The 72,089-nt window shown below is 40.2% G+C and overlaps 2 protein-coding genes and 1 long non-coding RNA gene across 4 annotated transcripts in view; 1 reads left to right on the forward strand and 2 right to left on the reverse strand.

Moving 5' to 3' along the window:
* Positions 1–12,281: 12,281 nt before the first annotated feature.
* Positions 12,282–13,564, reverse strand: LOC147617224 (uncharacterized). The gene is made up of 2 exons (XR_015262400.1): positions 13,344–13,564; positions 12,282–12,598 (listed from the first exon to the last, which is right to left on the reverse strand). It is a non-coding gene; the product is annotated as an uncharacterized LOC147617224 (long non-coding RNA).
* A 33,135-nt stretch (positions 13,565–46,699) lies between these two features.
* On the forward strand, positions 46,700–48,602 carry LOC147617225 (thioredoxin H-type-like). The gene is made up of 3 exons (XM_086776365.1): positions 46,700–46,886; positions 47,364–47,486; positions 48,416–48,602. The coding sequence occupies exons 1-3, from the start codon at positions 46,800–46,802 to the stop codon at positions 48,560–48,562; spliced, it is 357 nt and encodes a 118-aa protein (XP_086632491.1). The 5' UTR covers positions 46,700–46,799; the 3' UTR covers positions 48,563–48,602.
* Positions 48,603–55,594: 6,992 nt separating this feature from the next.
* Positions 55,595–72,089, reverse strand: part of LOC147617226 (uncharacterized) — a 31,043-nt gene continuing 14,548 nt past the window's right edge. The window contains exons 3-6 of one of the 2 annotated variants that reach the window (XM_086776836.1): positions 56,437–56,637; positions 56,152–56,347; positions 55,861–56,050; positions 55,595–55,698 (exon numbers count right to left, since the gene is read on the reverse strand). In XM_086776836.1, the coding sequence (XP_086632962.1) occupies positions 55,866–56,050; positions 56,152–56,347; positions 56,437–56,637 (582 nt within the window). In that variant the 3' untranslated portion in view covers positions 55,595–55,698; positions 55,861–55,865. Of the gene's footprint in view, positions 56,051–56,151; positions 56,348–56,436; positions 56,638–72,089 lie in introns of both variants that reach the window. The other variant, XM_086776835.1, reaches the window with a different exon arrangement.

The raw sequence follows: 72,089 nt of genomic DNA on the forward strand, positions 1-72,089 counted from the left end.
TGAAAGTGCGGAGCCATCTTGTTTTGAGTAGCCACGAATACAATGCAATGAGCGTGTCTCAGGGAAATCTTAACAATCCCATCGAATCTCTCAATTCACATCTCCCACCTTGACCTCCCAAAATATACGTTCTACGTGCCTATGCTTAGAAGGGTAGTGTGAAATGGATTCATTGGATAAGTGTTGACAAAGGAATTGCACGACATTTGCTGCACATTTCAACTCAACTCCATTGTCCTTCAATTTCTCGTGTGTTAAACCCCTCTTCACAACTACACTTGCCCCATCATGTTCTCCCTTACCATGACCACTACCAAAAAAGTTCCATACCATTATTTTTCCTGTTAACCCAGCATATCTCCCAACAAAATAGAAGGGCCTCTTTTCCTTGAATTGAGATGCAGCCCCATCAAACCAAACCCAATGCTGGTTGACATCCAAGTCTTTGTCCTTCAACCATTGCCAATGAAGCATGGTTGCACAAACATAGTGTCATGTGTTTCATTGTCAGAAATGAAGAAGTGTATAGTCTTTCTCACCTCACCTCCAACACGATAGCAGGTAATGTGCACAAAAATGGTGACTTGATTGGGGCAATGCATGGATTGGATTTCATTTTGTCCCTTGAAAGAGCAATTTTCAGCGAAGTCCACGACTGAAACAACTACATCATCTAGAAAATGCATAATGCACTCCTTGAACTGTTTAGCCTGCCATCGATACATGAAGTCATGTTTAATGAACTTTTGAAGGTAGCTCTTAAAACAACTGCAATAGATCAGTGCAACTCATCTCCTTGCATACAAGGTCCTTCCTTTTTTCTTCTTTCCACCTTCAGAAGTGCCTGTTTCCACATCCTCAAATACTCTCATTGCAATGGTTCTTGCATCTTGAAACAACTCGCGTGGGCAACATTTTAGTTGCTTTGCTCCACACTTTGTACATTCACTCATGAGACATTTTACTGCATGGTAAGGAGACCCATCGCGCCTAGGGCACAAGATAGAATCTATAACCTTTGAAATGCTCTTCACATTGTGTTTAGATGCAGAACATTGACATGGTAGTGATGAATCCATGCACACCGTGCATGTACATTTGCACAACCCACCATGCATTCCAACGGCCTAACTATGCATAAGCATCCTTCAAAAATGAAATTTGCACATTATAACAACATGATAATGTGTCCTTGAGTTTTTGGACAAAGTATGGCTTCACTGACTCAAAAGTACAAAGCTAGATTGTCACATTGGGAAAAGCATCCTTAAAACGTTGGAAGAGCTTAGTCTGTAATCCAAAACATAGAAAGAATGTAAGCCACCTATAAACATATCAATAACTATTAAGCCACCTATACACTGCTATTAATAGCTATAAGGTGGCTATTACAAAGTTATTAGACAGCTATTAAATTGCTACTAGAATCTTGTCTAATAATTAGCTATCAATAAGCTAGCAAAAAGCTGTTGGGTGGCAGACAATCATTAGCAGTAAGCTATTAGGAGGCTATCTCTACTAGCTTTTAGGTAGCTAATATCTATCTACAGCTATTACGAGTGACCAGCTAGTAGTCAAATATAAGATAGATAGCTATTAGATATAATTCTATTAGGTAGCTATTAAATAGCTAATAAAAAACTATAAGGTAGCTATTAGACAGCTATTAAATTGCTATTATAATGTTGTTTAATAGTTAGCTGTCAAATGAGCTAGCAGACAACTATTGGTGGGTGGCTATTAAATAGTCATTAGAGAACTATGAGTAAGCTATCAAGAGGCTAATGCCTACTAGCTTTTAGGTACCTAATATTTGTCTACAGCTATTATAGCAATGTCCAACTAGTAGGTTGATATAAGATAGATAGCTATTAGATATAATTATATTATGTAGAACAACTACTATTAGTTAGCTATCAATAGCTATTAGGTAGCTGTCAACAACTATTAAAACTAGAAGATTAATAGCTATTCGATATCATTCTATGAGACATATAGCTATTAGTAAGCTATTACACTATTATTACACAACTAATAGATATATAGAGTTGTTAGCTATTAGAGGCACATCTATTAATTAGTTACACAACAATAAATAGCTACTAGCTATATATAGGTATTGGATAGCTATTAGGTATAAATTAAGTGCACAACTATAATTGAACTAAGGTTCTATTAGATTCATATCTATTAAATAGCTACTAGTTAAAATAGCTAGTTATTTATTAGATATCTAAAAGATATACAGCTATTAGACAACTATTACGTATATCTAAGGTGAGCATGTATTAATCAAGTCTTAGTTAGCTACACACTCTAACTGTTAAGTAGCTATTGTCTATCTATTAACTAGCATACCTATTTAGATAGGCTTCAGATATATACAACTATGAGAAAGCTATTAGGTAAATACTAGATGCACAGTTATTAAGACTATTAGGCATACCTATGATACATCTAGTAGATGAATTGGGTGCTTGATGTAGTTCTTTCGACTAATTCTTTTTCGACATATGTACTTTTTTTAAGGGGAAACACGAGTCTCAGTTGTCCCAAAAGTGACCACCAACTTGGTTGTTTCCTATGACATGTGGAGAAAGACAACATGGAGTTGTCATTTTCAAGTTCCAATCAAGATTTTGCCACATAAAAGTTCCTTCTATCAACAAATAGTAGCTTAGAGACATCAGTGAGTTTGAGGCCAGCTGACTCCTCTAATTATTTTGAGTTTAAGAGCATCATCAAGGCAGACCTTTTGAGGAATAATTTATCCCCAAATTGTGGCTTCTTCAAACTTTGGAGCGTGTTGCGAATATTTGCTATGAGCGTTGTTTGAACATCTTTCTAGTGCCTTGGAGCTGTGTCTTGCAAATCTTTTAATGATGGATGAAGGATTAGCTGATTGAAGATGTCTTCTTAGTGGCCATGTCCGTTCCATTTGTTTGTGCGCGATGAAAATACCGCACAATCTCTTTGGAAATTTCTGCTCTTCTTTTGCCATCAACGGTCTCTACATGGTCCCAGTTTCTTGCTTCCTCTGCTTTTCTTTTGTTTTTGGCTCTTTGTTTTCTTTTGCGTTGTGCTTCATATTCCCTAATGAACTTATGTTCCTGGGATGGGAGTGCATTAACCTGTAACATATAAACTTATGTTAAATCCCCACTTTTGCATTGCATAGAAAGAGAGAGAGAGATAGAGAGATCAGTGTTTAGACCTACAAAGTTTCAACCTCTTCCAACTCTTGTAGTTGCACCATGTTTCTCTTTTGTGTATTCAGCCAGACAGAGAAAGAGAGTATTCAGTTATGTGTGTGTGTGTGGGGGGGGGGGAGAGAGAGAGAGAGAGAGAGAGAGAGAGAGAGAGAGAGAGAGAGAGAGAGAGAGAGAGAGAGAGAGAGAGAATAACCATTTGTGTGTGTGTGTGTGTGTGTGGGAGGGGGAGAGAGAGAGAGAGAGGGAGAGGGAGAGGGAGAAATGCAAGCTTTGTTTGTGTGTGGGCACATGATTGTGAGAGAGAGAGAGGGAGAGAGAAAAGAGATAGAGAGAGACTCCGAAAGAAACTCCAGCCTACGACGTGGGAGAAGGGAATCATGAATTGTAAAACATAAAAGTTTGAATAAACTCCACACCCCCCCCCGCCGGCACGTGGGAGAAGGGAGTCATGAAGGTTTGAATTGTAAAACCTAAAAGTTAGAATTGTGAGGTTTTTTCATAGAGTAAAATGGATTTCTTGAAATCTAGCTTTACACCTTTCAAAGAGCTAGTTCACTACCCAAATAGCATTGTCCAAGACAGCTTTTTTGTACACATATTCATGTTTCCACCCCTAGACATAGGTTAGTTAACACCGGGTGATGCTTTATTCATAATTTTGAATCTCAATAGGTTTCTCATGAGTTTTTCAAGATTGTTAATATTTGTATTATTTTTAATCATTTTTAATAAATTTATTTGGACTAAAAATATATTAAAAGATCTTTAAAATTTAGGAAACATAACCTTTGAAATAGTAAAACTTAAGAGTCAATTTTTTGAAAGTTTGCAAAGGTTTTAGGTTTAGAAAAATGAGTTTAGAACCACTATCATGGCCATCTTTATCATAGAATAGATTAATTTTATAACCATAAAGTCTAAAAAATACTCGAAAAACTATAGAAAAATCCCAAATGGTACTAGGGTTAGTAAATTAGGATTAAATAATGAAGTGATATGTTTTAGATAAGAAAGCAGAAATTTTAAAGTAGAGATTATTAAGAAAACGATAGTTTAATGGGAAAGAGTTCTAAAATACATACAGTTTCAGTGTAGTCGAGTCTAGTTGATTGAACTCGATCTAGTCCTCATAGATTAAGGAAAATAGGATCATCTTAAGAAAGGATTTTAATCAAGATCTTACAAAGGAATAGATTAATATCCATCTCTATCATAGAATAGATTAATTTTGTAATCGTAAAGTCTTGAAAAATACTCAAAAAAACTATAGAAAAATCCCAAATGGTACTAGGGTCAATAAATTAGGGTTAAATAATGAAGTGAGATATTTTAGATAAGAGAACAGGAACTTTAAAGTAGAGATTATTAAGAAAATGATAGTTTAATGGGAAAGAGTTCTGAAATACGTATAGTTTCAATGTAGTCAAGTCTAGTTGATTGAACTCGATCTAGTCCTCATAGATTAAGGAAAATAGAATCATCTGAAGAAAGAATTTCAATCAGAATCTTACAAAGGAACTCTAAGTAGATTTTAGAAGAATTTTTTCCCCAAAAAATAGCATTGCTAGAAGTATTAGAGAAAGATCTTAACGGAGAGTTAGGCATTTGGTTCTCCATCATGAAATAGGAAGAATGAGAATTGGGATATTGTTTCCCAAGCTTATGTACATTGTTGATGAGTGATGGGATTATGCTCCCTATCTACATTATTCTGGCAAGATGACATATGATTCCCAAGTTATAGTGTAGGTATTCTACTACGCATATGATTGACAGCATCCTTCAAAAATGAAATTTGCACATGGTAGATACAACAACATGATAATGTGTCCTTGAGTTTTTAGACAAAGTATGGCTTCACTGATGACTCAAAAGCACAAAGCTAGATTGTGACATTGGGAAAAGCACCCTTAAAACGTTGGAAGAGCTTAGTCTGTAATCCAGAACATAGAAAGAATGTAAGCCACCTATAAACATATCAATAACTATTAAGCCACCTATACACCGCTATTAACAGCTATAAGGTGGCTATTACAAAGTTATTAGACAGCTATTAAATTGCTACTAGAATCTTGTCTAATAGTTAGCTATCAATAAGCTAGCAGAAAGCTGTTGGGTGGCAGACAATCATTAGACAATTATCAGTAAGCTATTAGGAGGCTATCTCTACTAGCTTTTAAATAGCTAATAGTTGTCTACAGCTATACCAGTGACCAGCTATAGTAGTCAAATATAAGATAGATAGCTATTAGATATAATTCTATTAGTAGGTAGCTATCAAATAGCTAATAAAAAACTATAAGGTAGCTATTACCAGTTTATTAGACAGCTATTAAATTGCTATTATAATGTTGTTTAATAGTTAGCTATCAAATGAGCTAGCAGACAACTATTGGTGGGTGGCTATTAAACAGTCATTAGAGAACTATGAGAGAGTAAGCTATCAGGAGGCTATGCCTACTAGCTTTTAGGTACCTAATATTTGTCTACAGCTATTATAGCAATGTCCAACTAGTAGGCAGATATAAGATAGATAGCTATTAGATATAATTATATTATGTAGCTATTAACAACTACTATTAGTTAGCTATCAATAGCTATAGCTGTCAACAACTATTAAAACTAGAAGATAAATAGCTATTCGATATCATTCTATGAGACATATAGCTATTAGTAAGCTATTACACTATTATTATTACACAACTAATAGATATATAGAGTTGTTAAGCTATTAGAGGCACATCTATTAATTAGTTACACAACATCTAATAAGTAGCTACTAGCTATATATAGGTATTGGTATAAATTAAGTGCACAACTATAATTGAACTAAGGTTTCTATTAGATTCATATCTATTGAATAGCTAAAATAGCTAGTTATTTATTAGATATCTAAAAGATATACAGCTATTAGACAACTATTACGTATATGTTAGGTGAGCATGTATTAATCAAGTCTTAGTTAGCTACACACTCTAGCTGTTAAGTAGCTATTGTCTATCTATTAACCAGCATAGCTAGTTACCTATTAGATATGCTACAGATATATACAACTATGAGAAAGCTATTAGGTAAATATTAGATGCACAGTTATTAAACAACTATTAGGCATACCTATGATACATCTAGTAGATGAATTGGGTGCTTGATGTAGTTCTTTCGACTAATTCTTTTTCGACATATGTACTTTTTGTTAGGGGAAACACGAGTCTGAGTTGTCCAAAAAGTGACCACCAACTTGGTTGTTTCCTATGACATGTGGAGAAAGACAACATGGAGTTGTCATTTTCAAGTTCCAATCAAGATTTTGCCACATAAAAGTTCCTTCTATCAACAAATAGTAGCTTAGAGACATCAGTGAGTTTGAGGCCAGCTGACTCCTCTAATTCTTTTGAGTTTAAGAGCATCATCAAGGCAGACCTTTTGAGGAATAATTTATCCCCAGACTATGGCTTCTTCAAACTTTGGAGCGTGTTGCGAATATTTGCTCTATGAGCGTTGTTTGAACATCTTTCTGGTGCCTTGGAGCGTGCCTTGGAGCTGTGTCTTACAAATCTTTTAATGATGGATCAAGGATTAGCTGATTGAAGATGTCTTCTTAGTGGCCATGTCCATTCCATTTGTTTGCGCACGATGAAAATACCGCACAATCTCTTTGGAAATTTCTGCTCTTCTTTTGCCATCAACGGTCTCTACATGGTCCCAGTTTCTTGCTTCCTCTGCTTTTCTTTTGTTTCTGGCTCTTTGTTTTCTTTTCCGTTGTGCTTCATATTCCCTAATCAACTTACGTTCCTAGGATGGGAGTGCATTAACCTGTAACATATAAACTTATGTTAAATCCCCACTTTTGCATTGCATAGAAAGAGAGAGAGAGAGAGATAGAGAGATCATCAGTGTTTAGACCTACAAAGTTTCAACCTCTTCCAACTCTTGTAGTTGCACCATGTTTCTCTTTTGTGTATTCAGCCAGCCAGACATAGAAAGAGAGTATTCAGTTGTCTCTGTGTGTGTGTGTGTGGGGGGGGGGGAGAGAGAGAGAGAGAGAGAGAGAGAGAGAGAGAGAGAGTAACCATTTGTGTGTGTGTGTGTGTGGGAGGGGGGGAGAGAGAGAGAGAGGGAGAGGGAGAGGGAGAGGGAGAAATGCAAGCTTTGTTTGTGTGTGGGCACACGATTGTGAGAGAGAGAGGGAGAGAGGGAGAGATAGAGAGAGAATCAGAAAGAAACTCCAGCCTGCGCGGCGGCGAGCGAACGTGGGAGAAGGGAATCATGAATTGTAAAACGTAAAAGTTTGAATAAACTCCACCCCCCCCCCCCCCCGCACGTGGGAGAAGGGAGTCATGAAGGTTTGAATTGTAAATTAGAATTGTGACGTTTTTTCGTAGAGTAAAATGGATTTCTTGAAATCTAGCTTTACACCTTTCAAAGAGCTAGTTCACTACCCAAATAGCATTGTCCAAGACAGCTTTTTTGTACACATATTCATGTTTCCATCCCTAGACATAGGTTAGTTAACACTGGGTGATGCTTTATTCATAATTCTGAATCTCAATAGGTTTCTCATGAGTTTTTCAAGATTGTTAATAATTTGTATTATTTTTAATCATTTTTAATAAATTTATTTGGACTAAAAATATATTAAAAGATCTTTAAAATTTAGGAAACATAACCTTTAAAATAGTAAAACTTAAGAGTCAATTTTTTGAAAGTTTGCAAAGGTTTTAGGTTTAGAAAATTGAGTTTAGAACCACTGTCATGGCCATCTTTATCATAGAATAGATTAATTTTATAACCATAAAGTCTAAAAAATACTCGAAAAACTATAGAAAAATCCCAAATGGTACTAGGGTTAGTAAATTGGGATTAAATAATGAAGTGATATGTTTTAGATAAGAAAGCAAAAATTTTAAAGTAGAGATTATTAAGAAAATGATAGTTTAATGGGAAAGAGTTCTAAAATACATATAGTTTCAGTGTAGTCGAGTCTAGTTGATTGAACTCGATCTAGTCCTCATAGATTAAGGAAAATAGGATCATTTTAAGAAAGAATTTTAATCAAGATCTTACAAAGGAATAGATCAATATCCATCTCTATCATAGAATAGATTAATTTTGTAATCGTAAAGTCTTGAAAAATACTTTAAAAAAACTATAGAAAAATCCCAAATGGTACTAGGGTTACATAATGAAGTGAGACGTTTTAGATAAGAGAACAGGAACTTTAAAGTAGAGGTTATTAAGAAAATGATAGTTTAATGGGAAAGAGTTCTGAAATACATATAGTTTCAATGTAGTCAAGTCTAGTTGATTGAACTCGATCTAGTCCTCATAGATTAAGGAAAATAGAATCATCTGAAGAAAGAATTTCAATCAGAATCTTACAAAGTAGATTTTAGAAGAATTTTTTCCCCAAAAAATAGCATTGCTAGAAGTATTAGAGAAAGATCTTAACGGAGAGTTAGGCATTTGGTTCTCCATCATGAAATAGGAAGAATGAGAATTGGGATATTGTTTCCCAAGCTTATGTACATTGTTGATGAGTGATGGGATTATACTCCCTATCTACATTCTGGCAAGATGACCCCTATTACGAGTAATAGAAATCATGAGGGAGACAATTCCATGAGTTGGACTACTTGCAAGCTACTTTCCCTTGATTGTAAAAAGGATTATTTGCATTGCATAATCATTAAAATGAGCATTGAGCATGAATAATTGGTTCCAGGTTGAGAACTTCCGAGGAGATCGGTCTGAGGGCGCATTGTGGGATACTGACCCTTCCTGTAGTGGCGTAGGGTGTGTGCCCCTAGCATAGTTTAGGTGAGGGATGGGAGAAGCAGCCCATGGATCCTGCAGGGGGACATGGCCCATGGTCAGGCACTTCTGCGGGAAGACCAGTCTAAGGCATAGTCTAGGTAAGGGACGGGAGAAGCAGCCCATGGATCCTACATGTGTCGTCTACTATTAAGGTGTGTCGTCAGACCTAATAACGGTTTATAGTGTGATGCCCACTCAATAATGACCGGATGGCTTTTCAATGAGTTTCTAATAAGTCATCTACATCGTACTTCCACATACTTACATAGCATTATGTGCAAATCATTTAGCATCAAATAAGTTGTCATAATTTACATTGAGATAAAGAACTCTTCTAGAAAGAATTGTCTTCGTATTTTACGAGCATGTGAGTAAAGAAGATTGGATGTGTGGGTAAATGTGAGATCCTTTGACCCAGTAGTCGGGTGAGCTAACCCATGGTGTTGATGAGATCGGGGTTAGGATCTAACAAGAGTTGAAAAAGGATATATAAACTAGAAAGTGGTGGTGGTAGGGTGGACCCAAAGGATCCGAGTACTTTCCAAGATGGAAATGAAACATTTCTTTTGGAAAAAAATTTGGTGTGCAAATTTTAAATAGAAACGACAAATGGGTAAGGCTATTACGAAATTAAAGTTAGAAAGTTAGAAAAGGGTACAATAGCTATAGAGATAGCAGTCGCTTCCATCAAGCAAGGAGTATGGCCACCTAGTGACTTAAGCTACTAGCCGATCACTTGCTTGTGAGATTTGATGTGAGGAACCTATCTAGTAGGGTAAGTCCTTGGAGGAATCATCGACTCTAACCACCATTAAGGCTTCTTTGGACATAATGACTAGAAGTCTGACTAAGATGCTTGATGGTGGCCGAACATTGTCTGAGCCCCGAGTGGGGGATCTACTACTTAGAATAATGGACATAGAGGGAATTCTAGTGGATATTAAGATCCTCACATTTTTTATGTCCCTACTCTACAGCACCGGAAGTCCTATTGTGCATTTTTTATGCCTCTTCTGCTCACCATGTAGCACGACACATGGGTGCATTTATCTTATGCTTCTTTCATGAAGCAATTTACATGGTCTTCATCAAACACCTTCACATGCATGACTTGTGGAACTTTCGACACCACATATATGATCCAAGGTGCTACAACACCCACTTTAGGATCATGGGGTTCATCGATAGTATCTTCCTTGAAAAATATGCATGAGCTCCAAGTGGCATTGGCTTGGAAATGACAACGTAAAAGGATCTTCATTGACATCAAGGGAAGACTCTTCTTCCTCAACTTCATCCTTTTTAATTTGAGTCAAGGGTTCTCTGCTAGGGATGTCATGGGTTCTCTCCCAAGTTTATCCCCCCCAGAATCTAATTATTTTTTATGTATTTTGGATATATTGTAACACCTTGATGCTATGAAAAGAAAACATGTATTCTTATCCCAGTTAGTCAAGGGGGTAACTAAGCAATAATCTCACCTTGGATTATAAGCTAATTGAGGGAATAGCATGGCTGGGAGGTGCAATGGGCATGGCTAGGTCGCCTGTCTATAATGATATGATGGAGTTGGAAGTTGGCTGCTTATCATCTTCACTGCAAGGAGGGGTGTTGGAATAGTCAAAGTCTTAGTGGTACGAAAGGTTATTAAGGTCTTTTGGTGTGAAGGTTATTAAGGTCTTTTGGTGTGAAGACATTAGGTGTGAACCACCTCTTATTAAGGGACAAAAGATAATGACCTAGTGCCTATTAAAGCGTCAAGTCTTAGGCATATAATTCATTCATCATCGTGTTGGAATAGTTTAAGTCTTAGTGGTGTGAAAGGTTATTTAGGTCTTTTGGTGTGAACACATCAGGTGTGAACCACCTCTTATTAAAGGACAAAAGATAAGGACCTAGTGCCTATAAAAACATTGTACATGGTGAAGTCTTAGGCATATAATTCATTCATCATCATGTTGTGCAGTCACTCTCCCTCCATTGTGCTCTCTCTCTCTCTCTCTCTCTCTCTCTCTCTCTCTCAAGCACTATGTAATCTTAACAACAATAATGCACACCACCTTCATTGTGGGTAGATGCCAAATGAAAATGGGATGGACTCATTCATCAACACCATCAAATGCCCCCCTAGGAGTGCTTGCAAATGGACTCGACACTTACACAACCTTGTGAACTTGCCCGCATGTCATAATAAATATGCTTTTAAGGTGCAACAAATTTCATTTTAAAGTGCAACAAAAAATTCATGTTGGGTGCCTATTTCTTAAAGTTCAATCACATGCACTTTAAATTGGCTAGTAAAAGAGTCTATTGTGAATCCTTGGGTTTAGTAATCAAACCTTAGGATAACTCCCTCCTTAATTAATTGTGAGGAGAGCATATTTCACAATTTCGTGAGTGTGGATTAACTAAATGGTCACTTAACCTTAGACTAAAACGTAGAGTCGACCATATCTCATAGCATGCACCTCTCCTAGCACAAAGACTCCATCCACCACCACTACCACGCCTTTCTTCCTCTCTCCATCCCACCTCACTTCCCCTCGTCCTATACCATCCCAAGGACCCCAAGAGACGATAACATGCAGCAATCCCCTCTTCACCCTCCTAGATATATGAGAGAAAAAAAGATGCAAAAGATCTCAAGAGTGAGTGAGTGTGTGTGTGTGTGTGTGTGTGTGTGTGTGAGAGAGAGAGAGAGAGAGAGAGAGAGAGATCTTTTCAGCACACTTCTCAAATCCGACAATTTCAGGTCCTTGTAATTCAAACCAGACGTCATTGTTTTTAACCTTCGAAAATTGAACAATGTAACTAATTCAACAATGTAAAAAGAAATTCAATGCCCTCCTATTTATTACAAGGTTAATACTTGATGATCTATTAAGTTACAAGATCAATTAAGATCCAGCACTCTTTCTTGTAGAGAGGTCATTCAATTTCAAGTGGCACCTCCTTGGAACTTAAGACACGCCCACATCATACCCCACTGCTCTCCCAAAGCAAGGTTCTAGTATCAACAATACAAACTCATGGTTCTTACAGGCATTTTGTGGCAGCCAGAAGCACCTCCAACACAGTAGAGAGGCCAAATTTTGCTTGTTTTTAAACTAATCTTCATTAAAGTAAACTCTACTCTTGCAAAATTTTGGTGCTGAAACCATTAGACAACGATCCAAAGGGCTGCATGGAAGCCTCAAGCTTCAGAAGAGATTACCTTGCATAAAGATAGAAGCCACAAATAGAATAGGACGTGTATTTAGGGCCAACACTGTCGATTATCCCAAAAAAGTGTTAACATACAAAAACCTGTTAATAGTACGATTTTAAATAGGGACCCAGAGCTAACACAGGGCCATAAACCTTAGCAGAGTAGCATCACATTACAAAGAGAAAAGGAAGAGATAAGCCAACTGTCAAGAACTCTGCCACCCAAACACGGTGTCGAAGCAGCCGATACCATCAAACTCTGGCGCAAGCTTCGCAATGCTAAAACGAGACATTAAGCTTCTTCTTTGTGCAGGAGCTGGAGATCTGTGGTTGGAATCCGGCTGTTGACAACTTTCATGATGAGCCTGCAATCCATTAAGCAGCCGAATATCAGGCATCTTACACACAAGCTTCTGGTCAGAGATCTGACTAGACTTCAACAGGCAATATTGTCTGCCTTAGGAAAGTTTGCCACCCATTTCTTTTTTCATGTTCCACATATCATCATGCTGCAGAATGAAAAAACCTGCACACTAAACACTTAATGGTAGTTTGTAGAACAAAGATCAGATGGCAAGTTGCAACCATCACATGCACCAATATAATGGCAAACATCCAACAAGCAAAGCCACCGGATTATTTGATCAAAATTGCATAATAATATGTAACGCTAATGGAAGAGCTGTAATTGACGTCTAATCAAGCAGGTAAATGAGCTTTCAGCAGAAAATATCCCCCATAAACTTTTTAAATTGTTATGGGATCTTAACCCTAGAGGTAATCCACTGTAAGGTTGATGTGTTCAAGCCATAAGCGCTCAAGCCCTAAGGTTAATCTGCTGAAACCCAAAGGTTGATCTGATAAAAAGCTAATGTAGGTCTGCGCATACCCTAATCTGCCCCTAAGGTGAATATGCTCAAACGTGAGGTATATCTGCTCAAACCCTAAGATTAATGTGCTCAGACCCTACGATTTATCGGCTCAAAACCTGGTATTTCTCTGCTTAAGATGCGAGATTATTCTGCTCAAACCCTGCACAAACCCGCTTAAGATGCGAGATTATCCTGCTTAAACACTGCTGAAATGGAATATAGAAGAATAAAAGCATACCTGAGAAGAGGTTTCTTGAGCAGCAGGAACGGAGGCGGCGGGGGGGAAATCGCAGAAGCGAAGCAACTGCACCTCAGACGTGCAGAGGGCGCCCATGGCCCCTGTGGCAAGGCCTGCGAAAGACCCAAAAGTGGCCATCTTTTCTCTCTCAGAATGAGAGAGACAGAGCCTCTCTTTCTGCAAGGCAGTGAAGACACCGAACAAGAACAGAAGGAAGACAAACCTGGCACAACTCATCTCTTTATACAAGGGGATTTTTTTCCAAGTTTTTTTTTTTATATGAAAATTTAGTTTTCCAAAAGTTAAGCTACCCACTACCAAAAAAAAGAGGGGTTTTTTTATTTACTTTTTGGAAAATTTAGTTTTCCAAAAGTTAAGCTACCCACTACCAAAAAAAAGAGGGTTTTTTTATTTACTTTTATAAACAATTTTTTGCCTACCTTAATTTAAAATTAGTTATTATACAAAAAATATATTTACATTCAGCCACATAAAAGGGTGGCCCTTAAAGAGGAATCTCATGTTTAAATATATTTTGGTACTTCTTCTCTTCTACTTTTCTTCTCCCCCTCTCATTAGTTAATTTAAAATTAGTTATTATACAAAAAATATATTTACATTCAGCCACATAAAAGGGTGGCCCTTAAAGAGGAATCTCTTGTTTAAATAAACTTGCAAAAAGTTCAAGCTAATCTTTTTTTTTAACCCACAACCCCAAAAAAAAAATCAACAAGATTCTTTTGGGCCCAAAATGTTATGTTATGTTTATTAGCATGCCCTTATAAAGGAAGGCCTTCAATCCTGCTCACCTGCTAGCTATTTTGTTATTATTTGAAGTACAAAAAATCAGGGTATGTGCTTCAGAATTTTGTCATCATGTTGTATCTCTTATGATATTATATTGCTATGATGTAGCAATTGATACTTGCCAAGTTGCACTAAGATGCTAAACTTGGTTTAGGTGTATGCTTCTAGTCTCCAGCCAGTAACATGGGGTGTCCCATGTTACATGCATCTTTGCTTTTTAAATGCATGTTGAAAGGTGTTTGCATGAAAAAAATGAAAAAGCTTACTCAAGCTAAAATTCATTAAGTTATTTTTTGCCTTAGCAACAACAGTTTAAACTCTTCCTTAAGCAACACATAAATACCAAATCTTTTATTATCTTTCATCTACTATTCATGATTACCTTTTCAACTACTATTCATGATTCCTTATTGAGGGGTTTTATGTTCATAGCATCTTTTACTACTAGAGCCCCCTCCACTAGTTTACCTTCCTACCTTATAAGTACTATCAAAATCTTTTAGGAATTCTTGAAGGGGACCTACATGTAACATTGCAGCTCATATATGTATACTTTCTTACTGGATGATGAATTTAATTCAACCTCTTGAGCAAAAGTCTCTCTCTCTCTCTCTAATACTTTAGAAAATTAACTGCATGCCTATAGAGAACCATTCTTTTGTTTAAATATGTTGCTCTCCCCAAGGCATGGGTTTTATGCAACTTCTTTGGCTTTTTTCCCTAGTTCCACATTCCTCTATTGATGTGCCAAAAGCGGCCTTTGAGAGGGAGGCTCCATGACAACAAGGGGGACTTCTCTTTATGCATCTATAGTGGTTTTAAGATTCTAAAAACTTCATGTATAGCAAGTTGTATAGCTAATCCAAAAGACATTACAAAATGGACGACCTCACATGAACTCAAATTATGTCTTATAAAGGAGAAAAGAGGTATTACACTACAAAGATAAGAGTGTCCACACCCTTAAGACGACATTGGTATACATTTCATGTGTTAATGTATCAATATATATCTCGATGGATATTCAAAAAAAGTGCAAGATGTAGTGTTCGTAATGTTAAATTTATGGTGAGTAAAAGCCTAACAACAAGTCCATAACGAAGAGCTTTAAAAAACAACTCACTCTCACCAAAATGAGAGTGAGCCCCAAGTAGAACAAGCTATATAGTTTTAAAAGCATTTAATGCACACATGCTTTGCGCAGGATAGTATAACTCATGTGTGTAGAGCATAGCCTGTGGCTAGTACTTTACATGTTGTAACCCATAAAACCTCCTCACCTTTTTCCCTTTTGAATTTAATGATAAGGGTAAATGGACCCAACAATGATACACATTTGGGAGAATCCTTGCCTTTTTTTTAAGTGCACACCATAGAGACCAAGCTACCTTGCTTGAAACTAACTCCTACTTCACAAAAAAAATAAATAAGAGAGTGGTCCTTTTCCATTCACCAAAATGCAAACCCAACTTCCAACATCTCTCCTTTGGGGATGCATGGCCATGCCACCTTCTATCCCCTACCTCTCAACCTTAAGGTGGGTTAGTAGGTAGATCTGAGCTAAGAATCATGAGTTCCATCATCCACAATTCCTTGATTCACCTATGGAAATATTTGTATTATGAGAATCACACTCATGTCCCCAACTCACACTCATATACATTTCATACAAGGTTTTTACATCGCTATATAGCTTTATGAGCATTTAATGCACACATGATTTATAACTCATGTGACTAGAGCACAGCCTATGGCTTAGGCTTCCTCAACCACCTATGACACTATTTATATTATGAGAATCACATTCATATACGTAACTCACACTCATATACATTTTATACAAGGTTTTTACATCACTATATAGCTTTAAGAGCATTTAATGCACACATGCTTTAAAACTCATGTGACTAGAGCACATCATGTGGCTAGCACTTTATATGTGACCCATAAAGGCTCCTCACCTTTTTTCCTTTTGAACTTAACGATAACAACAAATAGACCCTATATTGATACACGTTTGGGAGAATCCTTGCCTTTTTTTTTAAGTGCACACCATGGAGAACAAGCAGCCTCCCTTGAAACTGTTAATCCAGAGAACTTCTAGATTGACAGCCTCCCTTGAAACTTCTACCTTGCAACAAAATAAAAGAGGAGTCAACCTTTTCAATTCACCAACCTGTTAATGTGGAGAACTCTTGCCTCGCACAAACAAAATAAAAGAGGAATCAACCTTTTCAATTCACCAGCCTATGAATGTGGAGAACGCTTGCCTTGAAGCAAAATAAAAGAGAGAGTCAACCTTTTCAATTCACCAATATGCAAACCCAAATTCTAGAATCTCTCCTTTTTAAGGGTGGTTGGTCATTCCATATCCTAATTCCTACCTCTCTCCTTTGGGGATGCATGGCCATGCCATCTCCCAATCCCTACCCACCCAATGTGCGTTAGTAGTAGGCAGACATGGGCTAGGAATCCTAACTCCTACCTCTCTACTTTGGGGATGCATGGCCATGCCATCTCCTAACCCCTACCTACCAACCAATGTTCTTTATTAGGCAAACGGGGGCTAGGAATCCTACCATCCACAATCTTGGTGACCTAGGCTTCATCGACCCACCTATGGCACTATGAGGACTCTCATAGTCCACAATCTTGGTGACATGGGCTTCCTCTACCACCAATGGCAATCTAATATTCTTGGGACACATGGTTCTCAAGTTTTGAGGATTGAATGAACCTCGATGAATGGGTATGGAAGTTGCCAAGATTCTAGGTCTTGTGTTTAGTCTAAAACTACCACCATTTGGTAGATTGGATCCACTAGTTGATAGGGTAGCTGATCAACCTATCATATGACCACCCCAAGGGGTAGTATATCAAAATAGATTTGGCATCTTTCATCATGTTTGATCATCAGTCTTGATACCTACTTTTACCTCATTGTACACCCTTCTTTTATATTGCACATAGCCTCCATCTTAGTGTCTCTCTCTGAGTTTTCAATCTAAGCACTCTTTTAACCTATTCAATGCCTTGATTTGGTCAACGAGAGCCAATGGTCAATATGGGAAGTACTAATGTAAGAGATTAGGGTTTAGGCTAATATGTGTAGAAATCAAAGCTTTAGCAAAGGGACTAAGCTCACGAGCAGGCCTCTAACTTATTGACCGAGCACCTCGAGCACCCAAGATGGTTCCACATGATGAAAAGCACCAATTTTTAGGTTAAACACATTGATTAGGTATACATCGACTAAGGACATATTCTAAATGCTCAAAGATCAAAACCCAATGGCATGATGATGAGAAGATAATTCTAGCTTAGAGCCTTGTTTTGACAAATATTTAAAATATTGGCAGTTGTAATGGCACTAAGGTATGCACATGCCTAGGCCACATTTTCTTAACTATAAGTTAGGAGAATAAGGAGTTAAACACTAGACTAGATAATAAGTGAGTCTTAAGCAACAACAACGACAAGTGTGAACATCCATAAATTTAGTTGTATATACGTCAAAATCTTTGCACTCAATAAGGAGTTAAATACTAGACTAGAGAATTGGTGCATTTTAAGCAATGAAAAGTGTGAACATCCATAAATTTAATTGTATGTGAGTCAAAATCTCTACACTCAATACACTTTTTACATCCCATTTTAAACTTGTGAGCTCTTCCTGTTCTCTTGGCCTAATGTGGATGCTTCAAGTTCTTTTTCTGATGTGTTGCTTGCTCGAAATCTCTTGCTACATGATATTTATAGACATTGGTACTCTTATGTGTTGATTTGGCAAAGAGGAAATTTGACACTTATGTAAGTGTGGAAAGTTTGTGTAAGCTTGCCTTGAGTGAGTGAGCATCTCGGGCTAAGACACATCCTTGAGCAAAAAGTTATCTAAGTATAGATATCTAAGTATGAAACATGAATCGACCTAGGGAGAAGAAGGAAAGGAATGCAAGGAGTGAGAATATAGTAAAGGTCGTATGAGAGAGAAAAGGTTGAAACTCTTGTGAAGGTAAGATGGTAGAGCAAACTTTCTTGGGGTTTTCTTTGTGTATCTTGGAGTAGAGAATGCACAAGGAGGCATAGCCTTGTTAGGGGTAAAGAAGAGAGGAGAGTGGAAAAGGCTTGTTTTCTCTACACAAACTTGGTTCTCTCTCTCTCTCTCTCTCTCTCTCTCTCTCTCTCTCTCTCTCTCTCTCTCTCTCTCTCTCTCACACACACACACACACACACACACACACACACACTCCATAAAAGTGATGTGAAAAACTTATGTCATGACATCCTTGAAGCTTGGCTTGAGGTTATGAGTCTCCCATTCACAAAAACAAAAAAAAAGAATATCACATATCATGATCACCTTTTGATTACTACCTTGGGGTGTCCCATGTTGCATGCATCTTTGCTTTCTTGAAGCTATTAAAGGATGTCCATCCTGCTTACATGCATATTAAAAGGTGTTTTGCATGGAAAAAAATAGCGATAGTTCAAATTCTTCATAAGCATAAATGGAAAAAAATAAATACCAAATCTTTTATATTTCATCTACTATTTATGAGTGCCTTTTCATCTAATATTTCATCTACTATTCATGAGTGCCTTTTCATCTTATATTTCATCTACTATTCATGGAAATAAATAAATACCAAATCTTTTATTTTTCATCTACTATTCATGAGTGCCTTTTCAACTAATATTCATGAAGGGGATTTTATGTTCATAACAGTGATTATTTCTTTTACTACTAAATCCCTCTACTAGTTTATCTTCCTACCTTATAAGTACTATCAAAATCTTAATAGTAATTCTTGAAGGGGGCCTACTTGTAACATTGTACTCATATATCTATGCTTTCTTACTAGATGATGAGCTTATATATCTTCCTACTTTATAAGTACTATCAAAATCTTATAGGAATTCTTGAAAGGGGCTTACTTGTGCCTACTTGTAACATTGTAGCTCATATATCTATGCTTTCTTATTGGATGATGACCTCAATTGAAGACATTCCTTTCTACGAGCACAAGTAGCTCTCTCTTGCTAATTGCATTTCCAATGGCGGTTAACTGGGTAATTGGCTTAGGCAAGCCCACCAACATATTTTTCAAAGGCTGTCTAAGTAAAGCAAGTGGTCATCATTCACCAAGTTATTTCAAAAGAGTCACCTATAATTTTTGAACCGCTCGGGCTATGGAGTTGTGAGAGGAGTTGTCCAAGAAAGCTTTTATGTGAGAGGAGTTGTCCAAGAAAGCTCTTACAAATAACAATGTAAGGAATGAGAACACACACTTCCCTTGTGCAATCTTAGAGCTCTTATGTGCCTCTTGTTCTCTTATCCTCTTGCTAGTGTGTGTGTGAGAGAGAGAGTGTGTGTGTGTGAGTGTGCTTGCAGGATATTGAGTTGCACCACCATGGCTATGAAGCTGTGAGAGGAGTTGTCTAAGAAGCTTGCAAACAACAGTGTGGTGAGTGACAACCACTGGGAAGAGAGAAAGGATTGGTCTCTGCTCAAGAGGTTGTAGGGCCACCCTTGGGAAGCTCAAGACAGGCTGGTTTTGCATCCCCCATGACTTGTAGATGAGTCTCTTGCTTTCTCTTTTGTTGAGCCTCATGGGAGTTGTGTTCTACAGAGCGAGTAGGTTAAGACAAGCTTAATATTGGTGCCGTCGAGGCAAGCCAAGTCTCAATTCTTTTTCCTCTTCCATTGCTCTTTCTTGTATTTTCTTCTATCTTTTTTACACTGTGTGCATAACAGTGGGGTTAAGGTGAAGAAGAAGGAGAAGGAAAGGGTGAGGGAGTTGTTTCTGTTAAAAATAATAAATAATAAAAAACATAAAATGTGATAACTTCTAGTAGAGAACCCAATTTTGCATAGTAATTGCAAATATGGATTCTTTGTTTTTTGTAGATAACTTTTAACTATTTGATCGCCCTAATTAGAGATCGGAGTCAAGAGTTGAAGTGACCATGTCCGAAAGGTCACTGGCCAAGTGCTAAAAATAGTAAACTAGGTTTAATAGGTTTATGTTGATGCGAGAATTGCCCCGGCTTGCTTGCTTTTTTATTTAGAGCCCATAAGAACCCCAAAAGCACACTTGCTATTTTAAGTGAAATTGCTTTTTAAGAAAAATAAAGTAAAAAAAGAGAGATTGGTTTCAAACTGTTGTCCAATCCAGGGCCAATCATCCTTGTGCACATCTAAATAGCTATTTATGCACGTGAGAAGTGGTCGAGTGATCGCTGGCTCTTTGGGAAGTGCATCAGACAAAGCTTCACATGCTCTTAAGGTCAAAAATCTGCAGTTCCTTGAACTGTGATAACTTCTGGAAGGGGACCTAGTTTTGCACAGTCTTTTTAGATTTGGAATTTTTGTTTTTTGTAGATAACTTTTGACTATTTGAACACCCTAATTGGAGTTTTGAATCAAAAGCTATGACTCAATCAAGTCGACCCTGTCTATAAAGGTGTAATTCTAAAGGGCTTCAAGAGCTTCCAAGATTGGCTCTCTCAGTCACACCAGGCATCCAAACTCAGTTCTGACTTTTGCTTGGTGTTCCTAACCCCAAGGACCATGACCCTACCAAGTATGGTTCTAAACTGCCAAAATTAGAAATTTGTCATTTTGAGCTTCCTAGGCCAACTGGGCAGAATAGAACTGCTATAAATAGGAAGGGGGAAACCCAATTAGGCATTTAAAGTGCCAAGCCTTTTAACAACAGGATGTGGACTACAGCCATACCTAACCATGTACAGATTAGACTTTATTTGACTTGCGCACTCCAAAACGGACCTTGCACGCTTGCGTGGCTGAAAATTTAGTTCATTTTGGAACTAATTTCTGCCCATGTTCGCTTGATTGTAGTTCCTAGATTAATTGAGGGCTTGGGGCGAGCACTTAGTTGGTAGTAGACCTTACCTAGCCCGACAATCTTGCTTAAGTAGAGTTGGCATCTTGCTGACAATACGAGAATATGGGCTGGTCGTAAACCCTTCCGCAAGAGGGTTGAAAAGTTCCTGTTTCATTCCTATGAGCCAACAGAGCAATTTCCTAAGGAATAGAGTTTACCTAGCCTCTAGTTGCATTCCGGCTAGGTATCTGTCAAATTTGGTTCAGTCCCAACTTCATTAGTCTAATTACTATTTTTAGTAAATTAGAGGGAAGAACTAAAACTAACTAGATTGAATGTAATTAAGGGTGCTATTGAGGATTCCTTGATAGTACACATACATGATTTGCCTGAAAGCATTCAATACACAGGATAAGTGAGTCTCTTCCTCTCTGATTCCAGAGGATAAAGACCTGCGGTTTGTGAAAAAATCAGTGGAGAATAGCTTTGAGGCTCACCCTCAAAATCTTTGTAAGAAGATTGAACAGTACCCGAATCCTATTAAGGAAAAGGAACAAATTGTTGAAGCCATTGAGTTGGTTTAAAAGACTCAACAAGAGCTAGAAAGCGTTTATGTACCACCTATTAAGGCTCCAAACCTGATTCCACCACCTCCACTATCTGTCATTCGTCAGTTAGGAAGTGAATTCTTGCACAAGGAGGAGGACTATGCAATGTTAATAGTTCCAGACTCTGAGGAATTAAACCTCTTTGAATTGCCCGATGACGGCAATGCCAAAGAAATGCCATTGGGAAATACACAAGGATAAGTTGAAAACTTGATAAAACCTATTCAAGATCATCAAGATTAGCCAGAGTCTCATGATTTCTGGTTGAATCTTAGAAATAGATCTCCTCTAAGATCTAGGGTTCCCTCTATCATCAATGCCACTTAACCTCTTGAAGGGACAGGTCCATTCCCACGCTTCCTAATTACCTAGGAAGTGATTTAAACTCTGAGGATGAGTGTGGAAAAGAAAGAGGATTCCCTCCTGTAACATCGAGATCTATGAGATTCCCTCCTGTAACATCGAGATCTATGAGATTCCCAAGGCTTGCTAGAAAAGTGAAAAACGCAAAGCGGCATAGGACATCTAACATGTTGCAATCTCTCTTATCTACACCTATCATGATGACATTGGGGGAAATTTTACAAGACAATCCTACCTTGTGGGAATATGTAAAACAATGGTTAAAGACCAAACACCCAATTGAGTCCTTGGACACGGAGTCTGAGGGAGAATTTGATATCGCTAAGGATGATAATTCCGACAACCAAAGTATTCATGAGGTACCCACCATCATCAAATTCGGGCAGTATCAGTACTATGAAGGGGAGGATACTAATGCAACCATTCCTATTTCTTATAAAAAAAATCAAGTATCTTCCATCCTTGATGGTGGAGCTGGTGTTAATATTGTGACTAAAGCCTATTGGATGTGATGGGGTGAACCTCCTTTAGAACCTACAGGTGTATCGGTCAAGATGGCCAATGGCTCTATTGATAGGCCTCTTGGTAATATTAGCCACATGGCTATGGATACCTATGGTATGTGCTTTTCCCATACTTTTGTAATCATGGATTACCAATTACAGCATAATATTGGGAAGGCCATTCATGAGGCAATTACGAATGATACAGGACTAGGGTACAAACCATATTTACCTCCAAAAGAATGAGCAAATCATTAGGGTGGATTTGATTAGTCAGAGAGCCCATCTAGTGAGCCAAACTCCTTTGGAAATCTATTCAGATATCACATTTCATACAGAAAAGTCTACCGAAAGAAGCATTTGTATGGTGTGCAAGCATAAGGCTGCAAAATTGGAAAGCAAAATCTTCATTGAAAAGAAAAGCTCCTTGATGAGGGAATAGACATTGGTCTAAGGAAAATGGAAGCAAAAGTTTCCGAACAACAAAAAGAGATTGCTTCTATTCGAGACCCCACTTACTGTGGGAACTGGATGCAATTGTTGGCTACAATAGACATAGTTCCAAACTCAACAGGAACAAATTTCATGAATGCCAATAATGAGGAGATATCTCTTTACATGAACGCTTCTTTGCAAAATGGTGACCCTACTTCTTTTCTACCCCATTGAGACAAGTTCTGATGAGGAAATTTCTAAGTGTATTTGTAAAGCCAAGAAGAAACTTAGAAAAATACGAAAAAGGCCAGTCACTATCAACCCTATACCCCATCCTGAGCTAGAAAATGAAAAACATTTCCTTCAATATGTCGGGGCGATGGCATCATTCGATGCGTTGACTGAAACCTTGGGTGATGACCTTAACCAGGTTGTTCCAATTCATAAAGTGGAGGCAAGACCTCTAAATCTGAAGGATAGCCTTGAGTCTGATGATCAAACTTCACGAAAATTATTGAGGTTGGCCAGAAAGAGAAGGAATAAGCTTCTTAAGGAAGCTGAAAAAGAAATAAAACGAAAGGCTCAAGAAGACGAACAGTTGGAAGAAGATGCTTCCAAGATTCTTGATTATTTCAGGAATTATAAACTAGATGAATTCTTTGTACAATGTGAAGAAGCACAGCAAACAAAGGGTGAAGGTTTTGAATCCTTATTCAAAGGCCTCGCCGAAGGTAAGAAAGTGGACATTGCAAACCCTCTACATCACCACAAACTTGATTGAATAGGAAGAGAATGATCTCATTGATGAAATTCAAGGATGTTTTTGCTTGGAAATATTCAAACATGAAAGGGCCCCCCTGAAGTCTACAAGCATACTATTCCAATCGTGAATGATGCATGACCAGTGTGCGACAAAGATCTCGTCCTATGAATCCAAATTATGCCAAATTGGTTAGAGAAGAGATTAATAAATTGATCAATGCTGGTTTTTTTTAATGAGATAGAACACACTGAGTGGGTTTCTCCTATTGTGGTTGTATCTAAAAAGAATGGAAAACTCCGAGCGTGTGTAGACATGAAAAAGTTCAATGCTGCAACGGTTAAGGATCATTATCCTTTACCATTTACTGAACAAGTCTTAGGAATGAGTGGCTGGAAAAGAAGTCTATAGCTTCTTGGATGGTTTCTCCGGTTATAATCAAGTGCAAATAGACCCTGGTGATCAACATAAGATGGCATTTATCACCCAATGGGAAATTTATGCCTATAAAGTCATGCCTTTTGGTTTGACCAATTCTCCAGTAACTTTCCAAAGACTTATGTGTACAACTTTTAAAGACTACCTAGAGGAATTTCTTGAAATCTTCATGGATGACCTTGGGGTGCAATCATCTTGGAAGGAGCATTTGAATTGTTTACGCAAAGTTTTCCTTAGGTGCAGAATTTATCAAATCTCTCTCAACCCTAAAAAGTGTTAGTTTATGGTCAGACATGGCATAATCCTAGGACATATTATGTCCAAGAGGGGGATCTCCACTGACCTTGGTAAGGTCAAAGTAATTTTAGAATTACCTCCTCCTACAAATGCCAAAGGAGTACAAAGGTTTATGTGTCATGTTGGCTATTATCAATGATTTATATACAAGTATGCTGATTTAGCTCGACCTTTTACAAGCTGTTGATAATTTGTTTGAACCAAAGAACTCCAAGAATCCTATGAGAAATTGAAGAAGGCGCTTGCTTCATCCCTAATTCTTTGCACTCCTTGTTAGATGTGATTTTCCATGTCCACATTGATGTCTTCGCCTATGCTATAGGATGTATACTTGCCCAACCAAGTGAACACAAGATGGATTTCCCTATAAGCTTTGCAAGTACACAATTAAATGAGGCTGAATAAAACTATACTACCATAGAAAGGGAAGGCTTAGGCATGGTTTATGCAGTCAAGAAGTTTAGACACTATTTATTGGCAAACACATTTATGTTCTTTGTAGACCATCAAGCCCTTCTTTATTTGGTTAACAAACCTTAGAGAGGATCACAAGGTGGCTATTGATCCTCATGGAATTTGACTTCTCTATCACTATGAGGAAAGGATTATCACATGTGCTTCCAGATCATCTGTCCAGAGTAACCAATGGTGAACCTCCGGTAGGTATTGACGATGACTTGTCCGATGCGTGCCTATTTTAAATAGACATAGTTCCTAAATGGAGCTTTGATATTGTGCACTTTTTAACGAATGGACTATCTGAATTGTCTAAAGAACAAGCACATCGATTAATTAAATTGGCAGTCCCATATCAGCTAATTATGAGGCAATTATATCAGAGTTCTTCGTAAATGCGTGATAGAGTCTGACTATGTAGCTATCCTTGAAGAAGCTCATAATGGACTAGGCGGTGGACATTTTGCCGTAGAAACCACTGCACGAAAAGTGCTTCAGTTGGGCCTATGGTGGTTGACACTCTTTGGTGATGCCTCAGAATTTGTCAAGAGGTGTGAGGAATGCTAGAGATTGTCTATTACTCATAATAAGGATCGTATGCCCTTGACTGTAGTCTACTCTCTACAAGTCTTCTAGAAGTGGGGGATGGACTTTTTTGGACCTATCAGTCCTGCGGCCAAATCATCTCAGGCAAGGTACATTATAGTGGCGACATGCTATTGTTCTAAATGGGCAGAGGCCCCTGCCACTATGAAAGCTGACGCTCAAATTACTACCAAATTCTTGTACAAAAACATCATAACAAGATATGGTTGTCCGCCGTCGCTGGAACTTGTAAGTGATTGAGGAACTCGTTTCATCAATGAGGTGATTACTTTTCTCCTGGCTGAGTTCATGGTTATTCATAGAAAATCTTTGCCATACTATCCTCAATACAATGGGCAAGCAGAAAGTACTAACAAGACTTTATGCACCATATTGACCAAAATAGTGAATGAACGACGAAACGATATTGAGAACGAAAACTTCGTGCTGCTCTTTGGGCTTATAAAAACGGCCTGTAAGACTGCTATGAGAACGATGCCTTTCCATATGGTGTATGGGTTGGAGGCAATCATGCCTCTGGAATATATTGTGCCCTCTTTGCAATTTCAGAAAAACTTGAGGGCAATGAGATATCCGAGAGGTTGTTCCACCTAGAACGTCTTGATGAGACTAGACTTCGTGCAGCCTATGGATTATATGTTGAAAATCTTTAAAGAAAGAAATGGTTTGACAACTACTTGAGTAAAAAAGACTTCAAAGCAGGTGACTTAGTACTTATGTACGCAGTCAAATGAAACAAACGAAAACTCAAGATGCGGGGCATGGGTCCATTTCGAATTTTTGAACTCACTAATTCAAGCTTGACCAGATTAGAGACCTTACATGGAATAACTTTTGACTCCTATGTAAATGGGAGCAAGTTGCAGAGGTTTTATGGACCACTTACAGAAACCATGCTTACAGCAATCCATGAGGCTAAACAAAGAAAACATGAGGAAAAAGAGAAACAAAAGCTAGCTCGGTTAGAAGCTGAGGCTCATGCCGAGAAGAGAAAGAACCAATCTAAAAGGCTATCTATTAGCAACTACCACGTGGCTAGCAATAACTAGGGAAATGATTATTAATATACCACCAGGACGGGTGCCTAGGATTCCGTGCCATGAACACATTGTATCCATCATTGTGTTTACTTGACACGAGGGCTGATTTAAGCCTTATGTCTTATGGAACTTGGGCTAGAATGGGTAAACCGATACTTCAAGATTCCCGCCTAGCCTTGAGCTCATTGTGTCTCCAAATGCCTCGGCTTATTAACTGTGTCTTATTATATCGAACAATGATCTTATGGAAGGTATTTTTCATGTCATGAATGCAAGAGAAATAAAAGAGGAAGTCATACTATGCAGGAGTTGGATGGCCAGATATGTCTTGGACATTCAATGGAAAGCTCATACATTCATGGCTCACTTACCTTTAGGCAATCCAACTATCTATTTGTCGAATGAGGTGCCAGACACCCCAATGTATCATATGCGTGCACCCATTGAATGGGAAAGGTTTTCATACAACTATTCTTCAGATGAAGAAGAACCACTTGAACCAGACTAGGAAGTCTTGTTTCCCAAGGAAAGGCAAATTTTAAGCAATAATGAATGGCCTACCCATAACAAATATTCTTCAGTTCCAACCTTGGTGTCCTCACCAGCTATTTAGAAATACAAATGGGTTGCCACCCAAGAAAGACCTGAAATATCTAGCTAAGGCACAAACAAAGAACTCCTTTTGGGTACCCAAGTCTAAAACCCATAGGCTCTCTAAAAATGATGAGTGGAATCCACATGCTTTCAAACCAACTCCGTCTGGAAGGAGGATAAAATCCATCCCTTTCTAGAATAAAGACTTTATTGGCCGATGTACAACCACTAAATCTACAAAGTGGATCCAAACAGGGAACTTGTGCCTTATTACTTGGAAAGCATCAACTAAAGATTTGCAGATAATGGAAGCACACAAAGTCAAGGCCGGGTCTAGGGAAGCAAGTTCTTGTGCCATCAATAGTAAAACTACTATGGAAACCAATAGGCAAGCTTTGTGCCAATACAAGGAATAACAAGGAAGCCCTGTGCCCAGAAAATCAGAGAGACGAGGGTAAACTAGTAGTGGATCAAGGGCTGATGACCTAAAGATAATTGATGATCTCATCCGCAACCTACCCTCTAGTTCAATGCCTCTTTCTAGTATAGACAATAGCACTCAGCCTCCTACCAACTTACTTTCAATGTTTGGTGGCAAACTAATGCATACCCAAGTGCACTCAGTCAATCAGATTAAAGGGTCATCAGTCAGAAGTTACAGTTTGTCCAACACAAGGACGTCTCTTGACAGCAGATAACAACAACCATAGACTCACCAACCCCGATTCGATTCATGATGCTTCCATGAGGTTTCAAACTGGTAAAAGATATCGGTTTTACACCAAGTAAAACTGCACCAAATCATAGTTGTGCATTTGGTAAAAGTTGAGCTTCCAGTCATCATATACTTCACACTATGGTATGTATTTGATCTTGTTATTTTCCAAATGGGTAAGTTTTTCCTTCCCTATTTGTCATTTATACAAATTTATATTTCTTTGTCAAGTCAAAATTGAAAATTTGTCCAAAATACAAAGGAGACTGCTGAAATTTTTCCAAGATTTTTCCCAATATGCAAAATCTTGAATTTTTCTACAAACTCTTGACTTAAAGACCGCATGGGTATGGAGTCACTACGCATGGACTACTGCACTCCTAATTTTACAATTATTAACCCTTCAACAACGTGTCTTATCCACCCACACTCAATGGCTGTAATGATTATATTCATTTGGGTATACATACTCATAGAGGAGTGTATTGGGTCTAGGAAGGGGGAGGGACATCTTGTAGGTCTTTAGCCTACAATATTTTGACTCACTTTGAACCGTTGACTAATGAGCCTCTGCATTTGGTTTCTTGTTTTTATAAAGTGCCCAATCAAATCATTGCTGATAAAATGCAAATTAGGTCAAATTAGAGCAATCCAGTTGTGCGATGATATAAATATGATAACTTTAGGATCGGCAATCTAGGCTATAGTTAATCCAAACTATGATAAATCAAAAAAATGGGATCGGCTATCCGGAAGTGTTAGTGATCTGATATTTACATGAATTGTGGTATCCAATTACTTCCAGTGGGGGTCCCCCATGGGTTGTTGGAGACAAAGTTTTTACATGTGTGATGTGTGATGTGTTGTGCATGTGCATGAGTAAAGATAGTCAAAGTGTGCCTCTTGTTGAGATATCAAGCTCATCTAGTGAGGCGGTGGACACTGATGACCCGCCTGGGGGATAGGCCCCACACTTACACCACTGAGATCATGGGTGATATGCGGCCAGTGGCATGACAGGCTGTGTGACAGCCATTCTAGAGACTGGCATAGTTATAGCGCCAGCTCATTTAGTTGGGTTCACACTATAGAGAACCCTAGTATGTATTTGGTTGAGTACCTTTTCATATTGTGTGTACTCTTATCTTTGTATATGGAGTGTTGAGTGTTGTGTGAAGAAGAAGAAGATTTTCAGCCTCTCACCTTGTGTGCTCTCTTTTAGGGTTTTGTGAGTGTGTGTGTGCTTTGCAAGAGCTCAAGCTCTCTTCTCCCCTGCATGTTTTCACCTCTTGCAAGTGCCATGTGAAGCAACACCCTAAAATGGTTTGTTAAGTCTACGTAATAATTTTGTTGTGCAAGAAATAATTGAACAAAGAATTTTCAGGCAATGGGTCCTACACTAGGTTAACCAGAGAAAGGTTTCCTTTTCATCATCTCATTAGTGCCCCCCCCATCCAAAGATGTACCTGAGAGGTACCCGAAGTCAAGGTTTCACCGAAAAGTTTTTTGTGAATAGTGTGTGAGTGGGACATATCTCCATCACTCCTTTGACTTAGACTTGGACTTGAGCCTTATGCCTACCACATCCCGTATAGGTAACTTGACTTGACTTTTATGCTTGCCCTCCAGCACAAGCAACTTGACTTTAAAAATGTTGTGAGAAGGACATGATGTGGTGTGCTTAGGATTTACACGGGCTCATTTTGGCCTTTCGCAACTTGACTCTAGACTCTTATTCGCTCAACACGCTTTGACTAGCCAGTTGACACTGTGGTGGCGGGTTACATACGTGTCTTTATTTTCTTCTTATGTCCCTATATTTGATGTGTAGTTGACAACCTCTTTATCAATAAGGCTTGGCCCATATAAAAATTGAAGACACTTGAGGGTCTTGGGGATTCCTAAGAATGAGGTTTGCTTGCCCAACAAGCTCTTCTACTCCTATTGTCAATGTGGAAGTAGGGATTACTGGGATATGTTCCAAAGCAATCTCCTTTAGGCTAGAGATCGATCGAAGTTCTTGGATTTTCTTTTGGAGTTGTTCCAAAGGAATCTCCTTTAGGCTAGACGTTGATGGGAGTTCTTGGATTTTCTTTTAGAGTTATTCCCTTTGATGGAAGTTCTTGGATTTTCTTTTAGAGTATTTCCCTTTCGATGGGATTCCTTGGATTTGCTTCTAGAGTTGTTCCCTTTATCCCTTTGTGTCTACTTTGGTTTTGCCTTTGTCGATCTTTTTAGGCACCCATAGCTACTTTGCTGCAACGTGTTGGTGTATCTTCTTTAAGCACAATGACGATTTTGATGTCCTTTTTGGTTCTTGTACTCTATCATGGTTGCACTCTTTAGCTAGTTTCATCTTTGGTACTCAAATTTTTCTCTATCCTTTGGTAGTATCCTAAGGCTTTTAAGGATCTTTCTATGGTCAATCACCCTTCAGTTTGTGGCTTCTCCTTTTCTTTGGGATCCATATTATCTTGTCACTTGGCCATTTGTTGCATGCTTGGAATATTTGCTTTTAGGATCCAAACTTGCTTTGGCCTATTGACCTTATTTTGTAGAGAAGTAGGTTCTCAGGTTCTCCACATCTTCAACCTCTAAAGGCTTGTTATGGATTTCTTTCTTGGCTTCATGCTTTTCCAGAGTTTCATGAGTTTCCAATAGATGTCCTAAGTGGTCTTTTAGTAGTTGATCCTTTTCTAAGACACTACCTTCATGGAATAGTTCTAAGACTGGCTCTGATGATCTCAGTTTAGGAATTTTGTGTAGAAACAACAAAATTGGTCATATCAGTCCCTCTATTTCTAGTTAGATCTGCTGCACCGCTTCATGTGCTATGTTTAACCTCGAGATATCCTCTCTCATGTTAGGGTATTCTTGTAATTTCTTTGTAAGGGGTTTGGTGTATTTAAGTCTCGGCTTATATCATCCCTTCACTGTCTTCTTGGCCTAGATTGCATCTGTTCAATCCATCAGGATTAATCTATCACTGCATTTTGTTCCTTATTCCTCATCCATAGTGATTTGAATCGGAGGTTCCAGAACATCTTTAATTTTTATGTATCTCGGATCATCCCTTGGATCCTTAGTTTGTTTGCACCTTTCATCTCTATGAGCTTGTGTGATGCTTTTCGAGCTTTCTCCCTAAAGTCTTTAGTTTTGTCCATTAAGATTGGCCTTTCTAGGTTTTCCACTCCCGGTTCTTCTTCTAAAGTGATTTTATTGAAGGAATTTGGAACACTCTCAATCTTAAAATACTTTGGGAGGCCCCTTGGATCCTTCTCTTTTGTCTCTTTCATGACACTAGGAAGTCCTTGGTCTGATTGGTTTAGTTTGAGGCTCTCTTGGCAATGCCATTGTTAGTGTCCTTATTTCTTCTTTTCCCTTTATTGCTCTTAAGGGATTATGATGCCAAATACTTTGTGGAATTCCTAACCTTGTAATTGCTTGTCTTGGTCCCTTTTCACACGACCTTCAATGGAACCTCCTTTTCCTCATTTTGAAGAAGACAATGAACAAGTTACACTGACAATTCCCAGCCTAACGGCAATTGATGATGTATTCATTAGAGGATTTGGAGTTGTTGTCTTAAGAGGGCAACTACTAATAAATGACAATGCTACACTTTGTACACCATCCATCTAATGGCAGTGGGTTTGATGGTGTGACTTTTTGGGATGGCTCTCATTAGGTAATCATAGTAGCATTGGGTAGATACAACCATTCTATGAGGGCCTTGACATCTAAATCTTGCTAAGGGAACTTGCTTTGGTGCATTGTTATCCCTTGCTTACTTATATCTTGGTGCTATTTGCATTAATGTTGTCAGTTTGTGGGTTTGACTATTGCCGAAACAGCATTTGTGGTTCTTCTCATTTCATGGGCTATATGAGTTTGGGCCCTTGTTTCAGTTGGTTTTGTTTTGGCTCGAGAGACATTGTAGCCATGTGCCTTCCTGGTTCAACTCTCAGTATAGGATGGTCCCACATAAACATAGGCTCTAGTGACCCAAAAGATGCTTCTACGAAGTTTTTATTGTCATTGGGTATCCATATGCTGATACTCCAAGAGTTATAGTTGTGCTTGAGGATCTATATTCATGGCTCTCAACTCTTGTATTTCCCCATCCTAAATGGATTATTACTACAGGTTTAGCTGGGGTTATTGATCTGGTTCTTTCTAAAGGCGTAATTTATAGAGTCTAATATGGAAGGAAGACTAACTTCAACTTTGATTCTGTGGTTAGTTTCCCTCGTAGAATAAAATGAAAATTCTCCTCTTGATGTAGAGCTTCCTTGTCTTGAAGTGATTTCCTAAGTAAAATTCCTCACTTCCCTTGGCCTTGAATTTTTATTCTAGGTCTATATTGGGATGGGATGAGATGACACCCCCTGCCTAGACCTTTTCTTACCTCTCACTTCTTTGGCCATTCTTGGGATGTGTATGTTATCGTCCTTATTTGCATGTGTAGTTTGATCTCACTAGTGGCGGCTATTGGATGATAACACTTACTGAGTGAGGGTGCATCTAGAATCTTGTGGTTTCCATCCACATCCCTCTATAAAATAATGATGGTGTATTGGTTGCCAAGGGCATCCTAATACATCCTATGTCACCTTTATTGGCTCAAACTCTCCTCATCTGCATTTGGAGGTTGAGCCTCAATAGGTTTCGTGTGAAAGATCTTAAAGCTTTTGGACTCTATAATCTCCTTTATGCTCCAATCTCAGTACACCACATGACCTGATATTGGAGGAGTTTTGCATAGAGATATGCATGTTTCCTTCCATATCTATGTAGAATTTATGTCCCATTATTGAACGTAGCGGATGGCAACTTTTTGGTTGTCAAGGATCTTTGGTTCTCACGACCTGGCAATGCTGGAAGTGACCATCACTCTAAGAGTACCATGTTGGTCAATATAGATTGGAACTTTTATAGTCTCATGATAATTGTATCACTATAGCACATAGGTTTCACCAACTGATCAAGTTTGCACTTTCTCCACTGCTTTCTGCTGCTAGCAAAACGCTCTACAATGTTTATACCCCATAATACATATCTAGTCTCTTCCATTATGAAGGAATCTTGGTTTTCTTTTGAGCTAGTTCCTAGTGTAATTAGGGAGGTTATATCTATGTGTGGTCCAATACCACTATTCGAAGGTCAGGTTAGAATAGGAATGAGCAAAGACTCGGCCTGCTGTCTACAAAGCACCTGATCCCATTGGGAAGGACTCTTGGTTTACTTCCAAGCTAATGTATGGTGCAATTAGGGAGGTTAACTTTTTATTCGAGTACCACTCCTAGTGTTGGAGCATGAGCTGCAGGTCTGGTATTCGAGGTCACATTAGAATAGGATTGCGCTTAACCGCAAATGCATAATCCAATGCTAGAATTTCTTGCTAAGGTTCTCTCGCTTCTTCTTTTTTTTGTTTCTTGTTTCTCTAGTTTTTGGAACGGTGATCTAGATCTGGAACTTTTAAATCAATGATTTGGGACAATTTAGATCACATATGACATGAGATTGGGACAATACCAAACTTGCAATGATACAAAACAGAAACAATCTAAGACTTGGGTCAACGATCTGAATTAGGCAACAATCTAGATTTTGGACGCATGATCCAAAATCACATAATCTATTATTGGGATCAATGATGATGGGGACTTGGGATCAGCAATCAAAATACGATAGGGATTAACGAGAAATATGGATTTGAGATCGGTGATTCAAAAGTGCATTTAAGAGTGTTATTAGCGCCATCCTCAGTGTACTTTTTAGGTATAACACGGGTCTTTACACCACTTTATACCCTTTTATAAGAGAATATTGATAGCTTGTGTTTGGAAATGAAGATAATTTACCATTGATTGTCTCTCAATACCATTGCAAACCCTCTTTTTTAGCTCCAGTGTGTGGAAATGAAGATCATTTACCATTGATTGTCTCTCAATACCCACTTGCAACTCTAGTCATCAGTGATCTCGACCTTGGATCGACGATCTGGATGCTAAACGATCCAAAAGTTGGTTGATGCTCCGAATTCAGTTTTTTGTTTTTGGATTTTTAAGGGTTTTTTTTGGATGTTATTTGAGTTTTCTAGCATAGTAGCGATGCATAACAACACCTTAATTCTATGATTCTCTACACAATGCTTCTAAAAATAATAATTATAAAGATTAATGGGATAGATTAAGCTAAGCTTAGCAATATACATATATATATATAAACCTAAAGCTAATGCTCATTTTGTTAATGATGAAATTAACCAAATGGAGAGATAACCTACCTCAATCGCACTTGGGAGAGTTTTCTTTTTGTTCCATCACTCCCTTGAGGTAAAGAATGAATTAAATTAGTAACAAAAAACAACAAAAAAGGTAATGGGTAGTAAGAAAACCTACTCCAAATAAATCCAGTCACATGCACATAAATCACACACATTAACCAAATAGAAAGATAACCTACCTCAGTGACACTTGGGAGAGTTTGATCTTCATTCCATCACTCCCTTAAGATAAAGAATGAATCAAATTAGTAACAAAAAAAAAAGTTATGGTTAGTAAGAAAACCTACTCTAATTTACACAAATCCACTCACATGCACACAAATCACACACATTAACTACTCTAATCCATTCAATACACCTCTAAATTACATTTTCCTAACATTAACCAAGGATTTGCATCCAAAGAAATGATTAGTGAGAAAATAAGAAGATTTTTGGGAAGAAGATGGTACTACATCCTTTGCTCATACAAGATTAGTCCTTTTCTCATCCAAGATTAATCCAAGATTAATCCCAAGTTAGTCCTTCCCTATCTCAGAGGCCATTTGTTCATGTCAGAGATTAGCCCTTCCCTCATCCAATATTAGTCTCATTCAAGATTAGTCCTTCCCCATCAATGACGCCATTTATTCATGTCAAAGAACCTTCTTTCCCTTATACAAGGAATCATAGAAGGATAGTGTAAAACCCACTTATCTTGGATCGTGAAAGTCCCAATAAGAGAGGCAAAAGAGGCGAAGAGGAGTTTCAATCCCTCTTGTTTGAACCCTTCCTCTACTCTCAATCCTCCATGAAAACCCTCCTATGGCAATGGTTAAGCTAGCAAGCTTGAACCACTCTCCACTCTACTCTAGCTCAATCACTCTCTCACTCAAATTTGAACCGCTCTCCACTCTACCCTAGCTTAATCACTCTCTCACTCAAGCTATCTAGAATGCACACTCAACATAACACGAGCACTCATACAAGCATGCACACTCAACACACCACAACCACCAAGAGGAGTGTTAATCCCTCTTTTTTGAACACTTCCTTTACTCTCAATCCTCCATGGCAACCCTTCCAATGGTAATGGTTAAGCTAGCAAGCTTGAAACACTCTCCACTCCACTCCAGCTCAATCACTCTCTCACTCAAGCTGTCTAGAGAATGCACACTCAATGCACTCACACAAGCATGCACACTCAACACAGCATAACCACCAAGAGGAGTGTTAATGGCTCTTGTTTGAACCCTTCCTCTACTCTTAATCCTCCATGGAAACCCTTCCAACGGCAATGGTTAATCTAGTAAGCTTGAACCACTCTCCCCTTCACTATAGCTCTCAATCAATCTATCACTCAAGCTATTTAGCATGCGCACTCAACACACCACAAGCATTCACACAAGCATACATACCATAAGCAAGAAAGAGGGTAAGAGCTCAAGAGAAGAAGAAAGCTTTGCATAAGTGAAAATAGTTGTTCTCCTTATTCACATTATCAAAAGTTGTATATATACAAGGGGATTTACACGATTTTTCCCAACTTAAGTGGGTGCCCATAGCTTATCTCTACTAATATATATAAGCCTTATGGTGGGCATTTTCATAATGTGAATTGCTATTAGGCTAGATGTGGGGATTTCAAGAGTACGAAAAGTGTAAACATACATGCAAAGGAAACTAACCCTTAAAATTGATTTGAAAATAGGGAAGACTCATCCCATGGGTTGAGGAATTGTTGCCAATGAGTCAGACAGAAACCCCAAAATATGAGCCCCTCCTAGAGCCTGATCACTCTGAGGACTAGATTCAAATTTTTGGCAACCATGGATGTAAGATTCCTCTCCCAACCCCTTTTTGATGTCTAGTATCTTCCCCTGTAATCAATCCCTCTTCAGAAATATAAAGACCTTGTTTCTAGCTGTTTTAGTCTAGAGAGAGAAAATTATTTTAGAGAGAGAATATTCAGATTATGAATATTTTTGGATAGAAAAATAACTCATCTTATTAAAATAAATTTCCCTGAAACAAAAATTCAAAAAGAATTTTCCAATGTGTAATTGAAATTAATTGGAAATAGGTATAAAGAACCTTAGTCTAAGGGTCTAGATTTTTAGAAAACTTTAGACTATGGTCCAATTAAGGTTCCTATGGGCCAATAGCATCAATCCATGTGTAGGGAGGAGATAAATCCAAATTGTAAAAGAAGATACCCAAAATTGAGTAAATGTTCACATAAGATGAAGAGTTGAAAATGTACAAGGTTTATTAGTAAATAAACACATATGTAAGGAAGGGGAATTCTTTAAAGGAGGTGCATATTTCACATAAGATGAAGAGTTGAAAATGTACAAGGTTTATTAATAAAAAAACTATGAGCAATATTAAAATGATTCCTTTATGACACATATGTAAGGAAGGGGAGTTCTTTAAAGGAGGTGCATATTTCACATGCTTGAATGAGTTTTAAACTCATAAAAATTGAGATATTTTATCTCTCCTCTCTCCTAATTCAAGTCTAGTTCCAAAAAGTTAACTTAACTGACCTAAAAATGGTCAAAAAGTGACCAAACTGACTTGGAAAATTCTAGAATCAGTTTGTTTGGTTAGGAGCTCAAATTTTCCTATAAATAGAAGCCTCCCCTTGTTGAAAAAAATATAGTCTCTTATGCTTTGTTACTCTACTCCACCTAAGCCAAATTAGATAGAGTCTTATGCTTTGTTACTCTACTCCACCTAAGCCAAATTAGATAGTGTCTTATGCTTTGTTACTCTACTCCACCTAAGCCAAATTAGATAGTGTCTTATGTTTGTTACTCTACTCCACCTAAGCCAAATTAGATAGTGTCTTATGCTTTGTTACTCTACTCCACCTAAGCCAATTTAGATAGTGTCTTATGTTGTTACTCTACTCCACCTAAGCCAAAATATAGAGTGTCTTATGCATTGTTACTCTACTCTACCTAAGCCAAGAATTGTGAATTCTTTAATAATTCACTAGTTTTTGACACTTCTCTCTTTCTTCAATCCCCATTGGTGGCTCCATCAACATACTAAACCAATTGATTGGTTGGGGGCCTCTACCGTGAATAAAGAATCAAGCAAATCATAAGGTAAGTGTATTGAATTTTGATCTTTCTATAATTTCTCAATGACTCTCTCTTCTCAACCCCTCTCAAGCTTGAGAAGTTTAATTGGTATGGTTTTTTAATTGCTATTGAAGTTAATTTCCATTTATGTTTAAATTCTAATGGTTTTTATGTAATTTCTCTCTCTCACTCAAGAAATGGTCATACTCATGACCCATTCTCAATCCAAATGAAGCTTTTCATAAAGCCTTTCCTTAATCCAAGATTAAGCTATGCTTGAGGCCAAATTAATGGCTTTTTGCTATGCTTTTAGTTTATGCACATTGATGATTCAATCCATTATGGATTGATGACCCAATTAGAGACCATTCTAATTGTTTTCTTAATGATCCAATTAGAGACCATTATGGATTGATGATCCAATTAGAGACCATTCTAATTGTTTTCTTAATGACCCAATTAGAGACCATTCTAATTATTTCCTTAATGATAAGCTTTATCCCTTAGAAAAAAATTGAGATTTATCAGTCATAGTAGCGGAGCTATGGCAAAATTTTTATAGAAATTACGCATAAAATAAATTCATTCAAAGCATAAAAAGAGGACTTCCTACCATATTCTAGGAACTATCATCCTAGATTAATTAAAAGAATTTTATTATGCATGTAGATGTAGATGTATAGATGTAGATGTGGATGTGGAGGTGGATGGATGCATGTAGATGTAGATGTATAGATATAGATGTGAATGGAGATGTGGATGTATGCATGTAGATGTAGATGTATAGATGTGGATGTGGATGTATAGATACGGATGTGGATGTGGAGGTGAATGTATACATGTAGATGTAGATGTATAGATGTAGATGTGGATGTGGAGGTAGTTGGATGCATGTAGATGTAGATGTATAGATGTAGATGTGAATGGAGATGTGGATGTATGCATGTAGATGTAGATGTATGGAGGTGAATGTGAATGTGGATGTGGATGTATGCATAGAGATGTAGATGTATGCATGTAGATGTGAATGTACGCATATAGATATGGATGTATGGATGTGAATATACGATATGCGATGTGAGGGAATCTGAAGTGATGAGATAGAAATGATGTGATGGGATGAGTATACATATAAATGGAATATGGAATAAGTAATGTAGATTGATGAGGGATAATGTGGAAAAATGAAAGTTAAAATAGAAATTGTGTTGTAAACTGTTTGTAAATACTGTTTGTAAATGCTGTTTGTAAATGATTGTTTTATGTCAAGAATGCTGGGGGGAGCATTTTGACCGTCTTGTGATTAAAGTCGTGATGGTAAAGTTGCAACTGCTGACGGGGAGTCAATGAAGGACGTCTCGTGTAGCAAGGTCGACCGAGGTCTTGACCAGCCTCGGTGCGATTAAAATGGTGAGCTTCCGGTACGGTGGATGAGGGGCCAAGGAAGCGGCCTATGCGTGAAGCGCTAGGTTACCTGCGAAGGATCCTAGAGGGTGCTGACCATACGGTGCTCGGGCTCTGGGTTGCCTAGGATACCCATGCGTGCGTCGAGGAAGATATTGGAACAGAGTTGGAGTTGTTTTCTGAAATCGAGCATGGATCTGGTTGATTGACCTTGCTGGTCTTCAATGGATGAGTCCATGGCTCCTTATATGGATCTGTTGGTTGATCTTGCTGATCTTCAACGAGAGTCCATCTTGTTAAGTGATTATATTGCCAAGTATTATGGGCTAGGAACTATCGAAACGGCTCCTGAGCGTTCTAGTTTGCCAATGATGCCATAGATACTCTGATGAAGGAATGATGGGAAATTAAGAATCAATTGGATAAATTAGAAGATGGTGATCAATGATACTATGGTTTTATTAAAGGATTGTTTTAAACTGGTTGAATCTGGTTGAAAAAGGCAATTTCATATTGGGTGTGTGAGTGGTGTGACTAGTTTTATTTTGCATGAACATCCGGCTAGGGGGCCTTGGAACTCTTTTCCTTGGTACCCGGGACAAAACCTAACCAAATTTTTAATTGGATCCCATCACTACAGTGGTTGGGCGGTTGGCTAACCCATGGGACTGGATGGGGTTAGGTTGGACTGATGGATCCGTAAATCGAGACTCAAACTTTTGTTTTTACGATAGAAAAAAAATAAAATAAAATCCCGGACAGTAACTGTTCTATGGATAGGAATCAACGGCTGTGCCTCTTGAATGGGGAAAAAAGCGTTGATCCCAATGATCCAAGTGCAAGTTTCTTCCTTGAACTGACTAAGTATCTTATAGATGTAATTGGATCATCTCGATCAGGAATGATCTTGACTACGTTAGAGTAAAAAGTTATCCTGGTGGAATCGCCCGTGCTTCCGGTTAAGAAAGTTTTTCCGGGTTCGGTTTTGGAACAACCGACGGATTAGTCTCTTATCCGGATATCCGTGGGCGAGGCCCCGAGTGTGGGACCCCTGTCCCGCGCGAGAAGCGCTACTTCCGCTGCCAGTACCCCAAATCCGTTGCTCGGTGGGAACAGGGATCTTACAGTTGGTATCAGAGCATTTGGTTAATAAAGATCAACTGAGAAGACAAATATGTCAAAAATTTATCAAGAAACACAAAAAGGTTATAATTGTGTGAGATAATTCATACAAATTGATATTCAAACGAAAATTCATAATTTGGTAATTGGGTCTTTAGATGGAAGTGCCGCAATTATATAGAATCCCTGACTTGCTTGAGGCCTAGACATGATAGTATTTACCTTATAATTCCAAGGGCCGTGACTACCCGTATATACCGAGAGTATACTGCAGCTCTTTACTGACAGTATATACGAGTAAATCTAAGACTTGAAATTATAAGCGTTAATGCTATCTAGATGATGATTTCAAATGTGATTGATATGATTTTTAATTCTGTTTGAGAATGAATGAATTGATTTGGATTCTGATTGAAAATGCTGATTGAAAAATGTTGATTTTTAAAAATTAGTGAAATATAATGAAACCACAATGAGGGGGAATGGGACGAGTCCCTGTGATGATATTCATAACTAGAATGATGATAATGAATTCAGCAAATCACTATGAGATTAGTGGGTTGTGCTGTCAGATTGCTACTGTTAATACTTGACCGGTAGATCAAGTTAAGGGATGTCAAATTGAGAACTTGCTTGTCTGAAATTTCCGTGTGGAGGAATGTTCCGAAGGAAACTTTTCGGTCTAATGGACCATTATCATGTTAAAGATATGAATGATATAATCTGAATGAATTGTTATTTAATGATGAGTTCTATATAAGGGATATTTATCCCAGTATTCTGTTGGGTTGACCAGAATATAAGAAACCCCAAAATAAAATTGGATCTTAAGAAAAAGAGTTGTCCTCTACCTTGCGAGATGAGGACATCTCGCACTTTTTAAGTGGGGTAGGATGTAAGATTCCTCCCCAGCCTTCGAGGTATATAGGAGTAAGAATCTCCCTTTCGGATCTTATAATTATTCCCTCTCTAAAATAAAAGAAAGTTTCTGTTTAAAAAAGGAATACCCTTTTCCTAAAATACTTCTCAGGAGTCACGCCTAATTTAAGGATTTAGAACAATGAGTTTAGAAGTGAGAATCGGTGTTTTGGATACCAAGGTTTTGGTTTTCATTCGAGTATGGCCCAAAAGAAGTTCTTTATCTCTTGGGGAGTATAAGAAGTTATCCCCCAGATATTGTGATCCTTATATCTGAATTCAATGAAAGTAGGTGACTTAGCCTACAAGTTTCTTTTATCTCCTCATCTCAAAATTCTTAATGCCTTCTATAGAAAAATGTGTCAAACACAAATCATGGAAAGACGGTAAAACTTCAGTGGCAAGTTACCGTTGGCTTCTAGGTTACGCTAGCTCCTTTCTTTATATAAGTCGTAACTTTTACTTGCCGCTCACAGTAATCTTACTCCCATCAATCTCCTTTCTTTCTTAATCTCTTCATGGCGGCTTGGCAACAGGAATTAGTTTTATCCCTGATGATTTCTCACCTTCAAGACGCAAGAGAGTCTGTGAAGAAAGACTTTATAGAACAGTATGAGCGCTCACTTTTTCCTCACCTAGGAACTTCTGTAGCGCAGACCAAATGGCGGACCTATCAAAACATAACTAGGGTAACACCCTGGGGTCAGCAGCACTTTCGTAACAATGTCCGCTTGGCCATGGTTATTGAAGCTTTGGGTTTGGGTCCCCGATACTACTGCGTCATGAGATCAAGGCATCTTGGGTTTTCTGAGCGGGTCTTCTTACTGGCGTGTTTTCTTCCTCATGAGAAGATATGCCTTTATCCCGTTTTTGGATTGCCTCTCAGAGGTCCTTTTGTTGGATCACCTCATACCACTGAGATAGGTGCGGCAATAACCAACAGAATCATTCCCATAGATGAGTTACCCTATACTTGTGCAGCTTGTGAGGACTGCTTTTGTGACCATATGATGGACGGGCTTATGGAAGTGTAAAGAGTTCTTCTATCTTTACTGTATAAGTTCCGAGAATGAATAAAGTTTAAATCTTGTTCTTATTTTGAATCTTGCCTTCTTTAAGACTTTTCTTGGTGGTTAATCTTGATTAAAATTTTTCTCTGAGTCTCATATTCGTGCATCTTACGAAATTATCCCAAGTTGCGAGATGAGGACATCTCGCGTTTTTTTAAGTGGGGTAGAATGTAAGATTCCTCTCCCAACCCCTTTTTGATGTCTAGTATCTTCCCCTGTAATCAATCCCTCTTCAGAAATATAAAGACCTTGTTTCTAGCTGTTTTAGCCTAGAGAGAGAAAATTATTTTAGAGAGAGAATATTCAGATTATGAATATTTTTGGATAGAAAAATAACTCATCTTATTAAAATAAATTTCCCTGAAACAAAAATTCAAAAAGAATTTTCCAATGTGTAATTGAAATTAATTGGAAATAGGTATAAAGAACCTTAGTCTAAGGGTCTAGATTTTTAGAAAACTTTAGACTATGGTCCAATTAAGGTTCCTATGGGCCAATAGCATCAATCCATGTGTAGGGAGGAGATAAATCCAAATTGTAAAAGAAGATACCCAAAATTGAGTAAATGTTCACATAAGATGAAGAGTTGAAAATGTACAAGGTTTATTAGTAAATAAACACATATGTAAGGAAGGGGAATTCTTTAAAGGAGGTGCATATTTCACATAAGATGAAGAGTTGAAAATGTACAAGGTTTATTAATAAAAAAACTATGAGCAATATTAAAATGATTCCTTTATGACACATATGTAAGGAAGGGGAGTTCTTTAAAGGAGGTGCATATTTCACATGCTTGAATGAGTTTTAAACTCATAAAAATTGAGATATTTTATCTCTCCTCTCTCCTAATTCAAGTCTAGTTCCAAAAAGTTAACTTAACTGACCTAAAAATGGTCAAAAAGTGACCAAACTGACTTGGAAAATTCTAGAATCAGTTTGTTTGGTTAGGAGCTCAAATTTTCCTATAAATAGAAGCCTCCCCTTGTTGAAAAAAATATAGTCTCTTATGCTTTGTTACTCTACTCCACCTAAGCCAAATTAGATAGAGTCTTATGCTTTGTTACTCTACTCCACCTAAGCCAAATTAGATAGTGTCTTATGCTTTGTTACTCTACTCCACCTAAGCTAAAATATATAGTGTCTTATGCTTTGTTACTCTACTCCACCTAAGCCAAATTAGATAGTGTCTTATGTTTGTTACTCTACTCCACCTAAGCCAAATTAGATAGTGTCTTATGCTTTGTTACTCTACTCCACCTAAGCCAATTTAGATAGTGTCTTATGTTGTTACTCTACTCCACCTAAGCCAAAATATAGAGTGTCTTATGCATTGTTACTCTACTCTACCTAAGCCAAGAATTGTGAATTCTTTAATAATTCACTAGTTTTTGACACTTCTCTCTTTCTTCAATCCCCATTGGTGGCTCCATCAACATACTAAACCAATTGATTGGTTGGGGGCCTCTACCGTGAATAAAGAATCAAGCAAATCATAAGGTAAGTGTATTGAATTTTGATCTTTCTATAATTTCTCAATGACTCTCTCTTCTCAACCCCTCTCAAGCTTGAGAAGTTTAATTGGTATGGTTTTTTAATTGCTATTGAAGTTAATTTCCATTTATGTTTAAATTCTAATGGTTTTTATGTAATTTCTCTCTCTCACTCAAGAAATGGTCATACTCATGACCCATTCTCAATCCAAATGAAGCTTTTCATAAAGCCTTTCCTTAATCCAAGATTAAGCTATGCTTGAGGCCAAATTAATGGCTTTTTGCTATGCTTTTAGTTTATGCACATTGATGATTCAATCCATTATGGATTGATGACCCAATTAGAGACCATTCTAATTGTTTTCTTAATGATCCAATTAGAGACCATTATGGATTGATGATCCAATTAGAGACCATTCTAATTGTTTTCTTAATGACCCAATTAGAGACCATTCTAATTATTTCCTTAATGATAAGCTTTATCCCTTAGAAAAAAATTGAGATTTATCAGTCATAGTAGCGGAGCTATGGCAAAATTTTTATAGAAATTACGCATAAAATAAATTCATTCAAAGCATAAAAAGAGGACTTCCTACCATATTCTAGGAACTATCATCCTAGATTAATTAAAAGAATTTTATTATGCATGGAGATGTGGATGTTTGCATGTAGATGTAGATGTATAGATGTAGATGTGGATGTGGAGGTGGATGGATGCATGTAGATGTAGATGTATAGATATAGATGTGAATGGAGATGTGGATGTATGCATGTAGATGTAGATGTATAGATGTGGATGTGGATGTATAGATACGGATGTGGATGTGGATGTGGAGGTGAATGTATACATGTAGATGTAGATGTATAGATGTAGATGTGGATGTGGAGGTAGTTGGATACATGTAGATGTAGATGTATAGATGTAGATGTGAATGGAGATGTGGATGTATGCATGTAGATGTAGATGTATGGAGGTGAATGTGAATGTGGATGTGGATGTATGCATAGAGATGTAGATGTATGCATGTAGATGTGAATGTACGCATATAGATATGGATGTATGGATGTGAATATACGATATGCGATGTGAGGGAATCTGAAGTGATGAGATAGAAATGATGTGATGGGATGAGTATACATATAAATGGAATATGGAATAAGTAATGTAGATTGATGAGGGATAATGTGGAAAAATGAAAGTTAAAATAGAAATTGTGTTGTAAACTGTTTGTAAATACTGTTTGTAAATGCTGTTTGTAAATGATTGTTTTATGTCAAGAATGCTGGGGGGAGCATTTTGACCGTCTTGTGATTAAAGTCGTGATGGTAAAGTTGCAACTGCTGACGGGGAGTCAATGAAGGACGTCTCGCGTAGCAAGGTCGACCGAGGTCTTGACCAGCCTCGGTGCGATTAAAATGGTGAGCTTCCGGTACGGTGGATGAGGGGCCAAGGAAGCGGCCTATGCGTGAAGCGCTAGGTTACCTGCGAAGGATCCTAGAGGGTGCTGACCATACGGTGCTCGGGCTCTGGGTTGCCTAGGATACCCACGCGTGCGTCGAGGAAGATATTGGAACAGAGTTGGAGTTGTTTTCTGAAATCGAGCATGGATCTGGTTGATTGACCTTGCTGGTCTTCAATGGATGAGTCCATGGCTCCTTATATGGATCTGTTGGTTGATCTTGCTGATCTTCAACGAGAGTCCATCTTGTTAAGTGATTATATTGCCAAGTATTATGGGCTAGGAACTATCGAAACGGCTCCTGAGCGTTCTAGTTTGCCAATGATGCCATAGATACTCTGATGAAGGAATGATGGGAAATTAAGAATCAATTGGATAAATTAGAAGATGGTGATCAATGATACTATGGTTTTATTAAAGGATTGTTTTAAACTGGTTGAATCTGGTTGAAAAAGGCAATTTCATATTGGGTGTGTGAGTGGTGTGACTAGTTTTATTTTGCATGAACATCCGGCTAGGAGGCCTTGGAACTCTTTTCCTTGGTACCCGGGACAAAACCTAACCAAATTTTTAATTGGATCCCATCACTACAGTGGTTGGGCGGTTGGCTAACCCATGGGACTGGATGGGGTTAGGTTGGACTGATGGATCCGTAAATCGAGACTCAAACTTTTGTTTTTACGATAGAAAAAAAAAATAATAAAATCCCGGACAGTAACTGTTCTATGGATAGGAATCAACGGCTGTGCCTCTTGAATGGGGAAAAAAGCGTTGATCCCAATGATCCAAGTGCAAGTTTCTTCCTTGAACTGACTAAGTATCTTATAGATGTAATTGGATCATCTCGATCAGGAATGATCTTGACTACGTTAGAGTAAAAAGTTATCCTGGTGGAATCGCCCGTGCTTCCGGTTAAGAAAGTTTTTCCGGGTTCGGTTTTGGAACAACCGATGGATTAGTCTCTTATCCGGATATCCGTGGGCGAGGCCCCGAGTGTGGGACCCCTGTCCCGCGCGAGAAGCGCTACTTCCGCTGCCAGTACCCCAAATCCGTTGCTCGGTGGGAACAGGGATCTTACAATGGATACTCTTTCAAAAGCTTAGGAGGAGGTTTGCACAATTGGAAAATGTTGAACTACATCCATGTTTTTCCTAGACGCATTTAAAATAGAACCAACAGTGGTTTGAAAATAGGGAAGACTCATCCCATGGGTTGAGGAATTGTTGCCAATGAGTCAGACAGAAACCCCAAAATATGAGCCCCTCCTAGAGCCTGATCACTCTGAGGACTAGATTCACATTTTGGCAACCATGGATACTCTTTCAAAAGCTTAGGAGGAGGTTTGCACAATTGGAAAATGTTGAACTACATCCATGTTTTTCCTAGACGCATTTAAAATAGAACCAACAGTGGAAACCCCCCCAAAAAAAGACCACCACGGATGCTCTTTCAAAATTTTGGGAGGAGGTTTGCACGATTGGACAATGTTGAAACTGCATCCATGTTTGTCCTAGATGCATTTAAAATAGAGCTAGCAGTGAAACCTGCTTGCCTTGAGCTAAAGCCCTCCAAAAAGACCACTTGGGTGTGTGGGCAACTTTGATTGACAATAGGGTTAGCCATAACTTTTTATCTTACCACCCCTCAAACCATTATGGAGATACAAAACCTTACCAACAGGAACGACACCCAGACCTATCAACATTCCAGGCTTCGTCTTCCACCTAGTGCAGGCCATGCCCTTAGGTAGCCCTTAACACTTAACACTCTGCTTGTCTTATTGTGCCGTCGACCACTCCCTCGAATTATTATGGAAATGGAAAGCCTCACTTACTGTGACAAAGATGATGACCACCCCTAATAAAGGTTAACCTCAATGAACCTTTAGGGGGTTGAGAGTGGGTACCCAGAGAACCCTAGATAGCTAAGGAATGTAGGATGCCTAAAGGAGAATATTTGATTTTTCCTTTTGCCTTAATTAATAATGGAAAGCCTGATGTGAAAAGAAAAGAAAAAAAGGAAATGTAACCGCAGCCTAATCATCACTCTGCCATCACGCGCAGTGGGAGGAAGATGGGAGATGAGAAGGAAAGGAAGGATTGCAGTCTTAATTAAGACATTAGATTTCAGTGTTTTATCTCCATCAATCCATTGATTAATTAATGGCAGATCATGGTTTTGTTCACCTTTGCCACACCTCAGACGTCTGGCATAACAAGTTGGAAGAGGCCACCGTTCAATCCAGGCTTGTAAATACCGATTAGGATGCATTTGTAACCTTAATTACACAACCAAATCGCCGCTGCAATTGTGATTAGATAACCCATTACTTCCACTTCACCTAATTTGGCAACCCAATTGCCATTATAATCGTGATTAGACAGCCACTTCACCTAATTCGGCAACCCAATTGCCATTAAAATCGTGATTAAACAGCCAGTGAATGCCACTTCACCTAATTCGGCAACCCAATCTGCCACTGATTGTGATTAAATAGCCAATTAATGCCACTTTATATATCTATGATTAGAACCAATTAAGCCACTGTTCTTGTGATTGGATAACCCACGTACCGTTTTACTTGTGATTAGACAAACCAGAACAATGTCCATCTCCTCTTCTCATCATTAGGCAGATCATTATTTCTCCTGATTAACGCTCCTAGTTGCCATTGCCTAAACCATTTGAGACATCAGTTTTATGTGCTTAATTGTGTTTAATTACAGGTTGTTGTGGCGTTCAAGGCCAACTGGTGTGGCCCCTGCAGACTCATGGCCCCTGCCTTCGCTGAGCTATCCAAGAAGCACCCGCAAGTTCTGTTCCTTAAGATTGACGTAGACGAAATGCAGGTATCATCCCATACAATTCTTATAGCAATGAGTAATAAGTTTAATAGTAGATTGTTTGCCATTTATTGATGCATAATATGCTTACATTGGCTTGCTTATTAAGTTTTAATAACAATGACCAAATAAGTTTAATAGTGGATTGTTTGCCAGTTATTGATGCATAATATGCTTACATTGGTTTGCTTACTTAGTTTTAATAGTAAAATATTTTGCACTTATATAATATGCTTAAATTGGTTTGCTTATTTACTTTTACAATAAAATGTTTTGCACTTATTGACTATTCTTAAATTGGTTTCCTTATTGACTTTTAATTGTACAATTCTTGGCATGTACTGACTCCATAATCTAATATGCTTAAGTTGGTTCTTAATTTGTTGTGGGAGTTTACATGGAACATATCAGCAGCTATGATTTTTAATCTCATGGAACACATCAGTAGCGATGTTTACATGGAGCACATCAGTAGCTATGACTTTTAATCTCATGGAACACATCATTAACGTTAAAATGTTATTAGCATTGTTGGCTCAAACATATGCTTATATGAGTCCTAAAGGCCTCACTTCTAAGGAAATCTTGTATCACTTGCATGGGAATGGTATGTCTACTTTACTACATGTAAATCATCTCCTATGCACTCAAGTGTTATCATACATTTTTTCCATGACCCCCCTAGTACTTAGTTTATGAACACTATGAAGGACACATTTAGATATTAATCTATGAAGTGCTCGCCATAATAACATAACCTCAAACTTTTTAGAATCAAATGATAGAATAAAGTACTACAGCTTCCTTTTCTTGTTTTGCTATAGATTGCTAAGGTAGAAAGTTATCAAAAGTTACCATGTTCATATATTATAAGTGAGGTGCTCAACTTTTTGTTTCGGAGTAAATAGCTTCAATGTTGATTGTCTGTGATGTAGGATATTACGGCACAATGGAATGTGCAAGCCATGCCCACCTTCATAATTATCAAGGATAGCAAAGAGCTTGAAAGGGTTGTGGGAGCAAACAAAGAGGAGCTTGAAAAGAGGGTTGCCTTCCATGTTCAATGCTCTCAAAAAAATTGAGCTCAATAACATGTTGAACATTCATACACATTAATTTGGTGTTTCCTTAAAACTCCTACTTCATTTTGCCTTCTTTACATTGGTGCTTAAGTGGTGTCCTTTAGCGTTTTCATTTTTTACACTCTTAATATCATAATCCTTTAATTTCTTTAAAAAACAATAAGGTTCGCCATAGTATCCTTTCCTTAATTGCTTCCTCGTCATAAACCTTTTAGCCTTAATAGAAAATGATTATTAGAAAAATGTTTGTTGATAGTGCAATGAAAGTTTCTGGTTGTTGTACTACAAGTAATCCTCAAAGTGCTCACCAACATAATGTATTTACCTACTTCCTTCATACAAGAGACAAGCTTTGAAGATGTATATCAAAGAAAGCTTTTTTATACATGGCTATGTCTTAATTAGTTAAGACCATAAAACATTTTCTAGTTGAGAAATTTAAAAGAGAGTTTTCACTTACCACACAAGTCTACATGCACAAAAACGATATGTTACAAACACTATTTTTTCACCTTAAACAATTTCCTCCCTCTCTCTCTCTCTCTCTCTCTCACACACACACACACATACACACACACACACACACATGAGCCTCACATGCCCACAGATGTCTCTGTGTGGACACTTTTGTTCCCTCTTAGTAGCTTCCCAAGTTTCCCATGTTACTCTTGATCTCTAGATCTATAGATCGTTAGATCTTTTCACTTTTTTCTATTGCACACCACTGACATTTGTACTTCATCTGATCAAGTTATTGTACCTTTTGGTCTCATAGGTCATTTTGGCCTTTCGAAGACATTACAGATTTCGTTTCATCTCTCTCTCTCTCTCTCTCTCTCTCTCTCTCTCTCTCACACACACACACACACACACACACACACACATTCATGAGCCTCACATGCCTAGAGATGTCTCTATGAGGACACTTTTGTCCCCTCTTAGTAGCTTCCCAAGTTTCCCATGTTACTCTTGATCTCTAGATCTATAGCTCTTTAAATCTTTTCTCACTTTTTTCTATCACACCACTAACATTTGTACTTCATCTCATTAGATTATTGTAGCTTTTGGTCTGATAGGTCATTTTGGCCTTTCGAAGACATTAATACAGATTTCATTTCATTTCATCTCTCTCTCTCTCTCTCTCTCTCTCTCTCTCTCTCTCTCTCTCTCTCTCTCTCTCTCTCTCTCTCTCTCTCTCTCTATTTTTTCAACTAGCCCGGGATGTGGATACACAGTGTTGGTATGCACAGGTGGTTACCTGGTTTGGACTTCATGGCATGCAGGCAGATGCTTTGCCGCCATTTCAGTATAGTATAGAGGCCCCCCGCCTATGGCCTCAGCCACACAGCAAAACAGAGTGATTCACCAAGATATCATCACGCTTGATACTCAGAGGACTTGGATGTCACCCACACAACCACTAAGGACAAAGACGAGCTTCTGTTGTGACCACATGCTTCACTTGACAGAGGATGGCTTCATGACATGGCCAAGATACATGCATACACACCTATCTTTTGGAGTGAGGTGTGTGATTGTGACTAGATCGATACATCCTCCCATCAGCAGATAGAGACAATCAGATATGAACCAGTGAGGATTGCTCTAGTAGATTGGATATGTGAGCTGTGTCACACAGAGGCTGAGACAGAGGAGTAGGTGCTCGATATACTACGAGATAAGGGGAGATTCCATTGTCTCTTTCGTGATGGATTTGGTCCACTTTCTAGGGTCATGGACTACCATGATTAGAGATGCCTAGGACTCTTCCTCTTGGAGCTCTGTAGACACAGATTGTCCCTATTACATCACAAGCCAATGAGATAACGAGAGGGGACAGAGGCAGAGGGCACTTACAAACTTACTCCAGGCAGAGATTTTTAGGGCAATCCCCCCTCCATTTGGATCCCATGCAGAGACCTCTACATCATCCCCCACCCTATCACCTGAACCCCGGGCAACAATAGTTCGAGCCCAATCGAGAGGAGTGTGATTGGACATAGCCATTGAGCTTTGCAGGCACGATGCCATGACCCACATAAGGGGCCTTGCCCACAACCCTGATTCTTCAGGCAGATCACGGCCATCATCACCCACCATAGGAGGACCTTCTCTTGCCAACTCAATCCAACCACCCTCCTGAACACCCTGCAATAGCTCCCGAGATAAAGGATATATTAGGATGAGGATAGAGAGCTATATGCTCTCAGTTCTAGTACCAGCTTTAGCTTTTCATTTTTAGTTCCTAGCATCCCATCTTTTATGTAATGCATGTATTGTATCACATGGACTTGATGTAATTATTTTGGTCTCATAGGTCACTTTGGCCATCTGAAGACATTAATCTCTCTCTCTCTCTCTCTCTCTCTCTCTCTCTCTCTCTCAGCTTCAGCTCTATAGAGAGCATTTCTTGAGGGTCAATATGGATGGTTTCATTGTGAGAAGGGCCCAGTTATCTCCACAAACATATGTCCCACGCCATGAGGATCGCTATCAGTTAGTTGAGGGTGTCGTCACACTGCCTTCGGATTGAGACAGGGAGCGGGCATCTCACGAGATAGGAGTATGAGGAGAATTACACACTTAGACACAGCTAGGCGTCCCATGGAGAGAACACCCTCTGTGTGGTAGACTAGCATGACACCTGGGGAGTCCTCCAAGAGGGAGCACACTCCCTCCAGAGAGAGCCAGACGCCCCCACTCCTAGCAACTTAGACCCTCCCACTCACCACCTACAAATCGAGAACTTGCTTCAATAATATAGAGAGGCACCTCCATAAGTGGTGGATATTGAGCTAGATACACAATCCTTGAAGAGGAGGACACATTATGAGCTTGGACACAAGGTTCTTTTGCTACCTCCTTTATTATATACACAAGGTCTATGTGGTACATTGACACTCTATTAATACCAAACCAACATTTTGGTCCCATATTGAAACTCTATTCTTTTAGCAAGATGTCTTTCACTTTTTTCATGTTTTCATGATATCTAGTTTACTCATGGGTCACATATAACAGCTTTTTTGTCTCTTAGATCCTTCGGATCATTCAAAGATGTTAACATCTCTCTCTCTCTCTCTCTCTCTCTCTCTCTCTCTCTCTCTCTCTCTCTCTCTCTCTCTCTATTGCCGAAGATGCTATACTACAGAGATCAGTTTATGCATATCTCAGTGGATGGATTCATACAAAGACCTGGATACATGGATGTGTAGATGCCTCACAGTGCCCGAGTGGCAATTGGCCAGCTCAGAGTGTCATCACACCAGCTTGAGATTGAGGCAGGTAGGGCAGCACGGATCCCCAAAGCAGAGAGGATATGTAGACTATGCCAGGAGGAGGTTGAGAATCAGGAACATTATGTATGCAGATGCAAAGCATATAGTGTCATTAGAGAGAGATACACCACCATCTTCAATGGACATCCCTCACTCCGCCAGATCATGGAGTCCGCAAACCAGCGTAAATTTGGCCAGTTCTTGTTAGAGACACAGCGCCACACAGAGAAACACTGATACGGACTCATACCACAGGGAGAGGTGGGCGACAGCTCCAGCACACTGATTTCTTCCAAAGATCTATCCCAGTGCTTCTACCCTGACATAGGAGGGGGTTACACTTCAACGTGCTGCAGAACACCGAGCGCCAGACAGAGACCGAGAGCACCAGGCTACCAAACTCCCAAGACTACATTAGAGGGAGATCACAGAGATACGTGCTCGACATCAGCACCATATCCAGGAGCAGCTAGCTCACTTACACTCACACCCGGAGATCATGCTTTGAGTATTTTTGCCTCGCCATCGCCTATGTATCACATATTGCTCTCGGACGGAGACTAAGAGCACCAGGCTACTAGACTCCCAGACTACATCAGAGGGAGATCACAGAGATACGGGCTCGACATCAGCACCATATCCAGGAGCGGCTAGCTCACTTACACTCACACCCGGAGATCATGCCTCGCCATCGTCTATGTATCACATATTACACCCCCATTATGGTACTCGTTGGAGCTAGACATATCTACATTGCATTCTTGTATACCCTACGCCTATAGGTTGCATATACTGAGCCTCTAGCAGTAGTGCTCCATCCATCACACCTCCATCACACCCCCCCACTAGCTTAGTACTTTCATACTTTATTTCATGTTCATTTTGTCCCTTTTTTTAATGGACATTAGAAGACATTGACAGTTGTACATTGATTTATCTCATAGGTCGAGTTCGGCCTCTAGTAGACGTTAATACAGCTTTCTTTCTCTCTCTCTCTCTCTCTCTCTCTCTCTCTCTCTCTCTCTCTCTCTCTCTCTCTCTCTCTCTCTCACACACACACACACACACACACACACATTTCCATCTATCAATTGTTTTTTAATCATTTCCTTCTATCCATTGTTTTTTTATTGTTCCATTTTCTCACTTTTAAACCATGCCTATGCTTGTGAAATATATACTTGTTCAACACACGAATTTATGCCAATTCATTTTAGTATGCTATAGCAATATGTTATTTTCCTCTCTCTTTTTGAACAATACGGCTTTGGAAACACTTGTACTTCTTAAAAGAAAAGATTGTTGTGTGGGTGTGAAGAGACTGATTGAAAACACTTGCACCCCGCTTAAAGAAAAGGTTGTTGTGGGTGGAAAGACTAGGGTATTGACACTAATTTTGTTGAATTTGGAGCACCTTGGCCATTATACAATCATTGTTACAATGTCAAAAATACCACACATAGAGTATCAAGGTGACATGTGATGCTCAATAAACTAGACAAATAAGTCATAAAGGTTTTGCAAACTAAGTGTTTTTAAATTTTAAGTGAAAGATGATGCCTTCCCCAAGGCACCAATAACCCCTTGAGTAGGCAAATGGAACCAACCTACATCCAGATTACCAAACACATGCACACATAGGCATAGAGAACACAAGTACAAAATGAAATCATTGACTCGCCAACCCAACCAAAGGTCCGACTATTTTACACCACCTCCCAAGCATAGGAGAATTACATGGGTAATAACAACCAAGTGTGATGCTTCATATCATTGACCACTCTACATGTGGATGGCTACCAAGTGTGTCGGTTAATAACCTACCATAATGCCTTCATATCATTGGGTCACTTTACATGTGGATGACTACCAAGCATGTCCCATGTCACACCCACCAATCATGAGGCGATTTGACACTCCTATATCCACCTCACAAGGTAGATTGGATCCAGACCCATAGATTGTTGGCTCTACACAAAGTTATGTGCATGAAACCACTCATGTATATGAGCCCAATGCCTATTAATAGCCTTGTAAGTTGTTTACAAAATCAACACATGGTTTGTTAAAAAAATATGCATTGATATAATGTGAAGTTTAAAGACTAACCAAGAGCATTAAAGAGCATGACATGTTGAGTTTTGCTAGCCCCTAAAAACAATAAGTTTTGGTCACTGTAAGCTAACTTTAACTTTGTGCTTTTGTACTACAATGAAGTACAAGGCAACCAGATTGCAAAAATCGATCTAACTTTTAATGTTAAAAGTAATGTTTATGTTTACTAATTTGAATGGAATGACATCCTTTATTAAAAACCATCCTCTTAGCATCATTAGGTATACAAATATAACAATAAAAATGCACGATAGTGCAAGCTAATTTTTCAACTAATAAAATGGCATCAATACAATGAAAATCTACATTGCTTGTGCACTAGGACCACACTTCCAAATGCTTTTCGGTCCATAAATGAGAAATTTGTGTGCTCTCGAAAAATTTCAATAATCCTCTTTCTAGAGCAACAAATTTAAGCATGCAACAACAAAACATGCTTTAATATATGATCCTAGAACAAGAAATTTGACGTATGATGTTAACACATTATCTGTTGTGTTGCTATTAAGGCGAATAGTGTTCTTTTGTAAGATTTTGACTTTAGGTGTTAGCACATTGTTTGTCTTATTGCTAATTGATGCTACTAGTATCCTTTCATTTTAAGTCTTTGCATTATTCGTTTCACGGATTTGCAAAGATGGTATTGCCCTCACACCTAAATTCCTCCAAAGTTGAGGCAGCCCTGCTATGACTGTGGGCTCACCATGGTGAGTTAAAAGAAGGCACAGCTTCGAAAGGCACCCTTGGGAGTAGTGGAATGTAGACTATTAAGGGAAAAGACCATGAATTGACTACACTCATGGTACAAATAATGGGTTGGTGCTTTAACTACCTTCTTTGGTAACATTAAGGCACACAATGCTTTAACTACTCCTTTGGTGTGTTACTGATCAAACTAGAGCTTGTCAACATTGCTTGAACCATTAATCTTAAACTACATGTCCCAAATGCTATATTAAATAAGAAGTATTATGAGTCATATTAATAAAACAAGGTTATCACCTGACAAATGATCATTACTCAATGGATCCAACATAACCCAAAAATCACGTGCAGATGTAGTGCACACGCTGTGTGTGTGTGTATACATCTGCACACGCTGTGTGTGTGTGTGTGTGTGTGTGAGAGAGAGAGAGAGAGAGAGAGAGAGAGAGAGAGAGAGACACACAAAAAACTTATAAAATTGACCTATATTCTTATAACCTCAAGGTTTCCTACACTTGCTTTTTCACCCTGGACCACCTAATTGATTGGTGTTAGTAAACCATTTGGAAGAAAAATATCTGCACCTTGCTAGTGCATTTTAAACTTTAGGTCTTGTCCTTCATCTCAAGTGTAAATATTACCAATCGTGAAAACAAGATTGTTAAGAGAGAGGGGGAGAGAGAGAGAGAGAGAGACAGATTGGCTCTCAATAATTTAATTTACAAATTATGTAGAGAGTGCAGCCAATCTGATTTTATGTTGGATTTATAAACCATTGGGTAGAACCTCTCCATATTTTTCTGCACTTTGCTAGTGCGTTTTTAACTTTAGGTCTTGCCCTTCATCTCAAGTGAGAATGTTAACACTCGTGAAAAGAAGATTGTTAATGCATGTTGAGAGAGAGTTTAATTTACAAATTATGTACAAAGTGCAGTAAATCCGATTTTGTTTTGAATTTATTTGCTTTGAGCAAGTAACATGATATGATTCTTACCTGTCAGGTTAATTGCAAAAAACCTTCATTAAATGACCTGCAGTCTGTCATGTATTCAGACACCAGCCGTTCGTGAGATTTACAAGTATAACCTTCTTTACACACTCATTTGCTATGCTAAATAATCACTTGCTGTGTACAATAATTAAGAGATCATGTGAACAGCTGCTGTACAAAACCTGACTTCCATCATGTGGGCGCCTTACCTATATCAACCATAAACCTTCATAAATAAATCCGATAGTGCCGTATACAAAGGGGCAGCAGCTTTGGGCTGTTTCATTGATCCCAGAAGAATCTCAGCCGCACTGACCGACGGATCCCCATAAAACTGTACATTTGTACCTTCGCGTGTCATGACAATGTCACCTTCAAGAGAGCAACCAGCAAATACACCTGCAAAACTATTAAAGGTAAACAAGCCAATCACAGAGACAAGCTTGAAAGCCCTTGTAAAGATTGCAAGATACAAAGCCCATAGGCACCCAGTAGACCACCTTTGCTGAGACTGTAAGTGTAGCATGCAGCAGTCCCCCCATCCCCTGCGCGTAAATCTGCTTCAAAACTTCTTCCTACAGGTCCAGCCGCAACACTCAAACCGGCCCCCAAAGAGATATGGACCCTCCCACTGAAAGCCCTTACTGCTGCCTCATTGCGAAGCACAATTATAAAATCAGTGATCTGTCCACCAGCCTGAAACGTGACCAGCACACACCAATGAGGGAACAACAGAGAAATAACAAGCATGAAATTTCGGTATGAATCAATAAATGTCGTCATACCTGTGCCCCCCATCCAATACCACATGAAATTATTGCAGAAGGAGCTGACCATGAGCCATCTGGTCTCTTGGCAACCACCAGCCCCGTCCCCACTTTATATGTAACCATCATGCCTGCTTTTAGAATTGTGAAGATAGCTAGGCCTTTTGCACCCTTTAGTATGGCTTCAGGGATCGCCCGCTCTGGCTTCAAATTTCCTACCTGCAAAGAACAAATATCCTTTGTCAGATTAAAGTATCAAAACTAGTGACTACTCAAAACCTTATAGGCTCAAATTTCTTGCTAAGTCAATCTTATGCATGCATGCACTATATAAAGAACAGTCCTGGGCGGCCCCAAAACAAGCTCAGCAAGGGGAGGGCAAGAACATCCCTGAAGAGGGGACAGAAAAAGCCCCCTATTTTCTAGATCATGGAGCAGGCTGATAGCGTAGGTTTTACATAATTTACCTTGGGGTCCCTACTTCAGGATAAGTAGGGATGAGTAGTTCTAACAAGCCTTTGCTCATCTCAGCAGACCACAGCCCTTCAATAAAGAAAGCAGGAAGGCTTGTGTAGTATTTGAAACCCAAAGAAGAAACAAAGTAAACAATCATGCTTGTTGGTAATCCAACTATTTGGACAAAGGCTCGTACACAACCACACGGGGGCGTCAACACACATACGAAGACCACTCTGAAATTCGGTGTTCATGAGCCAGGATACGTCTAATTTTCACTAATTGGCTCACAATGTTCTCTCCATTACCCTCTCTCCACCCATGCTGACGTGGCATTTTGACACATGCATCACCCAAGTGAAAGCCAAGTAGACATGATCAGCCGACTCAAGGGCAGATTTAGGGGCAGGATTGGGGAAATTTTGGGAGCCCAATAGGCGCCTGAAAGTGCCCAAAACATGCACTCCCACCAGCAAACCACCAACCATCAGAACCTATAAATGTCACATGCATCCCACACTTGGATGCCACGTACAAATATCTGTACAGCAGGTGCAAGACTCGTACTGGTAACTAGCCCTTTGTGAGCCCTTGTCTGAGACAAGTCAACCAAGGATCCCCCATGGAGGGTCATGGTCAGGTGTGCATGTCCTGCACATGAAGTCAGTGCATGTCCCACATATCTTTGTAACCCTCTGGAACGATCTAGAGGTATACCAGGCATTTATTAGGCTTCCTGCCAGACGCAAGGGGCACCGGTCTAGCTTTAGGAGACACACTTTGAAGAGTCTTTCTAATGGGCAGCCATGTAGGGCTCGTCCAAGGGCCAACCAAAAGATTAGGACCAAGTCGGCCAGCCAAGGGCCAGCCAAAAGATTAGGACCAAGTCGGCCAGCCCTAGGGAGACTAGGCCAGCAAGAGGCCATGCCAATCCCAGTCGACCAGCTGCAAATGCAGCCAGTCCACACACAGGAAAAGCGATAGCATTTCCTGCTAATTTTTCTGCAAGTCGTGAGCATATTAACAGGCCGACAGCGTCATCTGGAAACCGACCAGTATCTGGATGTTCATGTATAAGTAATATTCAGTCCCTTGCATAAATCATCTCATATTCTCTGCAAGTGCCAAGGTTCAAGGGCCTAGACAGCCATGAGGAGCCAAAGGCAAGGTGGAAAGTGAAGATCAAGGGTCGTCTTCATGCTAAGAGTCACCTTTTTTCAAGTGAAGGTCTCCAAGGTCAGTTCAGTCCTGATTATTTACAGCCAGCAGTCAGTCGTTCTACTCATTCAATAAAGCAAATACACCATACGTGGTGTGGGCCCTTCAGAGGGTATCCAACACTGTGTATTGTTTCTCTTCTCTCTCTGCACTCTTATTCTCATTATATAGTGCTATACATCGTCAAGAACAAAGGTGCTGAAAGTCAGTTATCAAAGTATAATCCCCGTCTGTATGCTGCTGCATGGTATCAAAGCTTTGCCTTTTGGTGAAGAAATTCAGCCAAGAAAAAAAGGGGAAAAAAAATCGCTTGAATGGTTGGTTTATAGACGTGGGAAGCACTCCCCATTCTGGTGTGTCGAAGGATGGATGGTTTTCGGCCTCCGAAACGCAACCAGAACACACATACTGGATGGTTTGTTTGCGGTCAGGAAGAATCTTTCACCACTCCCACTATGGTGACCTCCAACAATGAGAGAAAACCAAAGATTTGGGAAGAGACTATCACCTCTACAACAACGCCATCAAGGAGCAATGCTCTCAGTGGCGGAGACCAGATGCAATTGATGTTCCAGAATTTCATGCAACCGATGAAGCAATAGGGAGATCAATTGCTTGAGCAGAAAGCTATGATCCAGGCCTCAGAGAAACCATTACCTCTTCTAGCCTCTTCTTACCCATTCCTCCTTCCCCCGTCATGTGCACAGAGTGTATCTACTATGTGCAGCACGCACACAAGACTAGCTTCGAGGCTTGGGATAACTTGGAGCTAGGCAAGGTCATTAGCGAGTTGGGCTAGGGATGGACTAACGGGCGGGCACCCCCTTACTACCCACTTCATTGACCACAACACTATCTTTTTTTTTTTTCCGAGAAAAGATCCTTTCGTTAGTTATATAAAAACGCTCGTAGGGCTACAAAAGATCTCTCCTGCTCATAAGAGGAACAGAGCAGTGAATACAGCAAGGCAGCCCGGGAGACTCTCCCTAGGTGCTGCAAAATACAAGCATCAGTACAAAGGACTGAGGGGCTAAATCATAAAATAGGGGGGGGGGGGGGGGGGGAAGCCAAACAGGTGGCCTGTAATGCCAACAGGGGGATCCCGTGTGTAAGGAATAGAAGGGGCCGCTGCGCCAAGTGGTGTGAAAGGCCTGGCACCGCAAGATCGCCTCATCCGAGTCGCCCCGGATGCGGTCATACTGTCCTCGCAGGGTGTGGATCAACTCCTGCCAAATCCCCCGTACAGTCTCTGCTAGTGGCTCCAGTCTCCCCTCAAAGGCCGTGAAACACCGGGCCCTCCAGGTGAACCAGATGGTGAGGCTGCTGAGGAGCTCCCATCGTAAATCCCTCTCCTGTGTCCAGCTGGCGGACGAGAAATCCGGTGCCGAAACCAGGCGAGGCTGGTCCCTAATGAATCTGATGGCCTGACTGTCCTGCTCCATCTCATAGCCCATAGCAGGCCCTGACGAAGTCGACCAAGCAGCGGAACCCCACGTAAACATACCCTCTAGAGAGAGGGGGGCCAGAATACGCAGCATCCGCAACCAAATCTGCTGCGCCTGAGGGAAATCCCAAAGGCAATGTCTTTGTGTCTCCATAGGGTGGCGGCATCGGACGCAGGCCGCCGGAAGACCGCTGTAAACAAGCCAGGTGCCAACTGCTGAGCCCCTGTGGCCGACCAGCCACTGGAAAGTTGAGATCATGTGGGCCTGTCGACTAGCCCAGAGCCGAGCCCAAAAATCCTCCAAGAACTCCTGTGAGTGTCCTTGTAGCCGCCAAGGCCCCGCTGCAACTGGAGAGACCATCCTCCTCGCCGTCAAAATATGCCGCCCCAGCCGAACAGTATACTGAAAAAAGGTGATCTCTGTGGCCTCAAGATGCATAAGGATCATGCCACTCTTACTCCCCAGGGTCCCACTATAGCCGGGCCAAGGGACGCACTGCATATGCCCATATGCGCCAATCCGGGAGCACATCTGCAGGGTCGGGGTCAATATGCCACTTCCGAGAAGCGGCGGCCACTACCCGTATCCTCTGAAAGGTGCACACTGCAACCAAAGGCGACTCCACCTCCACTCTCTGAAGTCTGCCTCATCCTGAATCTCATAGCAGAGGCATCTGCCATCCTCAGTGCAAGCTCTGACAGCAATCAGGATCTCCAACTGTGTAAAGGCTCCCATCCACCGTGGGGCCACTAGCTCGGAAGGCGTGAACCACTCCTCTGTGAGTGCCTCCTGAATATCATCCCTCATAATCAACCCCCCTCTGAAGTGACTCAGCCTCTCCACCTGGATCTCCTCGGGGAGACTGCAGAAGGCCTGCCAGTCTCCAAAACTACGTGCTGGGCCTGCCGCTAAAGGTCCCTAGGCTAGACGAGGCCGAGAACCTAGCATATGACCCTGCTCTGTGCGAACCGCTGGGCTCCAGATGAGCGGTTGTCTGGCCCGCTCCTCAACACAACAAGGAGGTCGCTGAGAGAGCCCCGGTCTCAGCAGCTCCCAAGCTCTCAGGATGCTCAAAGCAAATCTGTCCTCCCATCCTCTACTGAGGCTTGTCCTCCTCATCTCTATGAAGATCCAGCAAATCTCTGGTGCCCAAGTGCCCCCTGCTGGGGGAGCCCGAGCCTGCAGCCGCTGCAAGAGAAGCTCTTTCCAAGGCTCAGCGCCTGGAAGCAGCCCTCGAACAATAAGCTTCCCCAATAAGGCTCTACTCTGATCGACTGGATCTATAATGCCCAAGCCTCCCTGAGCCAGCGGAAGTGTAATAACTGCCCATGCAACCTTTGCCCGGGCTGGCTGACCGTCCCGCCCAGACCAAAGAAAGTTCCTGATCAACCTCTATACTTGGCTGATGCAAGAGCTCGAGAAGATCCAGCAAGACGTAATGTACCACATGGTCGCTAACAGCACCTGATTTGCCACCACCACCCTCCCAGCCAAGGATAGTCGAGCTGTACTCCAATACAAAAGCTTCTTCCGAATGCTCAGAAGAAGCAGGGCAATCTGCTGCTCAGGTGACAAATCTAGTCCAATCTGGCATCCCAAATACCGCACTGCTGTGCCAGGAGGAATCCATCTAAAACCGGGGTCCGAGCTCCATGCCGGAGTGGGAGCACTACTGATCCAAAAGGCCACTGTCTTGCGCCAATTGATCAATGCTCCCGAAGCTGCACTAAAAACCTGGAGCGACTGCTCTGCCCGAAGAAGATTGGCCTCTTGGCCATGCAAAAATAAGCCCGTGTCGTCTGCAAACTCAGCATCGAGCAGGTCCTCCCCTCGGACTGGGAGCTGGAGTCCTCTCAAACCAACCTCCTCTGCCGTCAAATACATGCTCATAGCCTCCGCAAAGAAGAGAAAAAGAAAAGGGGCGAGGGGACACCCCTGATGGACTGATCTGGTCAGCTCAAAACTCGGCCCCCGTCCTCCTGACCACAACACTATCTTGTTTTCCCCCACGATGCATACAAGAAAAAACACGCTAAATCTGAAAAAACAGCAGTGCAGCTGAGCTCATACCTCTTTCGTTTCCTACCTACCAACTTGCTCACTCTCCGAGACTCGCTCTAATACCACTGTCAAATCCCCAAGGGTCTCCTCGTGGAGCAAACCTACTACAAGACCCGAAACCTGCAAAACAAAGCCATAAACCGTGAAGGGGGTGCAAGCCCGACTCACCACCCAACCATGACAGCCGTGGGCAAATTCCAGAAGACCTGGCTGTCCCCACCGAGCCACGAGCTAAGCTAACTAGCTAGACGTACCGACCAGTCTCTACTCCATGACGTCCCATACCGCCACGGAGCTACCCTCGCGGGCCTTGATTGCTGCTAGCCTCGGCTGCATGAAGCAGGTGCACGTCTGCACTAGATCCAGGCTCCTGACCGCGGGGCTCTCGCATAGCCCCACGAGACTCTGACTAACTGACTGACCCGGGCCACCCTTTTATAGGCTCTTGGCTGGTCATTGGGACAGCCGAGTGGAAGCCTTGTTAGCTGTGTGTGTGAGAGAGAGAGAGAGAGAGAGAACCAAGAATTTTTTTCATTTGCTACTCTTCGCAAGTGACGGGCAGCAGCCTAGGTGCAGCGCTTTTTTAAGCCCTCCTGTTTTTTTTTAGAACTCTATGTTTTTTTTTGGCGCTGAAGGGCTTCCCACGCGTTTTTTGACAGTAGCCCCCGTTTTCTTTTTTTAAACGCATGCAGCATGGCTTCGCATGGGTTTGAAACCCTTCAGCGTGGAAGTTTTTTTTAAGAAAAAAAAAAGGCTTCTCGTTTTCAGCACAAGCTTTTCGTCGAGTTCTCTTGCACCATCCCGGCCCTAGTGCTGGTGTCCATTTATCTCATTTCATTTCATTTCAATTTCAAGTTGTTATTAAGTTGTCCATTTCAAATTGTGGTATTAAGTTGTGCTATTACACGTGTGGGTGTCCAACGGAGTCTTTCCTACTTGACGGGATCGGTTTCAGAAGGAACTCAACCCTAAGCCAACAACTTGGGCACAATTCGAAGAAGTCTTCAAGAAGGAATTCCTCAAGAAAGAGGATGATTATGATGTTGTTGCCCGGTTTTCAGCTTTGACCATGACCTCGCAGCACCTCACTTATGAGGTCTACCTCCAGAAGTTTAGGGACTTGCAGATGAAAGCTACAAAGATGGATCCCACTACTCTTTTGGGATTCTTCGTAGCTGGTTTACCAGACTCATACCGTTTACAGGTTAAAAATAACAAATGCAAAACATTGGACGAGGCCATTCATTCAGCTCGTATCTATGATGATACAATTGTCTCTTCCAAGTCGAAACCCGTTACCGAGCAGGGGAACAAGCATAAAAGAAAGTTCTCCGCACCTATGGCTAACACGACTGAAGGAAAGTCTTCGGACCAACCTTCCAAGAATTCAAGTTCGACACCAGCGAAGAAGAAACGACTCCTTAGGGCTTTAAAGCTCAAGAAGAAAGGACGTTGTTTTATCTGCGAAGAAAAAGGACACATGCGTAACGAGTGCCCAAAGCAAAAGGGTGCAAAGACAAACGTAAGACCCAAGCCAAAGTAACCAGTTGTCTTTGACTGGTACGTCAATTACTGTACTTTCTCGCCCTAGTACTTGTTCTGATTGTCTGTTCAACTCTAAAGTATTTGGCTTGCATGATCTTCTCCGAGTTTATGGAGAAGTGAATGGTATTGGAATTAGGGTTACAGGAAAGCACACAAAGCTTGGAGAAGAAGAAGCAAGAATGCACACAACACAAAATGTATTAGATTGTGTCAATGTACAAAAGATAAGTTAGCCCTAGAAGGATGGGCGTATATACAGGCCGGGAAAAAAAACCTCCTAAAGAGGGAAAAAGTGCCCCGGCGGTCCTAAGTGTGTTCACACACATCACTGCCTATATATATATGGCAACAAATCCCCCCTGGGAGTGATGGTGTGAACGAGAGCTGGCACTCATGTATATAGGGGAGTGCCATGCTCGAAGTAGATCAGTCCACAAAGGGGAGCAAGCCCAAAGCTTTGCGGAAAGCTTTGAACTTCTCACGAGGAAGCGCCTTTGTGAAAAGATCGGCGAGGTTGTCCTGTGTTGGCACATAGGCCAAGCTGATCTCTCCTGCTGAGAGTCTCTCCCTGACATAGTGATAATGCACCTCAATGTGCTTTGTGTGAGCATGAAAAACTGGGTTTCTCGCAACTGCCAATGCACTCTGACTGTCAGTGAAGATAGAGGTGGCAGACTCTTGTCCAACACCCAAGTCAGCCATAAGCCGTCTGAGCCGCACACACTCAACCGTAGCTGTGAAAGCTGCCCTGTACTCAGCTTCACAACTAGAAGTGGCCACAGTAGGTTGCTTCTTGCTCAACCAAGATATGCATGAGCTACCGAGCATGAAACAAAAACCACTTGTGGACACTCTTGTGTCATAGCAACCAGCCCAATCTGAGTCCGAAAAAGCATGTAAATCTGGCGGCAACGATCCCCCCTTGGAATAAAACAATCCAAGATGTAAGGTGCCACTCAAGTAGCGAAAGATGCGTTTAACTGCCTTCCAATGCTGAGACCCTGGGCTATGCATAAACCTGCTCACCTGTGAGACTGCAAACTGAATGTCCGGCCTCGTAATGCATACATAAATGAGGCAACCAACAGCTGTCTGATAGAGTGTGGCATCAAAGCGATCTCCAACATCATGAAGACTCAACTTCAAACCTGTCTCCATTGGAGTAGCAATAGGCTTGCAGTCTTCAAGGCCAAATCTCCGCAGCAATGTCTTAATATACTTTGTCTGACACAAAGCAATATCTCCATCACACTGCTTAAATTGTATCCCCCAATAATGATGCAAACGCCCCAAATCTGACATCTCAAAAGAGGCATTCAAGTCAGCCTTAAAATCAGCAATATGACTCTCATTTGGTCCTGTGAGCAGCATGTCATCGACATAGAGAGCAATGATTAGATGTACATCATCCACACATTTAACATATAAAGTGCTTTCTGTTGGACTATTCTGAAAACCATGTGCAGTCAAATATGCATGTATCTTTTCATACCAAGCTCGTGGAGCTTGCTTTAAACCATATAAAGCCTTTTTCAACCTGCACACTTTGTTTTCCTGCCCTCTTTGAACAAAACCACGAGGCTGCGATACATACACCTTCTCATGCAAATCTCCATTCAAGAACGCAGTCTTTATGTCCAGCTGATGTACATTCCAACCATTATGAGCTGCCAATGCACAAATGCTACGAATGGTAGTTATACGACAAGTGGGAGCAAAGGTCTCATCAAAATCAATGCCCTTTTCTTGAGCATAACCCTTTGCAACAAGTCTAGCCTTATAGTGATCAACACTGCCATCTGGCTTTCGTTTCAATTTAAAAACCCACTTACATCCAATGGCCTTTTTACCAATAGGCAAATCATACAAAGACCATGTACCATTCTTCATTATAGCATCATATTCACTTTGCATTGCAGCCAACCAATTTTCTGAATTTTATGCCTCATCAAATGAAAGAGGTTCTTCCTCTTCATACATACTAGACACAGCCAAATCATAACAATATGATGCATAAGAGGCATGCTGAAAACCTGAACGAGTACGACTAGTCATAGGTACATCAATCTTACTATCACGCAAGGTTTGCACCAGCCATTTAGGCATACCTCTAGCCTGCTCATTTTCAGCCCTATCCTCATGAATTACATCCTGTAAATCTGCATCAGAAATAGGCTGATCTATGATGTCGTTTGAAATCTGCATAGGCTGAATATTTGCCTCATTAGGACTTACATTTGAATTCCCACCTGTAAAGAGAGGCAACAACGTATCAAATACATCCTGTGAGCTCACACCTGTCTCTTTGGTACATGTTAAGTTATAACAAGGGCTGCACAGCATCTTCCACAAAAACAACATCTCGACTAATCAAGATACGCTTTGACTGCGGATGATACAATCTGTAACCCTTGCTTTCAGCACTGTAACCAACAAAAATGCATTTGACAGTCTTATCATCCAATTTTCTGCGTTGTTGCACAAGCACTGAAGCATAGGCCAAGCAACCAAAGACACGCAAGTGACCAATTGAAGGCTTCCTGCCATGCCAAGCTTCGTATGGAGTAATAGACTGTAAGGCCTTAGTGGGACACCTCTTGAGTACATATGCAGCACACATGACAGCCTCAAGCCAAAATGCATGTGGCAAAGCTTGGCTCTTGACCATACATCGTGCCATCTCCATAAGTGACCTGTTTTTCCTCTCAGCAACACCATTTTGCTGAGGGATATACGGCACTGTACATTGGTGTTTTATCCCACGACTAGCCAGAAATGCATCAAACTCTTTAGACATGTACTCCCCCCCTCGATCAGAACGGAGGGTGTCCACAGTACAATTGGATACATTTTCAACCATAAGCATAAATTGTTTGAAGCACAAAAACACTTTGGACTTTGCCTTCAGTGGATATACCCATGCATGCCTTGAGTAATCATCAATGAAAGTCACGAAGTACAAGTGTTTACCAAATGACAGCGCACTGTCAAAATACCAACTGCCAAACATGCATCATGTACAGATGGGTCATACTGACAATACACGCTAAACGCCCATTCTGTATCCTGCACAACATTTGCAGAATCTGCATTTGTAGAAGCATCCGCTATTGTGGCTATATTTGACTCTTTCTTCTTTGCCTCTTTAGCCTTTAGCTTAGGGCAATTCTTAATGACATGATCATTTGCCTTACAATAGTTGCACCTGGTCTTTTTCTTGCCTTTATCAAGAGCCTTCTCAGACTTATTGTTGCTACCTGTGGAAGGAGAAGAAGTTGCAGACCTACTAATAGGAGAAGAAACAGTGGAAGGGGCTGCCTTACCACTTCTTCTCTGCCGCTGGGCAGCAATAAATGCTTGATCAACTGCACGCTGCCTAGCCCTGTTTTGCCTGGACTGCGCTTCTTGCAAGAGCTTGTTGACTAAAGTATCATACTTGACAGCATCAGGTCTGTCCTCATTAAGAAGTCTCCACGTGGAAGCAAAAGTCTGATATGTCTCAGGTAAAGCATCAAGAACAGTCTGCACAAGAGAATGATCAGGAATAATCTCACCTGCAAAAATCAACAGCGATTTTTGCCTCGTTACGACCTGCATACAAACCAACTAGAATATCCCAAGCCTGTTTTGTTGTTTTAGCTATACGAATATGTGGGGTAATGTTACGTTTGACAGAAAGTGCAATCAAGGCATGAGCCTGCGCATCTTTACCATCCCAACGAGCTTGTTCAGCAGTGGGTAAAATAGCAGCAACAGTAGAGCTGCTAGAACCTGCAACATCCTCAACAGATCCTACATCCATACAACCTGGACGTACATCCATACCCTACACAATGTTCCACACTCCTTTTGCAACCAAAACATGCTGCATCATGTATGCCCAAAGTGGGTAGTTGCTGTCTCTATCCAGTTTGTCTTCAGCAGCAGACAACATGCGAAATACATCATTGCCGTTATCAGCCATGGCCACTGACTGAAACTGATGCAAAAGCTACCTGTAATGAAGCAAAGACTGAACAGAAGACAACTTGTGCTATGTAGCATGGTCCACAATAGAACACGTATGCCTGTTTTGCAGAAAACTGCACTGTCGAAATTTCTGCAGAAAATGACGAAAACACCTGTGCAGAACTTGAAATGCAAAAACGGAGCCCGAAGCGACCTCAGATGCAAATTCTGAGAACACAAAGCTCTACGGGCTAATTTGCAGAGTATAGGGACTTGCAAGCGCTCGTGAAAACTCACCTCAATCGGAGAACGTGAGTCGGAGGGTGCTGGCGGCGTAGCCCTGGGAGCCGATGCCTGCTCTGATACCAATTGTTGGAATTAGGGTTGCAGGAAAGCACACAAAGCTTGGAGAAGAAGAAGCAAGAATGCACACAACACAAAATGTATTAGATTGTGTCAATGTACAAAAGATAAGTTAGCCCTAGAAGGATGGGCGTATATACAGGCCGGGGGAAAAAACCTTCTAAAGAGGGAAAAAGTACCCCGGCGGTCCTAAGTGTGTTCACACACATCACTGCTTATATATATATGGCAACAAATGGCCATAAGATTCACATTCTTCTAGACCCTGGGAGCTCACACAACTTTGTTAATTACAAACTTGTGCAGAAATTGAGTCTTGATACAACACCCAGCGATCATACCTATGAGGTACGCCTACCTGCGGGAAGGCAAGTATAGGATCGAAAGGTGGAGATGCTTCCAATCCACATTCAGGACTACAAAGATACTCTTGAATGCTATGTTATGCACCTAGAAAATGTAGACTTGTTATTAGGGATCGAGTGGTTTAAGACTTTTCAAGTCCAAATAGATTGGTCTAGTCATATTTTTTCTTTTCAGCATAAGGACACCCAGTATCGTATTTTAGGTAATTGTATTCATCCCTCTCAGGGACCTCTTGTAAATACAATTGATTTTGAAAATATAATGGATTCTTCTTTGTATACTGCTTTCCATTGTGTATTGATTCCACTTTCTTCATTTCTCATACCTTCCATGGATGTCAATGAATTAAGTGTGTTTGAAAGCAAAGAATTACAGAAGATACTTGATTCGTTTCAAGACGTATTTTCTAAGAAACTGCCATCGAGTTTACCACCTGAACGGGCCGTAGATCATCGTATTGACTTGATCCCTGGTGCTCATCCTGTCAGTATTCCACCTTACAGGATGAGCCAAGCTGAGGAAGATGAGTTGGCTAAACAACTCGAAGATTATTTGAGGATGGGCCAGATCCGTCCAACTAAATCACCTTGGGATACACCTGTGTTGCTTAGGAGAAAGAAGGACAATACCTGGAGAATGTGTATAGATTACAAGAGATTGAACAAGCTGACCATTAAGAACCGTTACCCTCTCCCTAGATCAGATGGATTAGCAGCGAAATATTTCACGAAGATAGATTTACGTACTAGCTATCACTAGATACGTATTCATGAAAGGCATGTCGAAAGAACCGCCTTTCGGACTAGGTATGGCCATTACGAGTTTCTCATATTACCTTTTAGTTAACCAATGCTCCAGTCCACTTTCCAGCAAATGATGAACGATCTTTTTCGTGAACATTTGGAAAAATTTGTGGTGGTGTTCGTGGATGATATTTTGATATATAGTCGTAGTTTGGAGGATCATGTTAGACACCTCACGATTGTCTTATCTATTTTAAGACAGAATCGACTATATGCTAAATTAAGTAAATATGAGTTCTTTATGACAGAAATCATTTACTTGTGACACAAGATCACTAGACATGGATTGAGCATTGACTATGACCGAGTTTAGAAGGTTTTGGACTGGCCTATACCGCGAACAGTGAAACAACTTTGTTCTTTTCTCGGTTTTGTTGTTTTTCTTCGAAAATCTATACGGGAGTACTCTCAGCTCACACTACCGATGACCGACTTATTGAAAGGTCGTATACGTAAGTCAAATCAGCCTATCACTTGGAATAACGATTTGGATATGGCCTTCAAACTTTTGAAAGATAAAGTCAAGGAAGCACCTATCTTAGCATTACCTGGTCCTAGTCAGCCTTATGTTCTTGAAACTGATGCCAGTGACTATGCTATCGGGACTGCTCTATTTCAAGATGGTAGACCGCTTGCTTTTGAAAGTAAAAAGCTAGACGACACTCAATCTCGTTGGCCAACCCTTGAGAAGGAGCTTTATGCTGTGATTCATGCTCTCAAGGTTTGCAGACATTATTTATATGGCTCCAAGTTTGTGGTATTGACTGATCATCAGTCAATCAAGTATGTGTGTGATGCGGATGATTTGAGAGGAAGGAAAGCTCGTTGTGCTGAGTTAATGCAAGATTTTGATTTTGAGATCCGTTATCGGAAAGGGTCCATGAATAGTGTTGCAGATGCGCTTAGTCGAATTAGAGAGGTGAATACTTTGTCATTCATCGAGATTTCTACTGACTTATTTCAGTCATTGAGAGGGCTTTGCAAGACTGATAGTTATTTTGGTCCATTTTGGCAGAAGATCCAGGACAGGAGTTCATTGATTGACCAAGACTCAATGACTGAGCAGTCTACCATTCAGGCTGCAAGAGGCCAGTGGATGATTCGGAAAGGTTTACTATTCCGTAATGACAAAATTTGTGTAGCACAGATCCCGGACATTAGGTCCAAGATTCTTAAGGAGTGTCACGACGCCCCTTCTGCTGCACACCCTGGGGTACACAGGACACTATCGTTAGTGAAACACACTTTTTATTGACCAAAGATGAAAGGGTATGTAGAAGATTATGTTCTCAGGGTCAAATTTGTCAGGCAAATAAAGTTGAACGCTTTAGACAGGCTGGGTTGTTGCATCCTTTGCAAATCCCATGTAATAAATGGGAAAGTATTTCCATGGATTTTATTACCGGATTGCCAAGAACACATCAAGGCCACGATTCTATTTGGGTTGTGGTAGATCGCTTGACAAAAATGGCTAGATTTTTACCGACCCGGAAGACTATTATAGCTACGCAATTAGCACGGCAGTTTATTGAGCAATTGTTTAGACTGTACAGGTTACCGCAGGGAATAGTCAGTGATAGGGACTCTAAGTTTACGAGTGATTTTTGGAAACTTGTTTTTGAGAAGTTGGAAACAGCTTTGAATTTGAGTTCCTCCGATCAGCGCTACTATGGACCTTTTCAGGTATTGGAAAAGATCAGTGAGGTGACCTATCGTTTGAAGCTACCAAATCATTGGAGGATTCACGATGCATTTCATGTGAGTCTACTTTGACCTTTCCATGGGGATATGCCTAAGGATGTATCAAATGAGGCTCAGCCGGAAGTGGAGGAACTTGATAAGGTTCTTATTCCCGAGCAAATACTGGCACATAAGGAAAGAAAGGTACGAGGTAAAGTTTCCCGTCACTATCTTGTGAAGTTCAAGAACTATTCACCGATGGATGCGAAGTGAATGGAGGAGGGTGACTTAGCAGGTTCACCTCAGGTATTGCAGCTTTAACTTGATGCCTTTGAGTTGGAGCCGACTCTTGCTACGACTCATGCAGGTTCAACACAGCATAGGTCTGGAGCATTGCCTGATGCTCAAGAGGGGGGTAGCACCTCCGCTCCCTTGATACAGACAGGCTCAGTTGTCATCTAGAGGTCGCTTGGTGCAGCTTCTGTCTCACCCGAAGGTACTGACAGCAACTGACAGTACATCTGCTTATGGGACTTCTATGACATATGTGTACTAGTCACATTAGATGTTGTGGTTGTGTATGGTTCACAGTGGTATACAACTTGGACTATTACTACACCATTGGCTTGTAGTGAATGTTGCTACATATGCATGGCTCAGAGAGATTGGGACGTTGATCTTGCCATATTGTACTTTTCACTTTTAGTTGGATCACATGGCTGATATCAATGTGGTTCTGCTTTGGACGTCTTGCTGTATCACCAAAATGCAATCGAGGACACTTGCCATTTTTCAAGAGGGGGATATGTCACAACCCTGTGAATTTGTGCAGCATAAGTGTGAGCATGGTGGTCGATGAGCAAGACACATTTTTTTTTAATGTTCACACTTGGGACAAGGGAACAAAGGTTTTAAAAACTAATAAAACCGAATGTGTGGAGGGGACAAGGGGACAAAGGTTTTAAAAACCTTTTAACTAAAAGAATACCCCTTTTAAAGTGAATCGTGGTCTTTTTAGAGGAGCCCACACTATTATAGGAAGTGCTGGCTTTTTGGACTCGTGGGTTGGAAGGGAACGTGGAGAAGAACAGTCCACATTATGCTATATGCAAATGATATTATTCTGGTCTCTGAGTCGCGAATGGGACTACAGCACCATCTCCATGTACTCGATGACTTCTGCACACAGAGGGGGCTTACAATGAACCTTGGGAAAACCAAGGCCCTGATTTTCCACACCTCAAGGCCGGTTCGACGACAAGCCATCGTCACACTAGCAGGAGGACAGGTAGATGTGGTAGACTCATATGTGTACCTCGGGATTACATTTACGACACCGCCAGGAAGATTTACTATGGCACAAGCAGCCAAGGATAGACTCACACGAGGGTATGCAACTCTGGCCATGCTAGAGAGACAGTGTCACCAGGCACACTTCCAGGAGCCCCGCACAAAGGGGTGGTTGTTTGACACACTAGTCACCCCTGCTTTGATGTATGCTGCAGCAGTATGGGCACCTGGGCTCGCCACCTCCACACGGTCTCAGATAGAGAGGCCTCAGATCCTCATGCTCTCACGGATGATCCGCAACAAACCCTCCGTCCCACATGACATTGTCTGGACGGAGTTTGCTGCACCTCCTATGCTAGTAGAGGCCCTCTTCCAGACGATCTGCTTTATACAAAGGATCAGAGATATGCCATTAGATCGACTCTCACATAGAGCTTTTGAGGCGTCTAGGCAGCTCGCAGAGAGTGGAGATAGGAGATCACGGTATTCACAGATG

This window comes from Cibotium barometz, chromosome 37 (genome assembly GCF_041138505.1).
Source record: "Cibotium barometz isolate CiBa-2024 chromosome 37, ASM4113850v1, whole genome shotgun sequence".
In the NCBI taxonomy this organism is placed as follows: Eukaryota; Viridiplantae; Streptophyta; class Polypodiopsida; order Cyatheales; family Cibotiaceae; genus Cibotium; species Cibotium barometz.

Bases quoted from the DNA above. Each gene is read 5' to 3' on its own strand.
- LOC147617225 (XM_086776365.1), top strand. From the start codon at position 46,800: ATGGCAGATCATGGTTTTGTTCACCTTTGCCACACCTCAGACGTCTGG. The intron at 46,887-47,363 runs GTAAATACCGAT...GTTTAATTACAG, and splicing joins CCACCGTTCAATCCAGGCTT to GTTGTTGTGGCGTTCAAGGC. The intron at 47,487-48,415 runs GTATCATCCCAT...TCTGTGATGTAG, and splicing joins TTGACGTAGACGAAATGCAG to GATATTACGGCACAATGGAA.